The 71,750-nt window shown below is 34.4% G+C and overlaps 5 protein-coding genes, 1 long non-coding RNA gene and 1 pseudogene across 9 annotated transcripts; 4 read left to right on the forward strand and 3 right to left on the reverse strand.

Moving 5' to 3' along the window:
• The first annotated feature begins 1,803 nt into the window (after window positions 1-1,803).
• LOC132064116 (probable mitochondrial import inner membrane translocase subunit TIM21) lies at window positions 1,804-7,120 on the forward strand. The gene is made up of 8 exons (XM_059457004.1): window positions 1,804-2,183; window positions 3,193-3,252; window positions 3,344-3,362; window positions 4,065-4,225; window positions 5,809-5,987; window positions 6,077-6,125; window positions 6,391-6,510; window positions 6,647-7,120. The coding sequence occupies exons 1-8, from the start codon at window positions 1,995-1,997 to the stop codon at window positions 6,803-6,805; spliced, it is 936 nt and encodes a 311-aa protein (XP_059312987.1). The 5' UTR covers window positions 1,804-1,994; the 3' UTR covers window positions 6,806-7,120.
• Window positions 7,121-7,599: 479 nt separating this feature from the next.
• On the reverse strand, window positions 7,600-11,490 carry LOC132064118 (uncharacterized). The gene is made up of 2 exons (XM_059457005.1): window positions 11,228-11,490; window positions 7,600-7,874 (listed from the first exon to the last, which is right to left on the reverse strand). The coding sequence occupies exons 1-2, from the start codon at window positions 11,435-11,437 to the stop codon at window positions 7,809-7,811; spliced, it is 276 nt and encodes a 91-aa protein (XP_059312988.1). The 5' UTR covers window positions 11,438-11,490; the 3' UTR covers window positions 7,600-7,808.
• A 5,307-nt stretch (window positions 11,491-16,797) lies between these two features.
• On the reverse strand, window positions 16,798-23,787 carry LOC132064119 (transcription termination factor MTEF18, mitochondrial). Its single transcript, XM_059457006.1, has 5 exons — window positions 19,598-23,787; window positions 19,419-19,488; window positions 18,661-18,735; window positions 18,235-18,374; window positions 16,798-17,116 (listed from the first exon to the last, which is right to left on the reverse strand). Exon 1 carries the CDS (start codon window positions 23,588-23,590, stop codon window positions 21,878-21,880), a length of 1,713 nt encoding a protein of 570 aa, XP_059312989.1. The 5' UTR covers window positions 23,591-23,787; the 3' UTR covers window positions 16,798-17,116; window positions 18,235-18,374; window positions 18,661-18,735; window positions 19,419-19,488; window positions 19,598-21,877.
• A 1,301-nt stretch (window positions 23,788-25,088) lies between these two features.
• Window positions 25,089-31,452, forward strand: LOC132064120 (uncharacterized). Of its 4 annotated transcripts, none has more exons than XR_009416504.1 (11): window positions 25,089-25,498; window positions 26,427-26,528; window positions 27,535-27,756; window positions 28,864-28,922; window positions 28,999-29,087; window positions 29,205-29,317; window positions 29,449-29,511; window positions 29,770-29,945; window positions 30,042-30,104; window positions 30,322-30,727; window positions 30,873-31,452. XR_009416504.1 is itself a non-coding variant. In XM_059457007.1 (10 exons), exons 1-10 carry the CDS (start codon window positions 25,157-25,159, stop codon window positions 30,425-30,427), a joined length of 1,335 nt encoding a protein of 444 aa, XP_059312990.1. In that variant the 5' UTR covers window positions 25,089-25,156; the 3' UTR covers window positions 30,428-31,452. The 4 variants fall into 4 exon arrangements, 1 of the variants encoding a protein (XP_059312990.1); XR_009416505.1 differs by having other exon boundaries at window positions 30,878-31,452; XR_009416506.1 differs by having other exon boundaries at window positions 31,293-31,452.
• A 2,241-nt stretch (window positions 31,453-33,693) lies between these two features.
• LOC132064121 (uncharacterized) lies at window positions 33,694-42,904 on the reverse strand. The gene is made up of 14 exons (XM_059457009.1): window positions 42,812-42,904; window positions 41,673-41,785; window positions 41,294-41,574; window positions 40,731-40,803; window positions 40,181-40,255; window positions 39,981-40,091; window positions 39,500-39,542; window positions 38,826-38,922; window positions 35,472-35,574; window positions 35,299-35,394; window positions 35,162-35,188; window positions 34,782-34,881; window positions 34,122-34,206; window positions 33,694-34,043 (listed from the first exon to the last, which is right to left on the reverse strand). Exons 2-14 carry the CDS (start codon window positions 41,766-41,768, stop codon window positions 33,902-33,904), a joined length of 1,329 nt encoding a protein of 442 aa, XP_059312992.1. The 5' UTR covers window positions 41,769-41,785; window positions 42,812-42,904; the 3' UTR covers window positions 33,694-33,901.
• A 7,383-nt stretch (window positions 42,905-50,287) lies between these two features.
• LOC132064122 (wall-associated receptor kinase 2-like) lies at window positions 50,288-54,539 on the forward strand (annotated as a pseudogene).
• A 16,040-nt stretch (window positions 54,540-70,579) lies between these two features.
• On the forward strand, window positions 70,580-71,727 carry LOC132062656 (uncharacterized). Its single transcript, XR_009416224.1, has 2 exons — window positions 70,580-70,630; window positions 71,497-71,727. It is a non-coding gene; the product is annotated as an uncharacterized LOC132062656 (long non-coding RNA).
• Window positions 71,728-71,750: the final 23 nt, after the last annotated feature.

Consider the following 71,750-nt stretch of genomic DNA (forward strand, 5'->3'; position numbering starts at 1 on the left):
GAAAAAAAAAACGTGATTGGAAAGGTAACACAAAAAAAAAAAAAAAAAAAAAACAGTTGACCCTATCCACACACAAAATTCGTGCGTGAAAGCCGCAAACTGCATTTTTGCAGTTTGGTCCTTTCACGCACAAAATTCATGCGTGAAAACTACTAATGTATTTTTTTTTTTTTTTTGTGTTAGTTTGGTTCAACTTTTTGTTTTTTGTGTTACTTAAGTCGCGGATTCTACAAACTGTATCACATATATATAAATTAAAGCAAGGGAACATATTTCATGCCTAAAGTGCCTTTTTCGTGTTGCAATTAAGGTAACAAAAAAGTTAAAACTCAAATTTATGATTTTTCAATAAAAAATAAAGTAATCATTCAGTAGAAAATTACAAATATCATGTTGTGATTTTTTTGAATATATTGATTAGACAAAATTTAAAGGATATAGCACAGATATTTTCATTAGACGATATATAATAATACATTACAAATTAAATTCATAAGACGATACTTAATAAGACTTAAAAATGAACTTATAGTTAATACATTGGGTTAATAGCAATTTTGATCTCTCAATTATTGGTAAATTATAATTTTAGTCTTTATGATATCTGATTAAGCACTTTAAATCTTCAATTAATTGAATTGCGCTTTTGATCATTTCAATCGTGAATATTCATAAATTTACAATGATTACTAATTACTCATGTATTATGTTAAGCTTATATTGATACTTCATATTTGACGATACCATAATTCTAGCGAGCGTCACATTACATATAAGATTTAAGATATTATCTATATAAATGGATCAAAATACACAGTGTAATTAACTGAAAGGTACTAAATTAAGTGGAAGTTGTGGCACGTGACCTGCAACTAGGGGGTCAATGATTTTCAAAAAACCAACTTAACCGACCGAATTGTACCGTACCGAACCGATTTTTAGGTTTCTTTTAATAAAATCGAGGGTTTTTATTTAAATTTATAACCGTACCGAATAATTAAGTTGGTTTTTAATTTTATAAAAATAAATCAAAAAAAATTGAACCGAACCGAATAAGTGTATATGTGTAAAATATATTTTATATATTAAATTTACATACAATAAAATATTAAAATTTTTGCCTTGGGTTTGGGATGATGAAAATGGCTACAAGCCGGCAACACAATTAACGCCTAAAGTTCCAACTCTGAAACATATTATATTACTCTTATTGAACTTAATTTAGTTCTAGCATCTCGAGTAAGAATCATAAAGTCGCAAAGGTATTCCAACGATCTTGGATAAAAAGCTACAAAGTATTAGATATTTTTTCTCTCGTATAATTTTAAATTCTCTCAGTGGATACTCAATATTAATAGTCTCAGTTCTTGAGTCTCATCTTCATTGTTCCCCTCGTGCGATCTAAAATATATTTATTTTTGCTTAACATTATTTTACACTACCGTAAAATAATGGTATCAATTTCTATTCTTGTCTTCTTTCATATTTTCTTAATTCATCACGTTTTAATCAGTAAAAATATCTAGAGAGTTTTGTCAAAATCCTATAGAAGTATATATGATATTGTGGCTTAACTTTTACTAGTGACTATAACATGATGTTCCTTTTAAAAAAAAATTAAAACTTAATCGAACCGTACCGATACTAAAGAGAAACCGACATGTTGGGACGGTTTCGAAATATCTAATTTTCATTCTACAAAATAAAATAATTAAAAAATTGATACGGTATAAATTTTATAAAATAATCGCCCGAATTCCGCCCCCCCCCCGACCCCAACCATTCGCACCCCTACAGTGCTGCAACCCAAACCCAACAGACCAAAACCCCAGTTCGGATTTTCTTATGGGGTTTTAGGGTCACTACTAATGTCCATACTGGAATTCTTTTGCTTCAACCTTCGTTGCCTTCAAATTTTCCCTGCATTTTCATCCACCTTTTATCCTATATGTGCGTTTAGTACCTCAATCTAGTGGTAAAATCCAATTTCCAAGATGCAGCATGTAAGGAGAAGTGGGTTTTCATTGAAGACTAGGTTGTTGTCCAATGTTGTAAAATCATCATGCAACAAGTTTGATTCTTTCTTGGAATATATGCCTTCAAGAACCATATCTGATGTGGGTATTAGTCGTTTCTCGTCTATGGCTGCTGAAACTGCTGCTTTCAACCTTTCTGCCAAAAGGGTATGTGTAGTTCTGCTTTCTTTTTTTTTTAAAAAAAAAAATTCCCATTGTTGTAATTATTGTTTTCCTATTTGTTTTGCTCCTATTGGGGCTTTGAATACAGTGTAGTACTTACTAGATATTGTATTTGAACTTTCTCTATTGAACCTATGTAGTGCTTGATGATTGTGATTTAGTGTTAAGTGTTTCTTTGTCTCAACTGTTGCATTTATTGTGACTAGAATAGTTTGTCAAGAAAAAGCTGGTGACTTTTTCTCAGAAGCTGAGTGATAATGTCACACTTTATGTTATACTGGTGGAGGTAATCTTAGTATTGTAGAAGATAACCTGGAGTGTATGCAAAACTAAAATCAAGAAGGTTACCTGCTACTGTGATTGTTTCTTTTTTCTTTTTTCTTTTTTTAATGAGAAAGGTAGAAACTTTGTTAATGAGTACCAGGAGGTACTGAAAGCTACTTCACAATATTTTCAGTTTGACTCGCGCAATGAATGTAAATGTTTGAAACTCTCTCTACGCATTTGCTTTTCTTACATTTAGCTGTTGTCATTATCGGCCTTGCTTGTGCAAAGTGGTTGAGCTGTTTATGGGTATTGAAGTATTTAGCGCTCCTCAAATTATATCGAAGTCGGAAATTCTGATCAAGCATCAATCTTTGAGTAATCCAAGAATTCAGCGAGAAAATCTGTAGAAATACCAACTAGTATTATAGTCCCTATTTTTTTTTTAACAACTAATAAATTCCCTATGGATTAGCTGGCCGACCCCCATTGGCACACAGGTCTGGAACTTGGGGTAGTATGGGGCCCGCCCCTGCTCGCACTTGAATATTAGGATTAGTAGCAGATTTCGAAATCTATGGGCACGGATCTTTGACAATATCAATACCTTTGACATGCTTCAAGTTCATGATCTGAAACTACTGATTGAATCTTTTTCCAATTCTCATGCTTCAAAATGCAGTTGGGTATGCTGTTCTTCTGTTCATTCTCTGATTATGAGTACTTGCAGGAACTGGTAACATCAGGTTGTGCAAGGAGATCGGTAGCTGCTACTTATCCAGCCACGAACGTGAGTTGAAATGCCATGCTACTTTGATGATGCTAAAGCTTTGTTGGCTACCTATTGATAGCTTTTCCCTCCAAATTGTGTTGTTTTGCAGGTTATCGATGAAGCTGCTGGTTAGTAGATGCTACATGCATGATTGAAGATTTGCAAACTGTATAAGAACAATTTGGTTCTCTGCAAGTTTTAGATCTAAGAATCTTTATTTAGGATTAGTTCATTGAGTGGAACCTGAAGCTGCTTAACATTATCCATTCAGTGGTTTTAGTTCTTCACGTGTGTTCACTTCAAAGGTCCTTTCTAGCAATTTGCAATAATTAGAAAATATATGCTTTTGCGAGTTCCATTTCTTGAGAACTTCAAGATGATGATTCCGAACATGTAGGATGTAGCTATAGAGAAAGGTTTTTGTTTTCCTTAAGCCTTGCTTGCCTCTAAATGTTGTGGACTTGCTATCTATTTATGTCGGGGTAAACAGAGAAAGTGTCTAATAGAATGTTCGGCATCTATGTTCCACAATCATTCTGTTATCATGGCTATTGCCTGGAAGTTGTGGCACTCATGTTAGAAATGATCAATACTTTGAATTACGTCTTTATGCTATCAGTGGAATCATTTCCTGTTGAGATCTTTAAAAATACTACATTTACATTCATGCATTTGCTTCTAATTGTAAGATCTTGTGTGTCAACATATTATTGCTGGTAATTGCTGTGTCCAATCTGCTTCACAATCTCGTGTCCATGCGACATCAATTGTAATATTCTTGTTAGAGCATATTCTATGTTAAGGAAAGTACTCAGACGTAGATCTTGCAGGAATTCCTGTTCTCTACAGAAATCGAAGGAGTACGCAATGCTTAATGACCTTTAGATCACCGTTTCAGCTTGTCAACACCGTAGGCATAAATCCTCAATCATCTTGCTTTGCTAGATCATTTGCGTCAAAGGCTTCTGGGTCGACACAAAAACAATCACAGGTTATTTCTGTCTCTAAATCATGCATATATGTCTTTCCTTTTTCTTTTAGATTGAAAAAGAAGAACCTAACTGAAGGGCAAACGAGAGTAAAACGTGCTAAGGACCACACTTAACTAATTCCCTAGCGAACCATGGGTTAAGTTTCGCTTTTACATTGATAATACAATAGGGATTTGAACGACCAAATTTAGGTCCAAATTACTTATTAAAAAGGCAAGCTTGAGTTAGTAGCCTTTCGTTTAACCAATAGCAATATTTGTCATTAAATGCATCTCAACTTAAGAAACATGTGATTGCACTTATCAAGGAATTTTATTATTTTAAGCTTGTCAATTCTCTCTAACTTGAGAAACCAATATTACTGTAGTTAAGTAGATTGACATATGATCTAAAGAAGCCTACCCTTCGTGAAATGTTTATAAGTTAGTGGTGAACTCAAACTCATTCCCGTTCCACAAAGCGAAGCTATCTACAACAAGATGTCTTTAAAAGACAAAAATGGACGAACAAGAGGTAATGCTGTTCTACTTCAGCCTCTTACTTTGTTGCAGTTCTCCCGGTTCTACACTCCCTAAAAAACCATTACTCTCGGTACACAAAAAAGCAAGAAAGAATCTTTCCTTCCAGACCAAGTCAACTGATGTATATTGGTCCTGAAATGTTGTTGTCTTTCTTTACCATAAGCACCATTTTAGAGCCAATGGAGCTGCATGTTGTACCCGTTTACCTTCCCTTATCCTGTACCTGGTTGCTAGAGCCTAGAAGCTCATTCAAACACAGTTTCATATTATACCTGTATATCCCATTCTTTAGTCCAATGAACTTAATATCTGCCAATAAAAGTATATTACTAAATAGTTCCGTCATTATTTAGTCCCCATATTATAATCCCTGCACTATAATCTCGGTATAACTTCTTTGTGGGATAAGGGATAACAATCTCGGGATAAAATAAGAGATTATTTTACCCTGCATTTGGTTGAGCTTTTGATTCCAGAATTAGCAATCCCGGATTATTTATTTCAAAATTGTGGTATTATTCTTCTACCACACTCAATGTGGAATAACAGTTCCGGCATAAAACACCAAAACGACAAAGATGCCCTTCTCCAAAAGTCCTTTAAAAAGTTAAGGTTAAAATTGAAAATGTAAGTCGCAGTTTATCTTGTGTAAAACCAAACACATGTTTTATATTATACCCCCTTTTTTTAAATATTATACCCCGTACATCCCATTTTTAGTCCAGTGAACCAAACACCTGCTAATAATAGTATATTCGCTAAATAGTCCCATCATTATTTAATCCCATAATCCCGCTATAACTTGCACCAACCAAACAACCCCTAATGTATTGACGTGCTGTCCCAATACAACATTGGAAAGGTGTTTTTCCATAACTTGATATAAGGTAGTTCAGAGAGGGGAAGCACGAGATATGTTATCGAGGAAAATTATCCCAGAATTGTGTAGAACTTGGAGATTACCATTCTCACACTTAAATGTATAGCTCCCGATATGACAATGAATGCATTTTTCAAATCAATGACGATGAATGCATTTGTTTCTTGTTTTACTTGTACAGGCTCGAAAGGATGTATCTACTGTTGAGGATCCTTTTGATGCTCCTACCTACAATATCCCAGAGAAGCCTGTGACGTTTACTGAGGGAGCTTCCTATAGTCTTATCATTCTTGCAGGACTTGCAGTTGCTGGTGCTGCTGCATATGGAGTTTTTAAGGAACTAATTTTTCAGCCAAAAGAGTAAGGGTTGCATTTACGCTCGATAAGTAGGTTGACAGAGAACTTGAGTTCTTGTTTTCAATCTAGTTTAAAGTATTCCTATGTTGTAGGTACAAAATATTCAACAAAGGCCTCGAGAGGGTTCAAAATGATGGTCAAGTATGTTCATTGCCCCCATAGTCCTTACCGTGAATTTACTGGCTATAATTTTGAGATTGAGTTGTAGACGGGATACTGCGGGGCTGCACTTAAAGATCTTATTTCCTAAGTACCAACTAGGGCAGTCCATTCTGGCTAGCTGGTTCATACGAGTAGATCGAGTTCATATTTCATAGCACTAAGTGACCAATCAGTTTCTTATGTATTTTGATTCTGGTTGTACTTGAACTGATCAGTTGCATGTGTTTGCTATTCCGTACTCCAGGTTAAGGCAAGAATTGGATCCCCTATAACAGGCTATGGATCAGAAAGTAGAAATCGTGCTGCACGCCAACGCGTCCCCAATAGGATATGGACTGACGAAGACGGAGTTGAGCATGTTGAGGTGACTATTCTTTCTTATTATTCCTGTCTTTTTGATACTCTTTTCCCAGCTCAAGCTCGCAGATGTTGAATATTTACTTCTTGTTTCTCCAAATATAGGTTTAGCTTGCCATTTATATGATTAAAACTGAATGTAGGTCAATTTTTATATTCGCGGTCCACATGGAGCTGGCAAGGTTTATACAGAAATGTTCCACGACAAGGTGGATAAGCAGTGGAAGTTCACATATTTGATCGTTGAGATCAAATCACCTTCCCCAACTCAACTGATGCTCGAGTCATATGTACCTGCCTGAATATCCACATAAATAAATTATCTGTTCTGTTTTGCCATAATCGCATAGATGCAGTCAATTGCTCAAAAAAGTTTCAATTCGCGTGAGAGCTCTCAAGATGACAGTTCTGACTCAAGTTCTTTGGGTTCAGCCATGGAATCTGATAACAGTTAGAAAGTTCACTTTTTTTGTGTCATAAAAAAGTTGCAAGAAAAGCTGTTACATTCTTTCACATGGAAGACTTTCTTGCAGTTCAAATTCGTAGAAGTTTTGGATTGAAGTGATTCTTTTTGTCATATTTACGTCTCCCTTTTAATAGTCAACTGGAAGTTTCTATCCCCCGTGTACTTTATTTTCTGCAATTTTCTCAAGCAAAACATTTTCTTGAGAAGATCACATGACAGGCGCACTTTTTAACAGTCTTGTTTTACTACATTTGGTAAAACAATAAGAAAAAGAGGACAGATTTTGAATTTTTTAAAGATTAAACTGACCAGGTTTAATTAGAGATATGGGGTTGTGCTTGTGTCTAAAGATGGCTATTGCTGAGGCACTCAGCGCATTTTGTGGTTCGAAAAACAATGAATAGTTGAAAGGTGGCTTAATTGGTTTATACCCACTTTGCTTGCTCAATTCTCCACATAAAATCTGCTATAAAAAGGGAAAGAAGAGGTAGGAATCTATGAGTTAGCCAGCTGCTGCTTTCTTATATATGTAAGAGAAACCAAAATGATACAACATGGCAGTACATATAGTTGGAAGAACTTATCTGAACCTAATGCATAATTTGTCACATTTAACTAATAAATTTAGGTAAGAATAAATATTAGTTAACCATGATTAGGTAATTAACCTTGTACATAAAAAGAAAAAAATATGTCACGCACTTATTACTTTGGTACATGCACGGGGTGGGATACCCTTTCGGATATGTGCTCCCCTTGGAATGATTTTAGCAAGAAACTACATAAAGATGGAGATCTTCCTTGGTCAATAATCTTTAGGGTACTGATTCACGAAGTATTTAGTCATCTCGTGTCGACCCAAGTCCGGTTCTTATACTTTCCCCAACAACCTTCATGTCTTCGACCTGCGTATTTTGCAACAGATTGGTGCACATAATTTTAAAAACTGAAAAAGAGGAGATTAATTGACACTGATTGAAACTTCTAGAGACAGTAAAAGGTCGAAGGGTATCACAATAAAAAGTTAGAATTTAACTTTTGGGTCTCACACAACGAAGAAGCAGGGATTCATTCTTCCATTAGCCCAATGGTCGCTTAAGCACATGTCGTATGAAACACGTGCTACGGTGTTCTCACCTTATATTGGCACGTGTGCCTCAATTTTTTTACTCATTCAGCACCGTATAGATCTTGGTCTAGACACATTAGAATGTCTAACCCGAGCTTCTCACTTCAATAGTCCTCAAATCCATCTTCTTAGCTAGCATTTGGCTTACAAAGAAGTTACAACTTGATGGTGGTGTCCGGCGTCCACTTGCGCGCACTTATGAATACACTAGGTAGCCTAGAAGCATTGATTACCAGCTATCCTACCCACCAAGGCAGAAACAAATGAGAATCATACCAAGAGTTGTAACTAGAAAAACTATGTAACTAGAAAAACTAACCTAGGATCTCCAGGTTGTTACTCCTAGGTATAAACCACTAATTTTACACCTAAACTAGACCTATCCCTTCTGATCTTCTTTGTGTATGACACTGCCCATTTATAAGCACTTCTCTCTCCCTCCTCCCTCCTCCCTCCGTCTCTCTGACATCATACCCTTAGTACTGAAACTACAAAATGATATTAATATTTGGGTTATTACATGAATACCTTGCCGCAGCTTGAAAAATTACATTGACCAGCCTTGTACTATATGAAATTAAAAGGTGCTTTTACACCTGAACTAGACCTAATCTTTATCTATATCTTTTTCCTGTAGGACTCCCTCCGTATATAAGCATTTTTCTCTCCCTCAGTTCCTACCTTTAAGATCAAGTAATAAGGTCCGCCAATGAGCTTCATGTAGACAAACACACTACAAGGTTCTAACACATCATATACTAATAAAAGAACACGGAGTTTGATTTAGTTCTAAAACATCATATACTAATATAAGACAACGGAGTTTGATTTAATGATTTTTCCGATCTAATGGAAACAGAAGAGAAGAAAGGATCCTTTCCGATGATAAGATGACCTTAAAGAAATAGAAAAATAAGAACAAAACGAAATATGTGATCCTAATTCCACACAACTTCGGTGTGCACGAAACAGCACACTTAAAAAGTATGAGCAAAACACTGTCTCTTTCCACACAGCTCCCATATCATATGACCCCACAAAAATGAAGTGAGATGAAAGTACAAGATACACAAGGTCAAACTCACTCAAACCAAATAATCTAACATGTAACTTGTAAATAGCTGAGTACTTTCCAGGAACGATGAACACGTCCAATTTGTAACACATGTAAAAGCATCAATTTGTTTCTACTTTTTAAGACCACCACCACCAACATCAACAACAACACCTCAATCCCAAGCAAATCATACTATCCAATAATATTACTCAACCATCCTTCCAATTATTGCTTAGATTCACAGGCAGGCAATAGCCCTCCCACTATTCCTAATCAAAAGGATACCTAAAAACTAGTTATTCATATTACCTAGGAAATATGCCTTGGACTTGAAGGTGTGAGCTGTTCCCTTAAGCTTTCACTACTTCCAATATACAATAGTACTTTAAAATGCCCCAGTTTATCTTAAATACTTCCAGGAATTTGTATCCATTGAAGTGAGAAATTGCAGTTACTGGCCATAGAGGACCTGCAGTCTCATCGAGTATTAGGATTTCAAAACTGCCAGGTGATGGAGAAACCTAGAACTACTGTGTTTGTAATTTAGACTGATTGCCATTTCATAGCATACCAGCTACTGGATGACTTAACCTAAATGGGCACTTACTAATGCTGACATGAATTTGGGGCATGTTTCCAAACAGCAGTAAAACTTCTTAGTTCGCACCGGATGGGCTGAATCTATATTCCATTAGAGCAAGCATAAGATAAGCAGCAAATAGTTCCACAATCAACAACTTGAGACATCACAAAGGCAACTAACGTTTCAACTCTCCTTAAAATACTTTCCTCATTTATCCAACTCTCTCCCGACACCATGCATGATATATTCTACGTGAAACGGGATATTCTGTATCATTTTTTTCTCCAAATACTTGTATAAGCAGAAAGATTTCCAGCATGAAACCGAGTCTCACAATGTCACCAAGCACAAGAGGCTTCTATCAGAATGTATTCCCCGCAACGCAAATAAACTTCATTCCGACCTATAATTGAAGAAGTTCTTAATGCCTCATTGATGAACTGTCGGACCTTATGGCCAAAAAAACTCACTAATTGTTCCAAATAAATTGAGAGTCAGATCCGAATTGCCCAAACAAGCTTGAATTCTTACTATTGGATACTCCAATTGTTAAAGTTTTCAACTTGAATACTAAGCCTCAGAAGTCTGGATTCTTCACCTAGACATATGTAACATGGAAAATCATGTAATATTAAGCAAAAAAGGAACCCAGATAGCTGGTCGTGGCTTAGAAGTTAACTAACATACAAGATAATGCACAATAACACCATCATAAACCACAATTTTCTTCCCCAATCTTCCTTTTTCTGCCAACCAAAAAAGAACTTCGATAACACTCAGCATCGAGATCCCTACTTAAATCAAGCAAGTCTAATATCATATGATCAATTTAAGGTCCCATATGAATGAAGCGGTTATTTCAAATTCAGAAGCTTAAATATGCATCTCTTTGGACACACATGAGAATTTGAATTACACTCATATCAACCTTTATTTCAACGCTTATGCATACTCCCTCCATCTCAATTTATGTGATGCTCTTTCCTTTATAAAACGTCCCAAAATATTTTACACTATTCCATTCCTTTACAACTTTCAAGAATTAAAATTCATTAAAACTATTCAGATTCTACATTCCAAATTTCCAATGTAATGCTTCTCTGTCAAACTAACTTTTCCCATTAATAGTTTTTCCTTTATCAAAAATATACTCCCTCCATTTCAAGTTGTTTTTCTTACCTTCCATTTTAGTACGTTTAAAAAAGAATATCATTTTCATTTTTTTCTAGCAACTCTTTAATTCCCACTACTTTCCACGTGGCAGGTTAAAGACCATAAAGTTAAAGGACATTTGCTACAGTGTACATATCTCTGGTTAACAACCACAAGATTCAATAGTCTTTTTTATTTTCCTAAACTCCGTGCAGACAAACAAATTGAAACTGAGAGAGACAGAGAGTAATACACAGTCTGTTTAGTTTAATCAACTGAACTGAATGCTAAGAAATGACAAATGGTATTAAAGAGGGTAAGAGAGAGAGAATTTTACAGAGTAGATGCCGTAGGCGCGAAGAGAAGCCATAGAGGCGGAGGCAGTTGCGCCGACGAAAAGAGAGGCGACGGCGAAGGCTTTAAGAGGCATCATACCACATTCGCCGGCATAACCTCTCCTTAATGCGTATATTCCCCATACTAACTGACCACCACTCGCCAACGCCCACCACCGCCCACCGGCGTTGTTCACTTCGTTTTCGTTCATTTCCGCTTCCTCCTTGTCCGATCACCGGCGTCCTTAGTTAGTCCATTTCGGCCTTGCTCTTCTATGGGCTTTGAGTTTGGGCTCTTTTGTTGGTCCCCTGTAGAAAACAAGTTTGGGCTTATTGCAAGAGTCATTTGCACTTTTCATTTATATGTGCGGAGTGTCCTTTCTTCAAGTGCACTGGTCTTTAATTTTTATCCCTCAAATTGCTGGTATTTAATTTTTGTCCTTCCCCTAAAACTTTTAGGTTTTGGATTCGAATCCCCGTTTAGTTAAAAATTTAAAAAAGTTTCACCAGGTAGATCTTGAATTCGCAAGGCAGAGTTTTGCCTGTGAAACTCTACCTTAAGGCATAGTTTGCAGGCAAACTCCGTCCCATCAGACATAATTTGGCTGCAAACTCTGCCTTAAGTGAGAGGTTGTCTGCCTAGTGAATTTTTTTTTAATTTTCGCTTGAGCAGGGGCTCGAATACGGAACCCTGAGGCTTTAGACGAAAGGTAAAAGTTAAATACTTTCATTTTGATGGGAAAAAATTAAAGACCACCCCAAAATAAGGGCATTACTACGAATTGCGCTGTACTTTTCACCCTATTTTGTTCTGGTCTTCACAAACAACATTTTCGCGGGACATAAATTTATATTTTATCATCATAATATCCCACAAGTTATGCCCCGTGCTCTTAAAGAACTTATCTGATAGTCATAAATTCAATTTTGAAGGACAAAAGTCATTTTTTTGCACGGATTGCCCTTCTTTTAGGGTGGTCTTTAAATTTTTCCCCTGATATTTGTGGTCTTTAAATTATGTCCCTCATATTGCTGGTCTTTAATTTTTTCCCTTCGCATTGCAACTTTGAGCTTTTACACAGAAATCATGAGGTTCTGAGTTCGAACCCCCGCTCAAGCATAAATTAAAAAAAAAAAAAAAAATTGCGCAAGGCGAGGTTTGCCGTGTATGCGGACGGCATACTCTTGTTAAGGAATTACAAAATTTATGCGGACCGGATACTCATGCCTTATGGGCGGACTTGGCATAAAGATAAGATGCCGGTCCGCATAACTTTGGTAATTCCTTCACAAGTTTACGCGGGGGGCATACTTTTAACGGGCAAACTTTTATATTTAACCCGATACTTTTGCCAAGTCCGCCCATAAGGCATAAGTATGTCGGGTCCGATAACTTTGGTAATTCCTTCACAAGTTTATGCGGGGGGGCATACTTTTAATGGGCAAACTTTTATGCCGTACCCGATAAACTTGTGAATGAATTATCAAAGTTATCCGACTGGCATACTTACGCTAAGTCTGCCCATAAGGCATAAGTATGCCGGGTCCGGCATAACTTTGGTAATTCTTTCACAAGTGTATGCCGGTGGGGCATAGCGAAATTTAAACTCTGCCTTGCGAATTTTTTTTAAAATTTTGACTGTGTGTGGGTTCGAACTTTAAACTAGCCATATTTATTAGATGTTTTTTGAGAATTGAACAATATTAAAGAGCGCTACTTCTTTAATGCTAAGGACATAGTTGGAACACTTGCCAATTTTTGTCTTGAATTCCTAAGGTGACACTTATTTTGGAACGGAGGGACTAATAATGCAATTATTGAGCAGCAAAAATATTTTTTTATAGTAAGGTACCTGAAATCGCTCTGGAATACACAACAGATATATTACTTCTGATTTTTAATTTACATTAACTAGATTTACTTGTTTTCTTAGGGTTTGAAGAAACAGGAAAACAACTGTGAGCACAATTGAAAGGCGATTGCATTTTTTTTTTTTTTTGGTTTAACAATGAAATATGAGTGAAATGTTTAAGAAATATTAAGTTGCATTAGGCCTATTAAAAAATGCAGGTTATTTATGATCTCGTGAAACACGGGTAAATTATCTAGTTATTTCAATAAAATTGAGACAATGATATTATGAAGAAATAACAATAACTTACGTATTTTTTATCACATTGAAATATAAATGAAGTATTTCTACTATAATAATTGAAGCACGAGTAAGGACTTGAGGATCCACATGTCAGTTTTCCGTCTTTAAAATTTAAATTGAGGGTATTTCAGTCATTTGATATTAGTTGCCCGACTCCACGTGTTTTGGCCGCCTGCGGCCACCACATATACGTGGCCTTCTACTGATTATCAATCGTCTCTGTTAATCCGTTTCAATTCTGAAGCATCTCTTTGGGTCTGTTCTTCTCAAATTGTTCTTGTGATTTTCAGGTTAGCTTCTTCAATTTCCAGCAAAATCTTTCTCTTTCGTCCTTTCATTGTATACATTGGAAGGCGATTGCACAATTGAGTGAGATTATTTAATCCATAGCCTAAAATTTCAAAGTTTTGTAAGTTTAGCTACATAAAAATCAACTTGAGACATACGCAACTAAAGTTGCAAGAATATCCGGGTCCTTAATTACAAATTTTGTCTAAAGTTTGGTAATTACTTGTGAAAGCAAACTTCAAACATAAGTAATTGAAAGGCAAACTTCACATTTATGTCTTCAGAACCAAAATTTAGATGAAAGATCCATGTTTTTTTATATATTACTACAAGATAACAATATAAATATTACATGTTGGTGATAGAACATAAGCGAATAAATTTAGACAAGCAAAATGTTTCTTATAGCAGGGTCTGAAGGAGTTAAAAAGAATCAACAGTTCAGTTGGCGTCAATCATGGAAAACATCGATGCTTTAGTTGACAAATTTTTTGCTCCTTCAATCTAGCCAAGCGGAAGAGGAGTTTGTCTCAACTCGATAATACGGACTACAAATTAAATATTTTCAAAAACTGGATATAATTTAAATAGCATGTGAAAAATGGCCATCCCATTAAATTTACCCTTAGAACCTGCAATAGGATGATTTTCATAAATATTCACTTTTGCACAAATAATTGTATTTAGGAATCCTATTTAAAGAATAGCCTATGTTAATAAGAATTTAAAGTATAACCACCAGAGAATCAACTTCAGACTTCGTGTCATATCACCTCAGCTACAAGCTTTTCAGTATTGGTGAATGCCAATTACAGATCATTTGACAAATTCACCCATATGAATATGAAGCGTGAAGGTGAGAATGCTTTAAGAGGATGCGAATACAGTCATACAGACACATGAATCGAAAAGGTGTCAAGGACAAATGAGTATGAAACCAATGTCTGAATTTATAAACATTTAGCCATTAGTATCATTCGATAATGTAAGTAGCTTTTACCCTGTTAATCATTTTCTTTGGCTGTAGCAGATTAGTACTTTATCTTTTAGGCTATCAAATTACGTTTAATGGGAAATTTACGCGGTGTAGAGGACACTTAGAAGATATTTATATTTAGTAACTATACTTTATTTTAACTACATCTCATAGCTAAATGTTGTATTTCAATCACACAAGGTAAGTAATACAGTAAAACTATGTTATATTTAGTATTTCAAACCATTTTCTTTCTCATTCTCTCTTAATTTCCTCCGTTTTTCCTCCATTTTCTCTCTCCGTTCCCTCTCTCTTCTCCGCCATCTCTCACCCCTCTCTCTCTGTTGCACCGCCGCAGCTAAGGCGGCGGTCGTAGCCGTGAACAAGCTGTGGTATTCTTGATTCTCGATTCGCCAGAGGAAGAAAGCGACACCGCCGTTGCCCAGATCTGAGTGTAAAACTATGTTGCTTTTTTCTCAAATCTCGAAAGTCGGGTTCTCCGACCACATTTGATTGTATTAAGATCTGTGTGTATTCGTCATTTTTCAGTGTATTTATATACCAAGTATGAAATACAATGTATCTTTTGAGTTTTCTTAATGTATACATTATTCAACAAGGTCGCATTTGGCATTTGTATGATCTCTGATGGAGTTGTTGTAGATCTGTATGAATATAGTGTATTTTAATTATTATTTTTTTGAGTAAATACAGTGTATTTTTAAAAGGATTTGAATGTATTCTTCATTTATTTGAGCGTAAATACAATCAAATAAAAAGATTTTTGAGTGTAAATACATTCAAATACATGATTATTCTTCATTGCTTAAAAGGATTTATGAGTAAAAAATACAGTGTTTCTTTATGTATTTTTCGCTTGTATTTGGAAGGAGATCTTTTTGTATATAAATGAGTACACTGAATTTAAATACAGTTGAATATCCCTCTATTTTTTTGCATTCATGTTGTTTGAATACAACCGAATTTAAATACAATAAGTTGAATGCAGTGTAAAAGTAGCTATGAATGAATACAGCTGAATTGAATACATCCGAATTGAATACAAGTTACTGTAGCTACGAAATGTAATTAGCAAAAGTGTAGCTATGCCTAAAAAAAAACCAAAGTATAGTCATTTGTGAAAATTCCCCTTATATAATAAACTATTACCTATTTTAAGTCACCTTAACCTACAGTACTAAAAATCACACTGTTAGTGCAAAACAGTTGAACTCAACTGCCATTACAATCAATGTGTCCCATGAGATACAAGACTGCAGGAGCACTTTCAATTCTCGAAAGGCTATAGATGAAACATGTTAGGCAATGTGCTTCATTTCTTTTAGCAAGGCCCCGACATGTTAGGCGTTGCGTTTGGTTTTGGTTTCAGGTGTTCCAGCGCCAATACGATGGTGGTCTATCTATAGATCCGAAAATTAACAAAATTATCAACTACGACAAACAATAAACTTTTATTTACCTACTCCTTTGCTAAGTTAACCAAAAACTTGGCCATCGGAGGTTTTGAGGCATGAAGTTTCAGCAGCATCCAAAAGTGCAAAGTAGAGAGGAAACTCGGAATCTTCTTAGAGGGGAATTCAGAAATATACTTCACGTCAGTTTGAAAGGTGCTCTTTTCGGTAACAGTGGTCCAGGCTTGGAATTTAATCAAAGGTTCAATGTGCCTGAGCTCAATGCACTTGAGATGATTCCCTCACCACGCTGAAAATTAAAATCTCACTGTTAGCTAGATTTGAAAACAAAAAGAGTAATCAAGAAAATGTGGAAGAACATCATTCTTGTTCCCATAGACAAGTGAGTAAAATCATCTGTTCCGACACCAGCCATTCAAGTAGGTTTAAACATAATACATTTGATTCATAAAAGTAAATGACAGAAATTCATAAAAGTAAATGACAGAAAACCAAAGAAAGGAAGTCATGAAGCTTCAACATCGATGAAAAGAAAAAGGGGGGAAATCAAATACCATGGAAAAGACAGTGAAATAGCACCAGGTTGAATCTATCAAGTTGTTGCAAATGATGCAATATCAGAGATGTGACCTGCCGGCCCTTTTTCATTTTCTTCCTCTCCCCACAAGAATATTTAGGGAATTATTAAATATTTAAAAAATAAATGGCTAAACAAGAGCTAAAATAATTAAGGGCTGCAGTTTTTCATATTAGAGCATTCTCTGCATGATGTTACAATGAGTTGTTCCACATTAAATCCTTGTAATCACATCAGAATAGATAAAATGTTTGTTTGAGCATTATTGATCACAAAACTTATAATGCACCAATTATCTCTCTTGCTATTCTTCCTTTTTGAAGAGGAAAAGGAAGTTACTTTTTCACCCAAGTATAGAATGTTGCTAACAGTGGAAGCCTGAGAATGGAAAATGGAATGGCTGTTTATGTAAGCTTGACTTCCCTTCATAGCTTTGAGTTAAATCATATAACTAGAACAACCTGCACAAGACCAGGGAAAGTTAAGATGATAAAATCAGTTGATATTTGCTTTAAATGAAGTTCAATTTTCTTTCACATGAGAGAAATAAAAGGGAAACCGAAGTATTATTTTGTATTGCTGCTCAGACATCATAAGGCTACCTTCAGGTTGTACCACACCAATAGATATATTGAGATCAAAACTAAGCCTATATCAATTTTTTTGAATCATCAGGGAAGTACAGCATAGAAACTCTTGTACTTTTGACTCTGGCTACACTATTGCACCTCATGCTTCTTACGATGATTAATACATTGATTCTCAAATCGGTGCAGTATAAATATCTGTTACCTAAGCACTTTGGTCATTTCGCTAATGGAATCTCCTGTTGTATTTCTATAATTTCTCTTAGTCAATTTCTCATAATTTTGCAGTATAACTTAATACCTATCTCCCTGAATTTTGATGCAACTACTAATAAGCAGAACTTTTTTTCCTCCACAGACCTCCAGTGAGCTCATTTTGAACATATTATCATTGAAGGATGAATCATGAATGCGTGATAAACATCTGTCGTTCGAAGTAATTCTCTGTAAAACAGATTGTGAAAACACACTCATGTTTAATAAACCTACATCTAGCGAGAATGGTAAAGAAGAATCCTGGAAAACGCCCCTATTCACACGAACAAAGCAAAATCACCTAGAATCCACGTAACTTGAATAGAGTTAACTGCATATTATCCCTCTATGACTTTAAACCTTGTAAATTACCTCCTAGTGTTAAATAAAAGGCTCATCATGGAACTACCATCTACGAGAACACGCAAAGTACCAACAAATATTTCACCTGGCACCTCCCAAGTTAACCATTCAGAATCCCAAAAGGCGAAATTTTAACCAAGAGCCCATACACAAACAAAGCACCAAAAATCTTTGAAGTTTGCACACTTTCCAAACATTTTCGTTAACAGATATGCTAACACCAAAGTTTCTTACCAAGAGAGCTCTTTAACGTAAAATTCATCAAGGTGTTTCAAGAATAACATTACTTGAACAGATAAACGATAGAGAAACTAAAGTCAAAGAGATCATGAAGACTCACCAGAAGTAAAGTCAAAGAGATCATGAAGACTCACCAGTAAGACCTTTTCACTTTCCTTTTCCTCTCACATTCTTCTTTTCTCCCCTCTCCTCTTTTGGGACATGAAGACGCCTTTCAAATAGAGCACATGGCTAGACCCAACAGCTATAAAAATTTAGCTCCTCAGCCAAATAGCTGAAACATGGCAGAAGCTAAAGGAAAAACAATTGCAAATCCAAACACTAAAATGGAAACAAAATCAAAACAACTCAGGGAAATGATATTAGAGGGGAAAAAAAAGTCATCAGAAATTAATGAATGCAGAGAGGACAGGGGAAGAACAGTAGAAGGAATAGAGGTATGAAAATCAGAAAATATGGTAGTTGCTAATTAAGAATCCATAGTCATCAAGATTTAAATAGTTATAAAATTTGTAAACTACCATATGCGACAAGAAGTCTGAAGGGATTCAAAGACTTACTCGACTTTATAAAATTCTCTTCACCCTGACAAGACTTTAGATGCAACAGAGAACACCTGTATGCTCTGGATCCGTCTACAGTGATATTGAAGTTTAAAAGTCAATCTCTGAGTATATTTAGAGCATTAAGGATCTGGAATATTTACTCCTATTTTGCTATTGAAATACGGTAATTGTAGTTTGACATATTCATTTTTAAAGATCGTAAATGTATTGTTGACAGAATACAAGAATCACACTATGCTAAAAAGTCACAAGACAATGTATATTACACTTTCATTCTAGACAAAAGACACTATAAAGTAAAATAGAATGGAGCTCTTTCAATTCATTATTAAAAAGGGATATGCTAAATTAAATTGTTGAAGCAAGTGAAAGATGTGGTGTTTGAGCTTTTATATTAGTATCAGTCGCTTATCCCTTTAATTCATGTAAAACCACAAACCTTTGTGTGTGTGTTTTTTTTTTTTTTTTTTTTTTTTTTTTTTTTTAAACCACAAACTTTATCACTTCTTAGGAGAAATGTTGAACCTTGGCTCATTATGAAAAAATGAAAATGGCGTACAAGAGATATTCATACATGCATTTTCGCAAAACAATTGATGTGCACTGCTTCAATTTAATACAACTATATAGCTAACCAGGAAACATTTTATGTGGAGCAATCAAACTAAATAACAAATTGATACCTATAAACACAATAAGACACACATGCAACTATCAGCTAATAATAACAATACAACAAGACAAGAAATTACCCAACCAATCTTCACCGGAATTATCCTGGAGAATCGGTGAGAGCACTTTTAATTTCTTGTTTCCCTTGTTCTGCAATTGAAAAACCAAAAAAAGAAGTCTTTAGGGAATTTTCAAGAAAGCAACTAAAGCTGTTTTGCTAAATAGGATATGAACAGAAAATGGTGTATTACTAAGTTACCTCAATTGAATCCAGGAAAAGGTTACAGCGATTCCCTTGCTGCATGATTTGGCAGTCAGTTGAAGCTCTGAGACTTGCAAGTTACAAGAGGAGAATGGAGAAAAGAGAAAAGCAAGGAAGACATGTCTGCAAATTCTAGCAAGGAAAACACATGTTCGCCATTCAAAGTTAAACGGCAGTTAATAATTAAGCCATAAAACAACGAATAATTACGACTATACCCTTCATCGTGCCAAGCAACCTTCACTTATTAATAGTGTAAATGAGTGTTTGTCCATCAATGTGCATGAGCACTTATACAGAAGCAGTGAACACACTTGAATAGTACATAAAATCAACGTTTTTATTGAAAACAACATAAATTCCAGTTGTAAACATCGCATAAATAATCTACTATTACTTCAATGTCTCCAGCAGAAACAGAAGATGCAAACACTCAGTGCACACGATTGTTTGCAAATAATTCTCCAAAGTCTACACTGTACGAGATGTTACAAACTTAAAATAATAACAGTATTTCAATTTGGATGTAGTTGTCATCAGAACCAAACAAATCAAAAAGAAAGGAATACAGTAAGCGAGATAAAACCTCAAAGTTATTCTTTTCCAGTTTCAACTTCAACCAGTGAATGACACTTCTAGCAGCAATAGAGTGATTAGTGATGTGGAAAACATAGATGTACTCATGTACTAAGGTTCAACCTACAACAGAACCAAACTACAAAAACGGAAAAAAAAAAAATTGAGAATATATCTCCAATATGTGGAAGTAAAGGAAGTAAACGACCGGTGCATGCCATGTCCATTGAGCCTCTTTTTTGTTATCGACATCTTTAAATATTCAAGAGGGTGTTAAGTGTGACTCCCGATTCTTGGACACTAGGTAGTAACTTTCACTTATTTTATCAGATTTCCCCCAAGGGACTGTAACTCTCACTATATTCACAATTATGCTAGAGAAATAATATTCACAATACAGGATGCTAAAATTTGACAAGTCACTAAAAATGAAAATGAATTGATTGGGCAAAGTGAATTTGCTACCTTTCTTACTCCCTGTCCACAACTCGTAATCATGAATTTAATCCTTCAGACAGAGTTTGGTGCTAAACAGCGTTAAACGTGTGATCTAATAGTTAGTTATAGTTTAAAATTTAAATAGATCAAATGTAGTGAGCCAAGCTGTCAAGATACTATGACTGTTATCACCACACTAACGTACAGAATATTATTAACGCACGGGCATAAGAGTAAGAGTTAGAAACCAAAAAATCACCCGTTTCTTCAAAGAAGAGTTAGAAACCAAAAAATCACCCGTTTCTTCAAAGCTTTCTGTTAGGAATTAAACTTAATTGCCCCTGCCGGCTTGAGCTGGTGTGAAACGAAAATCACCTGGATAACACAGGAAAAAGTTGGACCCCACTTGTGGGATTATACTGGGTATGTTGTTGTTGTTGTTGTAGTCTAGGAGTCATTTAATATTACATAACATTGAGACTATTTTGGTTTCTTTAGATTCGATTTCTTGGCCTTGAAGAAAGAGCAGGGGCAGATCAACTTAACTGCAGGCAGTTTTCAATGTATCCATCGAAGTCCCACTTAATTGTTCTCATGATACAACTGGATATCAGTTACCAGTTTCAAAAAAAGAAGAAGATACAACTGGATACATAACAAGTAACATTTCTTCCCAGTTAGACAAAATCTGATTTGGTACACATTTCATCACAATTACACAAAAAGACATCAATATCAGTCCTTTCGCACTGAAACCGTCTTTCCTTCATGGTCAAAATACTATTAGGAGTATCATTTTCGACAAATGAAAAACCAAGAAAACAACTTTTTAGCCATTGAACAATGCCTGCTTCTGATTGTTCAAAACTTACGAGCACCAATTTACTCTTTGAAGACAACATTGACCAAACTTGTGGAATTTTCGGAAACAGCCTCCCTACCTTTCAAGGTGGGGGTAAGGTCTGCGTACAGTCTACCCTACCCGACCCCACATTGTGGGATTCCATTGGATATGTCGTTGTTGTTGTTGTTAAGACAACATTGACCAAACTTCTGACAGATATGGAATATTTGCCTTTTTATTATTAATTAATGCCAACAATGGAAGTTACATCTCGTGTTTAATTCACAAGCAAACACAATTTTAAAATCTATCTCACAATGAGCTACCCAGAACATAAAACAACAAGGATGTACAAGTCAAAATCTTTTCATTTGATAACCATCTAAAAGATTGACCAACAATGAGAGCTCTGGTGTACCTTAGCAACTTGTTGAGTGATTTTCCTTCAAGAAACTGTTAAACCACTTTTTAGGGGCATCTGGATGAATGTCAGTGATACGAGCCATAAACATTTTATCACTAGTGGCAACAATGCTTGCAAGTGAATATTCATACGGACACCAATCCTGTTCTCTAAGCCACCTATGGAATTGGCAACGGGGAATTATCCTCTTCTCCAAGTCATAACATAAACAGGCTGGAAAAGCACAAAGCTCCTCCTGAGATAACCCCATATCCTGGAAAAGAAATTTTATTTTTTGCTCAAGAATTTCAGCTTTCTGGTTCAGAATTTTTGGGGCCACTGTAAGCATTTTACAGAGTGTCGAGAAGTTAACTCCACCATTAAGTAGGCAATCAAACCGTTCCTGTAACTCAACACCTGGCCCATGCAACTTGGACAATACTTTCATGGTCAGCTTGTTTTCTCCAAAGCCAATCCCATGCAAGAAATCTAATTTACGAAGGGTATAAACGGGTGTTCTGGATGCCTGAATTTTCTGCAAATGCTCTGCATAATCTTCGTCAAATTCTTCAACACTGCCAATAACATAGCTACCTAAGAGACCATGACCACCGTTTTTTAGTCTGTCAAAGAACCATTCACTTAGATCCAATGATCTCAAAATATGAGGTACATTAGCTATTCTATTTCTACCCATAATGTATTGGTACGTTTGGGCAGTCAATTTTAGTTTATTTACACCCAACCCAAAATGTTTCAAAAATCCTACTGTCGAAATCACACGAACTTCCAAATCAAAACTCAAAATCTCAGGCTTCGACAGTACTAAAAGTGCAACTTCTTCTTTTCTGACATCTAGTCTACAAAAAAATCCAATCTTTTGAGCCAAAAGCTCTTCAGAGTAATCAACAAAAATGCTTTTATTTCTTCCCATCAATTCACCAATCTTCCCTTTCTCACAACCCAATTCATAAAAAATTGCAATTTTCCTACAAATCTCGAACCAAGAATCCACATTTCCTTCAACACAACTTGCAAGATTAAAATCCAAAAACACCCTTTTCAAATCATCAAACAGCATATCAATTTCGTCCAAAAAATCACTCCTTTCCCCGAGCACATGCGGGAAAGCTAGGCAAATACCAATAACAGCAATACTACAAAACCCGTATCGTTCAAAATGTGAAAGCCTCTCTTTCAATTCACAAGGCTCTTTACTAAAAATAGAAACTTCCCTTTTGAACAAAATACCCAATTTGTTCCAGGGGAAACCAAAACAAGCAAGAGCACAAGCAGCATTAAACACTTTAGAATCTTCACACAAGAAGCATTTGTTCAAATGCAACATAGGACTAATCTCTACATGATTTACACCAATGCTTTCAAAGAAAAACTCAAATTCATTAATAGGATGGTACCTTAAAAACCTCTGAATTGAATTAGGAAAGAGATTACGAGAAAATGGGACTTTAGAAACAAGACCCAAAAGAGAAAATCTTGAATTTTTACCAATGTATTCAGCAAAAGTAAAAGGTAAAGATCTAGTATTATGGAAGTAATCAGTGAGTACTTCTTGAGCTTGTAAAATGGCTTGAGGTCTATATTTTGCTGGAATCTTGGAAAGTGTTGGTAAATTAGGAACCTTTTGTTGTGTATTAGTGGAGAAAAAAGCGTGCTTGAGAGTGACATAGAGGAATTGAAGTGTTGGGGTTTTAGAACGGGCGATCATTTCTTGTGCTTATGGGGAATGTGTAGAAAAAATGTTTACATCCGGTGAGTCTTGAATGAGGACATTGGATCACTTTCCGGTGAGTTTGACGGCTTTTCTTGCACTGAACTGCACGAGGGATCGCTCTGTTGGTTTTGAGTTTTTTGGAACAATTGAAAAAGTAGCAGTATCATCCCAGTATTTTGGTATTTGTATATGTTGCTGTCGAGGAGTTTTCCCTTTTCCAGAATAGTATAATTTATTAGAATATTTTCTTGGTTCTTTTTAATTATGGAATATCATGAATAAGGTGTTTTTATGTAAAGTTCAAATGAAGACGAATTTAGCTTGAAAAGTAAGTACTTTTTACTCTAGGTATTTCAAATATTATTGTTTTCTTGATTGAAAATATGAAGTACTTGTGGATTGCGAGATACTACTGCAAGAACAATTCAGTATAATTTCACAAGTTGAATTTGAAGAGGGTAAGAGTGTACGTAAATTCTATAGATTCTCTGCTCAAAGAAAAGCAAATCAAAGTAGTCCGGGAAAAAATAACAAAAATGAAGAAGCTATGGCAAAATACTATATAAAGCATGACAAAGCAGTGTGGAAAAAAAAAGGAATAATAATGTAACTACAAAACTCATACACAATTGAAGTATGAAAAAAAATCAACAGGACAAGAAACTACAAAAGTAATACTAAATGTGACAATGCTTAACTACCTACTAGTCCTACCTCATACCAACCTCTCACGTGTAGTGTGAAATGCTGGACACTAATTATTATAGTTTAAATAATAATAATATCCGTCAAGTAGGAAAATGTTAACATTGATGGATGTAAAGCTTAAGATCCGAAATTAAAAAAATTCTCTCTGAAACTCACGAAAAAGTGATAGTTCAGGTTCGTTTTTTGTCATTATACAAAGTGATTTGATTTATGATAGCATCCAATTTCTTCAATTGGACGATTTGATTTATAATGAGATACTGGTCAAAACACACCTGAATTTTTATTTTTTCGCGAGTTTCATATCTCAACTATAAGTTGTTCCTTTTTTCAACCTGAACTATCACAGTCTATGCATTACAACACGCCTAGGTGATAATTCAAATAGGAAATGGGAACAATTAATAGTCGGCCTACTCAGTTTCGACGTGTGTTTTAATATATAGATAGTGATAGTTTAGGTTGGAAAAGGAACAACTGATGGTTTATGAAACTCGCAAATAAGTGATAGTTCGGGTGGATTTTTTACCATTGCCTCATTTATAATTTATCATTCATGAACTTTGATTAGATCCATTTTCCCCCATATATTTCTTTTCATTCATATCCAAACCCCAACAAGTGAAAACAAATATGCATTAATTGGAAATAACTTTCTTTTGACATAATATTTCTTATTTTTGTAAAAAAAAAAAAAATCTATTTAAATTGCTTGTTCCCAGTTGAGTTATTTTTATGCAAAAGAGCAAACGGAGAAAACAGCAACAAAAGGCAATATTCACAAAACAAAAAAACCCTTTTGACAAAAACGTAGAGGTTGTTAACAAACTTCATCTTTCTTCCCTTCATTTCATGTCGTATTATCTCCCAACAACAATGTCGTCTCTTTCTCACCAAATCGAACCCTCCATAAACCCTAACCCTAATCTTCCTCCGGTAGCTCCACCGCTGCCGTCGGATGAAGTTCCGAATCGGTCTAAACGTCCACGTGAGGAGGATGAGGAATACGCCGCCGCGACGACGGATGAGGCAGAGCCGCCAGTGAAGAAGAGGGTTAAGGTTGGGCAAGACGTAGTGTACCGTATAGTTGTACCGTCGAGACAGATCGGCAAAGTTATTGGTAAAGGAGGACATCGTATTCAGAAGATTCGTGAAGATACTAAAGCTACCATCAAAGTTGCTGATGCTATCGCTGTCAGTTATCTTGTTTCATTGCTTTGTTAAATTCTAAGAAGGATACAATTGTTGCAATTTTGCTTTTGTCCAAATTTGGGGATTTTTACAAGCTATTTGAGAAAATTCAAGACAAATTAGTTAGTTAATAACCTTATCATTAAATAAAATGCCACATATACATTTCAACCTCGAATTTTCAATTACGAAAACATTAGAGAGTCCATTAGTTCATGAATCATGACAAAAAAAATTTATCTCTCTAAATAGAAAAAATTGCTGATGCTATCACTGTCAGTTGTGCATTTTTTTTTTTTAATTCGGTCTTGATTTTTGTTTCGTTGATTTTGAAATTATCAGAAGGTCGAAATTGATTCGTTGGGTAAACTATGATTTTTTTAGAACCTAATTGAGAAAATTCAAGACATACTTTGTTGAATTAAGTACAACAATATACCCAGTGTAATCCTACAAGTGGGGTCTTGGGAGGGTAAGATGTATGCAGACGCACTCGAAGTGATAGGTAGTAGTAGAAATGATGAATAAGATACTATGCGAATACTAGGTAAGACTGCTAAATAAAGATAAGACGAGAAGAGGAGACTAGCTCCTGCCTCTCCCTCATAAAAGTGCTACAACACACGACCTCCAAACCTTCTTATCTAGGGTCATGTCCTTAGTAAAAATGAAGAATGAATTGAGAATTTTTTTTTTTTTTTTTTTTTTTTGGTTAATTGCTGGCTGAATTGCATAGTGGTCAATGAAGTGCGTTGGCCTGAGATTAGTTTAAGTGAAGCAGCATGGTCAATGAGGATTCGTATTATTGACTGCAACTTGAGTTTAGGATTGAGACTTAGTTGTTGTTGTGTTGGTGTTGGTTCTCTTGTTACTCAATGTCAGACTAAGCATAGGGAATTAACTTCTGCTGTTCTGCATTTGATATTTGCAGCGTCATGAAGAGCGAGTAATCATCATTAGCTCCAAAGACAATGACGATACGTTTTGTGATGCGGAGAATGCCCTTCATCAAATTGTGTCACTTATTTTGAAGGTAACATGTTTTATAAGTGATAACTTAGTAAGTCATTTACTTTAAACACCCGGCCCCTCAGTGTGTTACACTTCTTCAAACCCTGCCCAAGCAGCTTTCTTTCTTCAGGTAGTGACTACCTCCGGTTTGTCTATGACTTGCCTTTCTAAGAAGTCACTCCGGTTTGTCTATGACTTGCCTCTCTAAGACTGTATCTTGCCCCTAGTTACTTAATCGTATTCGACTTCTCTCGCAGATCTAAGGGATGTCTTATACAATACGTTCTTAGTCGTCTTTCCTACATTTCATGATATGACTTTTTGGTCTGTCAATTACACAAATAAAATTGTTTTATATCATCTAATCCGTGTTATAGCTGTTGTGTCTTTGCAATGAATCTATGAGCTTTTTCCCTGCGTCTGGTGCAAAAAAAACTAAGGTCTTTTTGTATGTTTTTGAAGGCTTAAGGGTAGATTTTGTTGTTCTCATTCCCCAATTATTTCCAGTTCTGCCGTAAGTGCTGCAATAATATCTGGGTTTACAAGTTAAGAAAAAATAGGAGTCCCTTCAGCAGCACTTACTATTTCTGGACTATCATATTTGGCAATTCCTCCTGTCCCGATGTATGTATATATATATATATATATATATATATATATATATATATATATATATATATATATATATATATATATATATATATATGCGTGTGAACTTGTGCGACCAACTTTGAGAGGTTATGATTAAGTCCTATGTGATTCTCTCTTGGATTTTACTTGTATATACTCCTGAGGAGATTGAATTGGTTAGGCCATTGGGCTTTTTTATCTTTTTGATTTGCCTTGAGAGTGGCTTATGTATATTAAGTTTTCTAGGTTTTTCCTTTCCCTTTTAAATAAGTTGAACCATCTTCTTCCTGAACAACGTGGTCGGAGCTGCTATGCGTGATTGTGCTTGTTGTTTTAAGGTTAACCCAAGAGAGCTCTCCCAAGGAGAACTGATCCTTGCCCTATTTGCACCATGATAGGATGATGATGCCAACCATGATGCACAGAAAGTTGGTGCTGGACATGTGGCAGCAAACACAATAAGGTTCTTGATTGCTGGTTCTCAAGCAGGTGGTTTGATAGGAGTGTCTGGTCAAAATATTGAAACTTTGAGGAATTCTTCTGGAGCTGCTATCACAGTTCTTGCTCAACATCAGTTGCCTTTGTGTGCATCTGCTCATGAGTCCGATCGTGTAGTACAGGTGAGAAGTTGGTACAATTGGCCAGCATTGAGGCACATGAAGATCTTTGTTTCTTAAAATGCTGGCTTGTCAATGTTTCGCACATTCGGTATACCCGATGTTTTTCTCAATAAACTACTCTCTGATAGATTTCATAGTAAACTGCATGTTTTGAGGTGGATATTGTAGTGTATATAGCAGTCAAACGTTAAACAATATGTATGAAATATTGGGTGTCTGCCGTAGAAAACCTTATAATATCCCAGCAGCCACACTTAACACTTCCCTTATCAGAAAAAAAAAAAATCTGATATAGCGCTTGTACAGCAGTATTTTCCCACTTTAAGATAAGACCCTTGGGCCTAACTCAACACCAAAAGCTAGTTCATGAGGGGAGGATTGCGCAAATTCATATAAGGAGACCACTCCTCAACCAATGTGGGACTCTAACAAAAACCCCAAGCCCAGCCTAGACCGCCAACTAGAGCATGGACAATATAACACGGGGGCCCAAACAGGGATGAACCTGGCTCTGATAGGCTGATACCATGTAAGATATGACCCTTGGGCTAATTCAACCCCATAAGCTAGCTCATGAGGGGAGGATTCCTCAAATCCATATAAGTAGACCACTAGTCCGTTCCGTAACCAATGCGGACTCTAACCCACTCTAACACCCATCATTAATAAAGTTATTTTACCTTCAAAGCAACAGTCAAATTTTTTTTAAAAAAAAAAAAAAGAGCTGCTGTTCAAGCAACTTTGATTAAGTGTCTTTGTGTAGCATTATATGCACATGTAGCTATTCAAGTTATCACATGCTTTCAAGGTTTCTTTGTGCTTCCGTCTTGTTGTGACCAGACCTAGTCTACAGCTTTAATCACTGTTCATTTGTCTGTTGTTAGGCAGTTCTGGGGTATCTCCCGTTCTGTATAACCTATATACACTAGCTTTAGTCACTGTTCATTTGTCTGTTGTTAGCTTGAATTTGTTTAGGCAGTTGTGGGATTTCATCTGCCCTGTATAGGGAGATTTGTGTTTTATCTAGGACTTATCTCTTTTTAACTTATCTCTGCCTTTAAGAGCTTTAGCTTTTTAAGTTTACTTCCCTTTTCCTTCCTAATTCAGGTAGCAGGAGACATTCCTGCGGTCTTGAGGGCCGTGGTAGAAATTGGCTGTCAATTGAGGTTTAGTATTTTTTTGATCAAGGAGGATTATTGATTATTCTAAAACTATTTAATCCAAATATGTATATTTTGACAGGGATAATCCCCCTAAACAAGTGATTTCGATCAGCCCGACATACAATCATGGTTATTCTCGCCCTCAACCATATGTGGATCCATCTTCAGGTTAATCAATCTTATCTTATTGCATTTTTGAGCTTCTAGGCTGATACACTTGGTGCTATATGGAATTTTTATAGCATATTCATAATAATAACATCATCCTTGGGACTACTCTTGCAGCTGAATATGTAAATCTGACAATGTTAGTACCCGAATCATTAGCTGGTGGATTGATTGGAAGGTGCGGCTCCAATATTTCAAGGATCCGTGCAGAGTCCGGAGCGACAATTAAGGTGCATAAATAGCGTTGTGTATCTTTTAGATTCGTCTGTGATGGTTTTATGGTCCATCGTAATATTTCAGGTAAATAGAGAGTATGAACTTCTTGCTTTTATGTTTTAATGTTTGTGGTCTTGCTTTGTAGGTACATGGTGGGAAGGGTGAACAGAAACAAAGACAAATCCATCTGGGTGGTAGTGCACAACAGGTGAAACTTAATTTCTCTTTTTCTTTTGTTTTTGATTTGTTTATGTTGACTTCTTGTAATTTTAGCTTATTAATAGTTATTTTTTGTGATATGCAGTTGTATGTAATTCCTAGTTTCATTTGATAATATCACTTCTAAAATCTTCAACTAGACTCGTGTGATTTTAACTAGTTTACCCTTTGGAAAAGGTGAATCCATGAGAGATATCAAGGATTTTTAATGATGTTGCGTCCTTGAATTAGTTTTTCTGTTCAACAGGTCGCTCTTGCAAAGCAAAGAGTTGATGAATATGTCTATTCCCAGTTGATGTTACAAGCTGGTGGTGAGCAGCTACAGGATACAATGCAGCTACAGCAGTCAATGCAGCTGCAGCAGTCAATGCAACTGCAGCAGTCAATGCAGCTACAACAGTCAATGCACCTGCAGCAACAAATGTAAATATATGTACCGTGTTAACTTGTAATTGGTTTTGTCTGAATGAATAATTTGGACTCCTTTGTGGCGTCTAACTTTAATGTTGCTTGATGCAGACCAGAAACATCTGCCACTCTGTTGCCAGGATATAATCATGGTCATGGACATTATATGAACAGGTAGTTGCATGTGAATTGTCCTTATAAAAGCTGGTTGTTATCCCATTATCTCTGCACTTATAACTGTCCTGCAGAAAACTAATTGCATTATTTCCTTGCTCTTTCTGGGTTTGCTTTCGGGTCAATAACGTGGATGCTTTGCTAGGATGTCTATCCATGGTTGTATGCTATTTACTTTGGCAGTGGTGGAATGACGAATCTAATCTTATATTTGCAGTAACCAAGAAGCTCAAATGATGACATCATACCCACAAGTGTACCCATCGACCACTCCTCAAGCTCCCGCTTACTATGGTCAGTCTTATCCAGCTCCACAAATGTAGAGGGCAAAAGGGGTCTATTTGGTACAGTTTTTCAGTCAGATGATTGATATACTAAGTGTTGAGAATTTCTTGTTGTGTCATTGTTTTGATTTCTGATATAATGTCGCATTGGAGATGGTCGGTTTTCGGCCAGGATGTCTCTTGTTGATCAGTTGCAACATAGTTTGCATGAGATCACTTAATTCACGGGATATTGATGCAAAAGTTAATGCTTAAAGTTTTATGATCAATGAATCTAGTATGCGCCTCTGGGAGCGGCAGATCTACTGAAAGGAGCTTATAATAGCAGTTCCAGTGAAGGTATAGCACAACCCTCTGAATCTTCTGCCCCTTTGTTCTCCTCTGCTTCCATCCTGCCCGACCCTGCCCCATGAAAAAGCTCCCAAGCCCCGCCCTGGTTTACCTTTGCTGCTTGATTTTCATTTACCTCTGTTGTTTCCATCAGAACAGAAACAGGGATGTGGGTATGCATTGCACGTCAGACGCAGTCACCTCCCATTGAACTGATATCTGAAGAACTTTAAAAACATTTCTTGCGAATGATTTAGAAATGAGATGATCTGGAATGGTGGATCAGGGAGCGCCGATGGAGAAGCAGAGCTCGGGTGAACTGGCTGTAGCAGCAAAAGATTGGACCCTAGCTCATCGGTTCAATTTATTTCTTTTTGCCGCCCAAACCATTTCAAATCCCATCACCATACTTGCTCCCTACCCAATGCCCTAGAGTTTTCCCTACCCGCCAATCCTGTGCAGCTCCGTCATGATTATAATTCCCCACCAGCCCTGCCCCGCATTGCCCCCGCGTGTGTCTCCCTTAGGATTCACTGCCATATCTTTGACTTATTTATCTTTTGATTTTTATTAGGTAGAAGCTGCTTGACACATTGTGGCTCGATCTCTTACAAAGCATGAGTGTGGCCGGATGTGTTTGTAGTAAGCATGATAATACAAGTCTTATTAATCCTGGTCGAACTGAATCCCATAATGGCAAGGTGATGATTTTCTGGTGATGTTGCCCAAAATTATGGAATAATTGTAAAGACGCCTTTTTTAGATTTCTCATGCAAATGAGGAGGTTGGCAAAAATGACAACAGACATAAATTGATTTGATTGGAAATGCTTTTTCAAAATCTTTTTATGAATCAAAAGCGTAAAGTACCTCTCCTTTGAATGATGGAAGGATTAGAAAATAGTCTCAACATAAAATTTGGCATGAACTAGTACCATATTTAGATGGACTGATTAGAAAAATAAGTTCTATATTAGTACAAAGTTAGGTTGTAAATCTGCATAATTTTATGCTGTTCAGTTAGTGACGTTATAGAATTCTAGTTCGTAAAGTATGTAACGAAAATATTAACACTGTATTGCCAATTCATTTTGTTCAATTTTTCTTGAAACATTATTGATATCTCAAGTAAAACGTTATTAATTTTTAAAAAACTTATTCCAGTTAAGACAAATAACATTAGAAAATAACTAAAACATCTCATCTATGTATTGAAAACAACCACTCTACCTCACACAAGTCTAACTAGTTGACTGTGTACGACTTAATAATATTACTGCAGTAGAAGATTTGCAGTTCTATAGCAAATACTCAACAAGCGAGAACCACGGTATGCTTAAAATCGTGCATAAAGCCCATATTGTCAATGCAAGGCAGACGGCAGCTCCAAATAAGGCAATAATAGCGAAAATCACGATATGCGTAAAACCATGTTGTTGGTGATGATCATCACTGCTCCCATATTGTTCATAACTAGGACTAGGAGCAATTTGAAGCAGCTGTTTTGGTTCTTCATTAAGATGGGAATTAGTTAATGATGTGGCAACAATTGTAATAATATTGGGTTTTGGAGGAGTAGCTGATAAGAGTAGTTTTCTGCTGGTACTAGTACTGTAAGAAGAGAAGACGGAAATAGTTGAGCCATTAATTGTTTTCATAACCTAAGCTAGGAATTAAGACAGAGCCGGCTCAACCTATAGGCCACATAGGCAATTGCCTAGGGCCTCACAATTATGGGGGCCCCACATTATTTTATACTATGTAGTATTTTCTTTTATCTAGTAGTTTAGTAAAAAAAATTACCACAGACTATCTTTTTAGCATAAAAATGGGAATCAACCAAAAACAAAAAACAAAAAACGTAAAAAAGGACAAAGAGGTCACTGTTTGGGATTGAGAGAGAATAATAAAAGTTAGTGATAGAAAGATGTAAAGTACCATTCATAAACGCAATATTTTAGGAACGCATGATTTCATACAAAAAATATAACTCATATATCTTTTCTCTAATAAATTATTGTACTTTATATTTAACTTTTTAATTTTTTTCTCACCACTGTTTAACTTTTCCTCAATACTCATCACTTATCAAACACAAATTCTCTTTGATTTTTTATTCTTCAATCTCCAACTAAACTCTTCAATCTTCATTCTCGATATATGCTCAAAATCAATTGATCGACACTATTTTAAGAGGGAAAAAAGAGCAAGATATACTTTGGATTTCTCGCTTCAAGTTTTCAAGGATTGTGAATTTTGGAAGAGCGAAAATTATTTTAAAATCAAGTTATCCATCTCTTAAATCAGGTTCTATCTTTCTATCTTTTATTAGTTTTCATACTTTTTTATTGATATTAATATTTCATCCATATAAAGCATCTTTCAAATTTTTTATTAGAATTTAATTGGTATCTATGTTTCATCCGAAAGAAATTTCTCAAAATTGAAATTGTCTGTCGTTAAGATCAACAATGCCTCAAGAAAAATTGAACAGAGTAGCTATATTGTCAATTGAAACAGAATTATTAGAAGATATTGAAAATAAAAAAATTATTAGTGATTTTACATCTCAAAAAGTTAGAAAAATAAATTTCAGATAAATAAATATATATAATTTTTTTAAAAGTTAAGCCCCTCATTAGAGTTTGGCCTTAGGACTCCGATATGGTCGAGCCGCTCCTGAATTAAGAAGATTGAAAAAAACTTGATCCTATTTTTATCTTTCATGCATGTTGTATTTATAGGAAACAACAGAAGCCTTCCTAATTATATATTCCTTTCCCTAGGGTTTATTTTTACATTGTTTGTGTTGGAATAGGATTTTCCTTTTCTTTTCTTTTAAGGATTATTCCTATTCCTATTCGTTGAAGACTACGGACTGCATTAATCACTCATTATGCACGATTTCATCTCATTTTAATTAGCTTAGAGCTGGTCTACTGAGACCTTGAATAAAACAAACTTACAAAGCCGAAGTAAAAGGAATTGATTCAGTTTTCAATCAAAAACAAGAAAGAATGAAGTTACTGCAGATGCAATTATCTACCTCTTTAGTCTATAACTAACTCGGCCCAAATAACAAACTAACGTTAAGATCTACTTATGATATTATAAGTACAAAGTAATAAATATTACAATTACATATCGTATACTCCGTATCTAATAGGAATAACTCTAGGAGACTTCAATTTTGGGAACCTAAAGCAAGTGGCCTCGGGGTAGAGCCGCCTGAGAACAAATTCTCAAACAATTTGGAGGCCATTGGTGGAAGATTTACAGGCTGATGAGGAGCCATGAAATTGACAATCTTTTCATGAATATTATACCTGCAAGAACCAAAACCAAACTTAATAATCCAGGAAATCTAAATGCAGCCTTGCACGATATAATCGTTAATCAATTACCGGATTTTACGACTCTTTGAAGCACGGCGATCAACAATTTTTCGTTTCTTCGTTTGCAGTCTCTTCAGAGCATAGAATGCCGTCTCTGTAGTTTATAAATAATTGGTTAGTTTTAGATGTTCGTTTTCAACAACACCACATCCAGTTAGACTTAGATGTTCTTTTTCCAGGAAGTAAAAAAGCCTAGGTATGCTTTCTCAGCCAAAAGCAAGAACTATAGTCATATGAATACATCTTTTGAACACATTATCTGAGAAAAGCTCATCTATAGCAGTAATCTTTAGAAACTTATTCATACTGCATACATGCACCAACAGCGATAGATTTGGTATTCATGTAAAAGCAGGGATCTTTCTGAAAATGATTGATAAAGAATTCATGTCGATGAAAGCAGGCAACATTCTTGAAGCAACATAATAACCTAAAGAAACCATATCTCATTGAACGATACGATTAGCTAATATATGACAGTCAAAACCATAGGAGAAAGGCGAAAACACATTGAACATGATGTTGCAGGTATACACATCAAAAGTAGAGGATAACCACATTTTCCTAATACCATAAATCACCATAGAAAGGTTCGCAAAGTGGTATTTTTGAAACATAACCAGCTTATTTTGAGGGCGGGAGGGGGAGGGGTTGGTTGAAGCATCTTACCGGATGATGCAGGATCTATTGCCTCAAAAAACTCCTTCAGCAAGTGCTGATAGAATTCAGAGTCATCCAGAAGTTCCGGATCACCATCCATGTTTGTACCCTGATCCAAGGATAATGAGTTGTGCTTTTTTCTCTGAGGAAACATAATTCATGCAAGAGCATTCTCAAACCAAAACTAATGCATTTTGTACATAAGGAGAATGACATTTCCACTGTTGTACTAATTGCATAAACCTGACAAAGCTACTGGCATGACTAGATTCTTCTAGGCAGCACACTCAACAAGGAGATTTACTGATCTACTCTTATATCAATTCGACTTGAACAGCAAAACTATTCGGGCCAAAAATTGACAAAATGCATAAATAAAATACTAATACCTCTCCATTGCCAGAAGCATCTAGAACCTGCACAGAAGCATACACATAAATCAATACTAACGAAAACTAAAAAAAAAGTTATCATGAACATTAAGAAACATAGCCAGTCTCAAATCAACTCATGAAGTAAGACTTACAGTTCCAAATAGTGCAACTGCCGATCTACTTTGCTGCATGCCTTTTATCATTTTGCTAGGATCCCTCATATAACCAGCTACTTGTTGACTAATATCCTGTACAATATCAGATAATTAATTGTAGCCATTGACCGTTGCAGTATGTAGCATCTTTCAAAGTCCCAGAAATAAACCTGATTAAATGCTTGCAATTTGCCTTTGATGGCGGCAGCACCAGAGGTCACCTGGGTCTTTCTCTGCCATTTATCTATTGATTTGTCCCTAAAAGCAGCCATCCTATGACACAAAAGAATTACCAACATCAATCTCCAATGACAGACCAATATATTTAGCAAAGGGAAAAAGGGCAAAACAAACTGGCTGCATGAGAATGCGATGCCAGGGAAAGGATAGAGTAATAGCTGTTTTGGAAACTAACTTTTGGATTTACGCAATTACTCATAGCTATGCAAAAAAAATTCCTAACTACTATAGATGTATATAAAATCTGCCTCCAGAACAACACTAATAATATGGTGCAGAACCTAATTCTTCACAGGAGAAGCAGAGGATTTAACCTAACAGATTAGAAGAATGTAATATATTATGAGAAACAATCACTAGAAAAAAAGCAATCAAAAAGGTCATGTACAACTTTCCAGGGCATAAGAACCCAAGTTTACACGCCCTCCAGATTAGACAATTAAAATTAACAATACTAACATGGATTAACAATCTTGATGATGTTAGGATCAAGGTTTTTCCCCTCCTTTTTCATTTGATTTCCAGTTGCGTTTAGCTCAACAATCAAATGGTAAAAGCAAATTAATTATCTCAATTAGCTGTGATTAATCCAAAAGAAAACTTATACTTGCTCTATCCTGATTTGTATGACACTCGTCACAAAATATTTGACACCAATTACATTTCTATACGACTTTCAGAACTTTCAAGAATTCCAAGTTCCAAGTCTTAAAGTGTGGTATGATGTTTTTTCTCTGCCAGCTAACCATTTTTTTTTTTTTTTTGAGAAGAAAAAAACTCATCATTTAGAATTGATGAGGTGGGAATTTACAACCCGCAATGGGCGGATGATATCTTCAAAAAAACTAGAAACCTTTACAATTGCCCTATGAAATCAACTAAAGCTTCTACTTCCCCCAACATATCTTGCTTACACCAAAAATAAAGTAGGCTAAGACATTTATTTCATCTTACAGCCTGTTTGGATGGGCTTATTTTAAGCAGCTTATAAGCTAAAAAAAAATAAGTTGGGGTAGCCCAACTTATTTTTTTGGCTTATAAGTTGTTTTCAGCTTATAAGCTGCTTTAGATAAGCTAAGTCAAACAGGCCCAATTATTTTTTTGAGCTTATTTTAAGCACAAAATGACTTTAAACTGGTCAGCCAAACAATCAAAAAAGCTGAAAACAGCTTATAAGCCAATCCAAACAGGCTCTTAGTCTTCTGCATGCTACTGTTCTTCCCGACAAAACATCTTGCATTTCTTTCTTCCCATAATGTCCACCGATGCATGCTGGGACAATCTTCCACCAATCCTCATCGGCCGCTCTTCTGCCAGCTAGCTTCTCAACCATTGCTTTAATATGCTTTGCACTATGACTAATATTGTATTAATAAGTCAAAGTAATACCCTAAACTTTTCATAGACTGTCATATAAAATAGGACTGAGGGAATATAAGGTTAAACGAGAACTTACATACACATTGTTCGTGTCAGACAGACAGTCCCATATATGGAATATTATGATACATATTTGGGAACAGTGGAAAAAGCCAAGAATAAGATAACTTATGTTTCTGTTAGAAATTTAAGATAACTGTAACACAAAATTCTTATCTTGCTCTAGGGAACTACACATTGAGACATGTCATACAGATAGACAAAGGCATGCATGGAGTAGACACATCAGACCTGGGAAGAGATAAATAAGACAACAACAACAACAACAACAACAACCCAGTGGAATCCCACAACGTGGGGTCTGGGGAGGGTAGAGTGTACACAGACCTTACTCCTACCAAGGTAGGACGGTTGTTTCCGAAAGACCCTCGGCTCAATAGAAAGCATAAAAAGAGGTCAGATAAGGCCAAGAAATTCAAAGCGATATGGAAATGAAAATAACGAAAACGATTAAGCCATGATGAAGCAGTTTGCAAAGGGGTAGTAGCTATCACAGATAAAATAAGATAATCAAAGCACAGAAAATAACAGATAGTAGCAGAAATCAAAGCACAAGAACTTATATCGCGATAGTGCGACTACTAATATGAAAGGATAAACGATACTATCTACTAGCCTTCTACCCTAATCTGAGTCCTCCATACCCTCCTATCTAAGGTCATGTCCTCGGTAAGCTGTAACTGCGTCATGTCCTATCTAATCACCTCTCCCCAATACTTCTTCGGCCTACCCCTACCTCTTCTGAAACCATCCATGGCCAACCTCTCACACCTCCGCACTGGGACATCTGTGTCTCTCCTCTTCACATGTCCAAACCATCTCAATCTCGCTTCCTGCATCTTGTCTTCCACCGAGGCCACTCCCACCTTGTCCCGAATAGCCTCATTCCTAATCCTGTCACTCCTAGTGTGCCCACACATCCATCTCAAAGATTCTCATCTCGGCAATAAATCGACAAAAAAACTGGTTTTCCATAATTCATAGGCAGTGGAAACTTGAAAGCGTGCAAGGAAGACAAGTTAGAACAGAGTGAACATTGCATCCACCAAAATTCTTTTACCTCGCCCCGCTTGGGCCTTAGCTTCTTCCAGCACCACTCTCTTGATCATTTTGATTTTTGATTAGTGTAAAACACGGAGAGAAATGCACCTTGCATGCGAAAATTTCGCTTGCATGAACTATTGTATCAAAATTTGGGTTCATGCATTTAAAATTGTACCCACGTTTCAAATTCAACAGAAGACAAAAAGTGACTAGGGTTCAGGTATTGTCAATTCACATTCTCCCAATGATGTGGTCCAGCTTAGGCTGTACCAATGTTGGTGTTCTATGTATGCAAATGAAATTAGCAAGGAAATGCTTACAAATTAATTTGGCCACCTTTTGCTATTTTCTTTAAGAGTTCGTAACCCACCCCCACCCCTTAAATCACTTCAGTTAGTTGGTATTATTTGAAGCCCAGACCAGAATAACTTATGTTCTGCTGAAAAAATGATCTGACTTTTTAGCTTTCTGGAATAATACATGTCAATCCCCTAAATGCTAGGCGCCACAGTTGGCGAACCTGCAAATATTTTTTTTTCTTTTTTTTTTTTTTTTTTTAATAACGGGAGCACTGATAAACATCTACCGGCTAAGTTGGCTGAATTTTCTCCTAAATCACACTCTTCTTCCTGGTGTTAACAGTTACAAGGTTGGAATTTTCTCCTGATTTGTCATATAAAACATGTATATCTTGTAGGCTTGTAGCAAACAAATTGAGATCGTGATCCAGAGTAATAAAAAAATTTCAACAGCTATAAAAGAAGGAAGTGCGGCAGTAAGCCTCAACTAAACATTCTTACCTTGAATGCATTTGAGAAATCTTCTGCCAATCTTCATCAACTTCACCATTTGACTTAACAGAATCTTCCAAAAGCTTCGACCTTTTAGCAGAATTAACTTCAGGAAAGAAAATTAAAGAAACATCAAACAGTGAATACGTTAATCCCAAAAGATGTGTTGTCTTTGAGCTAGGGGGAAAATTGATGGTCAGTAGGCTCTTAAACGTGAAAAATGTGCAAACGTCAGGGACTTGGTTTTTCAATTTGGCAACATTACTAAACATGGTGGCTTGTCAAAGAATTTCCAGGAATTCTTATTCAGTTAATCGCAGAGGACAGGGGCTTATACTACTTTTGTTCTTGAAAATATAGCAAACTTCTGACCCCTTAAAACATAATCTATTTTGTGCTTTTAAGCAAGTCCCTAAGTCCTTTCAAGTAGTCAATTAGTCAATACCTTGAGTTTGAGGATCAGTTTTGATAAATATCATCTTGCTGCATCCTACTTTTTAAGTTTTAGCAATATTTTACTACTACCTTTTTTGAGACTAACAATATTTTACTACTCCTATTGGATTATTTCAATAAGTAAATTCAGATTTTCAAAAACTCAGAATAAAGAACATTAACCACCCCAAATTTGTGTATAGATGCAGCTCTTCGAGTGTCTGCAAAATCAAAGCTACATGTCATACCGTCCACTGATTGAGTAATTGATGGATTCTTCTGCAGTAGTACCTGCCAAATGGCAAAATGTTTTTTGAATAAGAGGTTAAATAAGCTAAGAGGAACTGTATTTACCTCAACACAAGACAACATTCCCTTCATCCTACTTCACGAGGCATACATTAACTATACACAACGATCAAGAAATCAGTTGACTTTGTTTGACCTATAAGTATTAAAATTATATTACAAGAAAACAATTTTAAAATTTGTAGATATTTGGCAGGAGAATATTGCTAACGGGTCATAGTTTAACTATTTATCGAGGTGCTTATAATATGCCTAATCATTGAAGTGTTTCGGATATATTGGCACATCAAAGTGGCAACTCCATCACGTAATGGGACCACAGATGGAGTAGCAACAATTAGGTTTCCAGCAAAAACAAAAGGATACTAATATTTTGTTCCCAAAGGAAAATTGACCATGAAGAAACTGTTCTCACGTTACCTCTTGCAATTCCAGTATAGAATCCAAGGTTTTTGTGGAAGATGCAAGTAGATCTGTATATGCATCTTTAACTGTGTCCTCTGAATCACAAAAGGAAGACCTAATTGGTTCCTGCAGGGAGTCAACATGCATTCAAGTTCAACTTGTCAATATCATGACTCTAATGCTAGTGATGAAACAAAATGGTAAACCCAGTTAACCTGCGGAAGTCTATTGGAGTTCGAGAAAGCCTTTTGCAGCAAGAATCTTAGCTCAAGTGTCTTGTCCCAGAGAGCCTTTGTGAAATTAAAAGAGGGAAAAAGGGAAGAAATTAACAAAATCATTTTGATAATTAAGTAAAGACGAGCTTGGACAATGCACGTAGTAGATAGTAAGTCATTAATCATATATTATACTAGGTTGAATTACTAGTCAATCACTAATCTTATTACTTGAACAGAATAATCATGTAAATGATATTAGCACTAAAGCTAAATACTCAGCCATAGGCAAGCCAAGAAGCAAAAGAAGTGTAGTTTATATGCAACTCAATTACATAGTATCTATTAAAGATACAACATAGATATCATGCAAAACATAGAGGGAAACAAATCACTTCCAATCACAGGGTAGGCATTTATGTTCCCTGTAACCAGGACTTCTTTTAATTGAAGCAATAGGAAGTGTGTATACCAAAAAAAAAAAAAAAAAAACGCAATCATAAGAAGACAAAACTAAAGAGTATTGTCTGTACCATCTGGTACACTATACCTTCTGGTTTTTAACTGCTTGACCTTTGAGAATATCCTCATCCTTATGTCGCGTCAGATTCTTCAAAAGATCTCTGTGCACATAATGACCGCCAAAATCAAATACCACATCTTAGATAGCAGGTACTTCCTACTTGTTTTACTGCTGACATTATTTATCTTTTAGTCTTACTATATGATCATCAAGACTTGAACCAAACTGAATAAGGGAAACTGGGCTGAAGCTTGATAGCAATATGATGCAAGTTACTTAATAGTAGAAAGACACATTAAATTGTGGAGAAGCTTTGATATAATTATGATGAAAGTTCTTTTGGCGCTAGCTAGATGAATCTTGATGTATTAAATACATTATTATACAAGTTATCTTAGAAATCGTGACACAAATCATTCTTTAGCTCAGAAACCTTTGTGTCTCAAATGAGATTAAAGAGAAAATATGTACTTATTAGGTGATAAGTTCAAAATAAAAACATTAATTCTAAAAAATGCAAACATGAAATGAAATGCTTCTTTTACTAACATATCATATAACTAAGCTATGTTGTAGAGAGAGTGACTTACTGTTCCTTGTGCCTAAGTTCCATAATTTCTTTCTCAAGTTCTTCCATTTCAGCAATTTTATGGGCCTCCATCAGTTTCTCTCGCTCTTCTTCTCCTTCTTCTTCTTCTTCTCCTTGATCTCCTTCCTCATCTTCGTCTTCTTCTTCTTGATCTCCTTCCTCATCTTCCTCTTCCTCTTGTTCTCCACTTTCATCTTCATTGTCGAAATGGTCAACATCATCGTCATCATCATTGTCACTAGAGTCATTGTTGTCGTTGCTGTCGTCATCAAAGTTCTCAGCCTAATCATATCAAAAAAACATATTTCATATGTAAACTGTATAAGCAAAAAGCTAAAGTAGACAAGTACATAAAAGTGATTTGAAGTGAGAAAACTAACATCATCTGACATCGCATTCAATATTTCATCATTCTCAAATTCAGAGTTGCTTTCACTCTCCACTACTTCCCTCGATCTTTTCGTAGACTTGCCCATTTTCCTGCCTCCTAAATCTGAAGAAACAAAAAAGAATGCATCAGTTAGCAATAGGGTTATTAAAGGTGCAACAGGACAGAAAGACAAAGCCCATTTCTTTTGAAAAGCAATATCTAAAAGGTGGAGCTGGAAATAGCCTTGACGAGAGACGCACTCTATGGCTATATGTGCTTAACTTTCATAGGGATAGCACTTCCATAAGTGGGATGCTCGCCTTATGCAGAGCATCTCATAAGATAGCTGAATGCACACTTTATCCCTTGCACTGTCCACCCTTTATGCCCCAAACCTTTTATTCCTTGGGGTGTTCGCCTTATGCTGTATGTCATAATATTTTGCTTTCCTCGTATTAATATGCATCTCCATATACAGTCCACTCTCTATTAATTCAATCTTGATAGACCAAAGATTACTACTTTAGACACATTATCAAACACATCGTCTACGATACAATGGCTGAACTCCACAAGAACAAAATAACTTGGACATTAAGGATATCTGAAGTTAATTAGTAGTTCTAAAATTCTGAGCCATGATCACAGGAACAGGAAAACAAATACTCAGAATCAGCTTTAACTAAACTAGAAAAAAAAAAAAAAAAAAGTATGCATGTGTTGCAGTTCAAGCTTTTTTTAAGCATTAAAGCAACAAGTTACTAATTTAGAATTCAAATTCAATGGAGAAGTCACATTAGGGTTTTATTTCGCACATACAAACAAATGAAGGGAACATACTGTAACCACCGGTTCACAATCCCGCATAACTAATACATGTACAAGTTATGAGGGAATCAATATATTATTTTACGCAGGATAGAAGATGGAATAATTAATAAATAGATAACTAAACCATGCATAACTAATCCCTGTATAACTCTAACCAACAACCAAGCAAACCTCTTAGAATAGTGCTGTTTAGGATTTTATAAACAATCACACGGTGCAATTAAGGTGTATTGTCCTTACTGTGTTCAGACACGTAGAATAGTGCTACTGTGCGATTTTATAAATTAAATAGAGACTGAAAGAAGCAGAGAGACTTACAAAGCTACAATTGTCCGCCGGAATATGACGGCGGCGGGAAAAGGCTGTAACAGGGTTTTGTTCTGATTGGAAGGAAGAGTTTTAGAAGAAGCAGCGCTTATGTTATTTTATGTTTCGGGAAGGGTCGTATTTGCCCCTTTGCTTTCAAAAATTATTTATATCTGCTCTTTGTTTGAGTATTCGAACGTATATATATATATATACTCCTGCTATTTGGGGTCGTTTGATTGATGGTTAGGAATTAAATTATTCATGTATTCTATCTTACATATGTAATATCGTGTTTGGTAAAATTATTTTGCTATGTATATTTAATACGGTGTTTGGTTTGTAATTTAAAAAGTTGTATAACTAATATTGTATGTATAAGTTATGAGGAAATCTATGTATTATTTTATGTGGGATAAAAAAAAGAAATAACTACTAATCCATGCATAAAATTATAGTCCATATATTCTCTCATAACCAATCCGTGCATAACTCTAACCAGTAGCCAAACGACCCCTTATATTTTTAACCAAAAATACCCTTCTTTCGTTAAGAAATTCGGGTCCATAAATAAAATAGACCCGTCCCATCTTAAAGTGATGTCTTTTTTCCCTAACCTAATTTTCTTCAGGAATTTTTAGGTATTTAATGATTTTGCCATTGGAGAACATGTTTGGACATCATAAAAAGTTTTCAAATCATGCAACTACAAAAAGTGTTTTGATAAAGCATGATGACCCGATCAGAATTGTTGATTTAATAGTTATACTAGATGGCCTATGCCTGTGCTGCGCACAAGCCCAACACTTTAGATTATAGTGTATCTATGTGTATGTAGTTGTGTTTGGATAATGATAATATATATATATATATATATATATATATATATATATACTATGTTCAAAACACGATTAATATAACATTGTTTTTGTCTTTCTGCGTATCTAAAACTTTATTATATTCGTGTTTGCTATGAATATAAAGTCGACAAAAATTTATTAATACTTTTTAAAAGAGAAGACTTGTTTAAAAGGAAACTATTTTCCTCTCTTTGAGATAAAATAATAGCAATATTTAAGCATCGGTTGATACTTTCAATTTTAATTCGATTAATTTAAAAGTGTAAAATACTTATTATTTTTTATCAAATTTTGATTTGGATAATTATAATTCTAATTATTAAATTAATTTTACATGTTTAAAACGAAACAAAGTAGAAATTGATTTTCTATTTAAACGAAGAAATACTATTTTTTAATTTTTGGTAAATATTCTCGGTTTAGCTCATTTTACTTGTCATGTTGTCTTTTGCATGATTTTTTAAGAAAACGTCAATTAGAATTATAATTTGACTAATTTACCTTATTCATTATTTGATCTCTACTTGATATTAATTTATTTTCGCATTTATTAGAGTAAGAATAAAAATGAAAAAGTAATTAAATTTTATCTTATTTTAAAATATAAGTATTTTAAGTATATTTATTTTAGCAAACATAACTAATAAATGACATGGCGGAATATCAAATGCAACAGTTCAATATCTAGATTACATCTTAAGCTAATATAAAAAAAGAAATAAAATTGTATGGTTGGGCTACTTAACCTTTTAAAGAAAAGCAATAATATGAGATCCATATTTTTTGTTGTACAATAATTTCATTTGCTCGCACTAATGGGTTGATACCCATGTGGCAAGTCCCACCCACTTTTTTATTCAAGGGCAAAAAATAATAAGTATTTTACACCGTTAAATTAATCGAATTAAAATTGAAAGTATCAACTGATGCTTAAATATTGCTATTGTTTTATCTCAAAGAGAGGAAAATAGTTTTCTTTTAAACAAGTCTTCTCTTTTAAAAAGTATTAATAAATTTTTGCCGACTTTGTATTCGTAGCAAACACGAATATAATAAAGTTTTAGATACGGAGCACAAACTACAATGTTATATTAATCGTGTTTTGAACATAGTATATATATATATATATGTATGTTTATTATCAATATAAAATATATATATATTATCAATATCCAAACACAACTACATACCCATAGATACACTATAATCCAAAGTGTTGGGCCCGTGCGCAACACGGGCATAGGCCATCTAGTAAATTTTTATACTATATATAAGCATGGGGGATGGATGGTTGTCCGTCCCCAACTCATGTTTTAAAAAAAAAAAAAACTATATATAAGCATGGGTTGGGGGATGGATGGTCGTCCGTCCCCAACTCATGTTTAAAAAAAAAAAAAAAAAGTGGACCCCATATTAAAAAAATTAAAAAATATATAAAAAAAAAATCCTCCAAACTCATGTAAAAAAAAAAAAAAAAAAAAGGTGGATCTCATATTAAAAAAATTAAATATATATAAGCATGGGTTGGGGGATGGATGGTCGTCCGTCCCCAACTCATGTTTAAAAAAAAAAGAGAGTGGACCCCATGTTAAAAAAATTAAAAAATATTTTTTTTTAAAAAAAGGTGGATCTCATATTAAAAAAATTAAGCAATATCAAAAAAAAAAAATATGGAACCCATATTAAAAAAAAAAAAAAAAAAAAAAAAAAACGTGCACCCCATATTAAAAAATTAAAGAATATTCATGTAATTCCTAAAGTATTCCCATTAAGTCAATAGTGGTGGATTCATTGCCACATGCGCATCAACCCATTAGCGGGAGCAAATCAAATTATTGTACAACAAAAAACGTGTACCCCATATTATTGTTTTTCTTCAAAAGATTAAGTAGTCAAACCATACAATTTCCTTTCTTTTTTTTATATTAGCCTGAGATCTAATCTAGATATTTAACTGTTGTATTTGCTATTCCGCCATGTCATTTATTTGTTATGTTTACTAAAATAAATATACTTAAAATATTTATATTTTAATTTTTATTCTTACTCTAATAAAATGTGAAAAGTGATTAAAGTCGTAAAAGAAAAAATAATATTAAATGGAGATCAAATAATAAATAAGGTAAATTAGTCAAATTATAATTCTAATTGACGTTTCCTTAAAAAAAAGTGCAAAAGACAACATGACAAGTAAAATGAGCTAAACCAAGAAATAACTAATATTATATGTATAAGTTCTTCGTTTAAATAGAAAATCAAATTTCTACTTTGTATTATTTTAAACATGTAAAATAAAAAAATTTGAATTAGAATTATCCAAATCCAAATTTGATAAAAATAATAAGTATAGTATATTCTCTCATAAAATATTTTAATCCTTTAAATTAATTGAATTAACTCTAAAGTATCAATCGAGGCTTAAATACCCTTATATTTTTAACCAAAAAATACCCCTCTTCCGTTTTAGAAATTCTTCCATAAATAAAATAGACCCGTAAATTTTTGCAAACTGATGTCTTTTTTCCACTAATATAATATTTCTTCAGGAATTTTTAGGTATTTAATGATTTTGCCATATATATATATATGTGTGTGTGTGTGTGTGTTTATCATATAAAAGTATATATTATCAAATCAAACAAAACTACAAAAAGTGTTTTGATAAAGCATGATGAACCGATCAGAATTGTTGATTTTATATTTATAAAAAATAGACCCTATATTAAAAAATCAAGCAATATCAACACTATACACATAAATACTCTATAATCTAAAATATTGTAGTTGTGTTTGGATAGACATAATATATATATATATATATATATATATATAAACATACATAAGTTTGTGTATGTAATTTTTTATAGGATATATATATATATATATATATATACTATGTTCAAAACACGATTAATATAACATTATAGTTTGTGTTCCGTATCTAAAATTTTATTATATTAATGTTTGCTATGAATATAAAATCGACAAAAATTTATTAATATTTTTTAAAAGAGAAGACTTGTTTAAAAGGAAACTATTTTCCTCTCTTTTGAGATAAAATAATAGCAATATTTAAGCATCGGTTGATACTTTCAATTTTAATTCAATTAATTTAAAAGTGTAAAATACTTATTATTTTTTATCAAATTTTGATTTGGATAATTCTAATTCAAATTATTAAATTAATTTTACATGTTTAAAACGAAACAAAGTAGAAATTGATTTTCTATTTAAATGAAGAAATACTATTTTTTAATTTTTGATAAATATTCTCGGTTTAGCTCATTTTACTTGTCATGTTGTCTTTTGCATGATTTTTTAAGAAAACGTCGAATTAGAATTATAATTTGACTAATTTACCTTATTCATTATTTGATCTCCATTTGATATTAATTTATTTTCGACATTAGATCTCTTTAAAAATGAAAAAGTAATTAAATATCTTATTTTAAAATATAAGTATTTTAAGTATATTTATTTTAGCAAACATAACAAATAAATGATATGGAGGAATAGCAAATACAACGAGTTTAATATTTAGATTAGATCTCGGCAATATAAAAAAAAGCGTATGGTTTGAGCTTAACTTTTTGAAGAAAAGCGATTCATTTGCTCCCACTAATGGATTGATACGCGCGTGGCAATGAATCCATCATTATTGACTTAATGAGATACTTTGGAAATTAGTGTTTACTACGAAAACAAAGTCCTTTTTTTTGGACATTATTTTTTTTTTTATGGGGTTCACTTTTTTTTTTTTTTTTTTATTGCTTGATTTTGTTAATATGGGGTCCATTTTTTATATTGCTTGGTGTTGTTTAGTATAGGGCCCACCCTTTTGGACATTATTAGTTTGCACTATTTTTATGCATATAATATATATATATATACACACACACACACTATATTCAAAACACGATTAATATAACATTGTAATTTGTGCTCCGTATCTAAAACTTTATTATATTAGTATTTGCTACGAATACAAAGTCTGCACGTTTTTTTGACATTGTTTGTTTTTTTAATATGGGATTCACTTATTTTTTTTTTTTATATTGCTTGATTTTATTAATATGGGATCTACTTTTTTTTCCGTGAGTTTGGAGATAGTGGGTTCCACCTTTTTTACTTTATTTTTTTTAATGTTCAAAACACGATTAATATAACATTGTAGTTTGTGATCGTATATAAAACTTTATTATATTAGTGTTTGTTACGAATACAAAATTTGCACCTTTTTTTGACATTGTTTGTTTTTTAATATGGGATTCACTTTTTTTTTATGTTGCTTGATTTTGTTAATATGGGGTCCACTTTTTTTTTGCCCGTGAGTTTGGAGACGGTGGGTTGCACTTTTTTTACCTTTTTTTTTTTTTAATATTGGTTGGTTTGTGTTTAATATGTGGGCCCACAACTAAATTGTAGTTTATGTTCCGTATCTAAAACTTTATTATATTAGTGTTTGCTACGAATACAAAATCTGCACGTTTTTTTGACATTGTTTATTTTTTTAATATTGGTTGGTTTGTGTTTAATATGGGGACACAATTTTTTTTTTTTAAATATTAGTTGATTTGTGTTTAATAATATGTGGGCCACAAATTTTTTTTTGGGGCCCACAGACGGACGACCAAAAAGTGCACCAAAGTGGTGCTTCTATATAGTAGTATAGTAAAATGGGAGTTGATGGGACAAACATAGCTGTTCCAACTTGTACCTCATGCATTACATTTATTTTAGTTCTTGATTTATCCCTCTTAGTTGTGGGCCAATGTCTCCCTGGCTAAAGGTGACACGTGCTCCGTCGTAAATTGCGGATTGTCATCAACTACTTTACTTGGCGTCTTTTTCTTGCTTTTAGTAATTTTTTCATCTTCCATTTTCTCCTCATATACTTAGACCTTCTCTTCTTTTGTATTTTAAAATCTTTTATTATTTTTGAAAGAACCTAATTATGTGATATAATTTTTACGGGAAAGTGTGAATATTATTTTATCACTGAATTTTACATGTAATTGTATATGTCAGATTACTTTTTAAATTACAAGCATTTAGATCAAATGATAAATATTTCTCAAAATAAAATCAGGTTTCAAATGTAAAATAAAATAAGGAGAAACAGAATAAATATTTAGTTAGGTGGAAAGGTTTTTGCGGATTAAGATTTGATCTCAATAATTCTTTACTATTTCATTCTCACACATTCAAAGACTCAACAACACCAATCAGAACTCAACATTTCTGACTTTATGTTCAAATTCCACATCTAATCATTTGTTATGGTGTTAATATGTAGAAATATTTTGTACCATAACTTGGTAAATAATAAAGAAATGGGGTTGATTCTTTAAACCATAATTTGTGATGTGTAAGGTCGTATGTCTAGGGATGAAATTACTTCTTAATTAAAAGGTGTTAATATTTCCTTCCTAATTTTGATTGTTTGCATAGACTCTCTTGACAGTATATATTTGAGTTATTTATGACCGTAACATGTGCTCCTACACGTTATCATAAATTAATATTAAATAATATTGTAGTTGAGTGGAAATTATTTCGCTTCAATATTTTTTCAAGACTTATTTTAAACAGAAATATTCAGTGAATAAAAAAATACAACAATGTCAACATAAAGGTATTAACAAAGATTTTTGATCAATACCGCTCTACGTTGTAAGCTTTTTCACTAAATAATGCATGAATTACTTCTATAAAGATATTTGCTTCCGCTATCATGGACAAAAACTCAATTTGCTATAGAGGCAGTATCATATAATGATTTTGTTTCTTGACAACTCAAAATTCCTACTGAAACACATATAATGAAGTTCAAATAGTGAAAACAATAGTCTCTAAGCTATTGTTAAATGCAAAGGGTAATCAATTAGTAGGATCTTCTACAAGCTTTAGAAAAGTCTGAGATAATATTAACACAGAAATGTTCCTTTTATTATCTTTAAGAAACCAAAAACCAACCAACTAGGAGGGATAAGGGAGGGAGGGAGGGGGGGGGGTGGTGGTTCTGAATTATATATAGACTTCGTTGTGATTATTCCTTTCCAAAAGTTATAAAAAGAAAGAACAATGAAAAGCCAACCAAAAACAAAACATACACCATGCCAAACCAGGTAAGAATTAAAATATCAAATTAGTTCCAATACAACAGTAGAAGTTATTATAAAATATTTAGATGGATAACCAAAAGAAAATAACAGAATCAGAGAAGATGAATATCAAAATGATAATTAAAGTACTGATTCCGTATAAATAAAGAGATCGACAAGCAAAGAAAATGTAAATTGTTGTTATAGTGACTTGCGATCTACAGTCAAGACTAGAGATGATTTGAGATGATCAATGGTGGCCTGCATCAATCTTTAAAAGATCTACTTAATTTTTGTAACTCTCAATTTTATGTAAAGAAATTAGAATAATTGTATATGATACTTTTATTTATGTGGTTATAGTTTAGTGACACTCAGTTATGATGCTTAGGTATATTATGTTACTTTAAGAGTTACCAACTTACTGAAAATTTTAAATTAGGCTAGAAACAAATTGTCTGATTAAATTCCTTTTCGTGTTGGGCCGTGCGAAGCACGGCATACCATACTAGTAATACTACTATATATTAGTAAGTTGCTGGTCGAACTAGTTTGCATCATCTTGGAAATTCATAAAAAACCATGGAAATAAAACAAGTGATTTGGAGTCCTATTGCTTTATTTTACGCTTGTGTGCTAATACTGACATTAGCCACGGCCCAAAACACCACTAATAGCACCAACACCACCATTACTAAAGCTGCCAATGTCACAAAACCAGGATGCCGTAAGCAGTGTGGGAACGTTACGGTTCCATACCCATTCGGTATTGGCTCAGGTTGCTTCTATGATTTGGGGTTCGAGCTCAGCTGCAACATATCTAATGATGGTTCTATGAAACCCTTCATAGACGAGATTGAGGTCTATGATATCTCCGATGCTGAATTGCGCATCTCCAATGTCATCAGTTGGAGATGTTACAATTCCACTGGAGCTGTGCTCCACGAATTCGCTTGGATCAAACTTGCAGAAAGAACTCCATATAGTTTCTCGGCGCTGAACAGGTTTACTGTAGTTGGTTGCGATGACTCTGTCTCCATCACGGGGACTAATAACTTTAACTATGGCTGCAACACCAGCTGTACTAGCCCAGGCGATGTGATGGAAGGAGTATGTATGGGGAAGGGCTGCTGCCGTAAACGTATACCCAAGGGCTTGAAATACTATAACACAACCATGTCTAGCTCAGGAAACCACACCCATGTTTTGTCGTTTAGTGAATGCGGGTTTGCATTTCTAGGCGAGGCAGACCGCTTCCATTTTCGAGGCCTACCGGATGTAAGTGATTATAACCTTGATAAGAGGATTAAGGCTAGTGTGCCCATTGTGCTGGACTGGGCCATCGGCACTCTTACTTGCACGCAAGCTCAAGGAAGCGCGGATTATGCTTGCAGCGAAAATAGCCAGTGTGTTGATTCCGATGCTGATTTTCAAGGCTACCGCTGCAGCTGTAAATCAGGTTTTCTGGGCAATCCATATCTCCCTTCAGGCTGCCAAGGTAGGACGATGTCCCCACGCACATACAAAACCAAAAAAAAAAAAAAAAAAGTTTTCTTAGGAAATACAGATATATTTCCACAGAAAATATATTTTTAAAATTCGGTGTTTGATTTCTGAGTAGAAAATAGTTTCTGATAATTATATACTAAGAATTAATACTACTTCCTTCGTTTCAATTTAAGTGGTCAATTTGAATAATCTTGCAACCTAAATTGGATTATATCAAGTTAATACTTTAAAATTAAAATTTAGATATTCAAAAAGTACTATAAGTTACAATTCTTTTCATATCAATATGATGAAACAATACATTTTAAAATGTTGATCAAAGTTCACATAATTTGAATCTAGAAAAGCCAAAAATGTACATAAATTGTGACAAAGGGAGGAATAAGTAAGGGATGTGCTAGGATGGACGGGAACTTCGCTAGGGATTAATGGCAAAAACAAGACTCTCTTCTAACAGCGGGGATAATATTAGATAAAACAATCAGTAAATAAAAAGGTTACTCAATTTCGCATTGTATAAAAGCAAATTTAACCCCTTGTTCCCATAGAGTATGATTTTCAGTTGTTTCATTTTCATAAAATGAAAAAACATTTTACAAGAAGTGAAAGTTGCTTTATGCTTCTTTCGATCATCAACTCTCATTCTTTGATACAACGGTGATACATTTATTTGATTTTCTCAGATATTGATGAATGTGCTGATCCAAGCACCTATTCTTGTGAAAAGAACTGCACAAACACCCCCGGGAGTCATATTTGTTCTTGTCCTAATGGATATACTGGTGATGGCAAAAAGGATGGCCGTGGTTGTATTGCTCCCTCCTCTGAGTTTCCTTGGATCAAGTTCTCTATAGGTAACTATCTTGGAAAATCTTCATAACTACAAATACTAACATTTTCTCAGTTAAATTTTATGTGATGTTGGTTAATTGGGCATAGAGTTGAAGTTTTTTTGGGATTTTTTTTTTTTTTTTTTTTGGAAATTTGTGATCCAAATTATCAATAGATATTTGTGTGGTTATAAATAATCTCATATAAGAGTAAAATGATAAGTTTAAAGTAAGATTATTTCTAAATACATAAAGATGAAATTCTTTATCAGGTATTTAAATAGACTAAAAAGAAAAGAGTTATCACATAATTTGGGCCAGAGGAAATGTTATTTTCTATGCTACAAAATGACTAGGAAGCTTGGAGGTCTATTTCAAACTATTTTTGCACACTTATTTGTTGTTGTCTTCGTCCCACTCTTGTTCATTTATATAATATAGAGAATTAACCAAAATTGAATATTACATTTTTCTCTTATATGATAGTACATTATACCCACACCACATATGTGGCAAAGCAGTAATTTTGATTTCCAATATTCTTATGTTTTTTTTTAAGGCTTAATACATAAACAGGCCTTCAAACTTGGCCTCAGCTGGCAAGTGTGCCCTCCAACTTTGGGTTTGCATAAGTAGGCATCTCAACTTGTATAAAGTTGAACGCGTAAACACAAATACCGACGTGGCACATAACTTTTCGAGGTGTACTTTACACAAGTTGAGGTGTCTAGATGATTATTTTGTAAGTTAAGAGTGTTCAACTGACAAAGTGGAGACAAGTTCTTACTTGTACACCCAAAGCTTTTTTAAAGGCATTAAGTTTAAGGATAATGATTTTTATGTATTGTGCGTTTTTTTAATAACGAAATAAAATAACTCCAAATTTTGGTATATATGATTGTTATAATATAAGACCATGAACTGTTCAATTTTTTTCCTCCAAAAATCCGGACTATGTTTGAATAATACAACACTTCTTTCATGTGTTTGAAACAGCCACTAGGAACAGCAATTCGTTAGCATGTACAATCAAAAGTAAAATGAGTGTGTAAAATCCTGTATTTTTGATCTAGCTAATCTATATTGACAAATAAAGTTCAATTTTTACATAGGTACCGGAGTTGGCTTTATCTCCCTAGTGGTTGTGATAACTTGGCTCTATTTCAGCATCAAGAAAAGAAAATTGATTAAACTCAGGGATAAATTCTTCCAACAAAATGGTGGTTTGTTATTGAAACATAGAATCTCCACTAACGAGGGTGGTGTGAAAGCAACAAAAATTTTTACTGCTGAGGAGCTCAAGAAAGCTACGAACAATTATGCCAATGACAAAATTCTTGGTCGTGGTGGCAACGGGATTGTATATAGAGGTGTGCTACGTGATACTCGTATAGTTGCCATTAAAAAATCTAGAATTGTGGACGAGAATCAAATTGAGCAGTTTATCAATGAGGTGCTTATTCTCACTCAAATCAACCATCGAAACGTGGTGAGGCTCTTTGGGTGTTGTTTGGAAGATGAAGTTCCTTTATTGGTTTATGAGTACGTCTCTGAAGGAACTCTTTACGAGCACATTCACAACCAACGTGGAGGGGGTTGGTTAACTTGGCAAAACCGTTTGAGAATTGCAGCAGAGATAGCCACTACACTTGCTTACCTTCACTCATTTGCGTCCATGCCTATAATTCATAGGGACGTTAAGTCTGCCAACATATTGTTGGATGATGTATACACAGCTAAAGTGGCAGATTTTGGAGCTTCAAGGTTAATTCCTCTAGATCAAACACATGTGGCTACGTTAGTTCTAGGGACATCAGGGTACTTGGATCCTGAATATTTTCGCACAAGTCAATTGACGGAGAAAAGTGATGTCTACAGCTTTGGAGTTGTTCTGGCAGAACTTTTGACAGGGTTGAAACCTATTATTAGAGCTAGAAACGAAGAGGACAAGAATTTGAGCGATTATTTTGTGTTGTCCATGAATAAGAATAGCTTGTTTCATATTATTGATCATCGTGTTTTGCGGAAGGGAGTCTTGAGCAACTCCAAAAGATGGCTGAGCTGGTGAAGAACTGCCTTCGGCCGCATGGAGAAGATAGGCCTACAATGAAGGAAGTGGCTATTGAAATTGAAGGTTTGAGGAAGTTAACTGGAATCTCTTGGTCTAATCAACATGGACAGGAAGAGAATGATCAGGATGAATTATCAGATCTTTACACAGTTCCACTTAACTCCTATGGAAATACCCCTATTTCAGATAGTTCTCGTATAATGCGTCCTACATACGGTCCAAGTTGAACCAAAATCTAGGCCACTAATAATGTCATAAGATTGTGTGTATGTTAATGTCCCATCCCTATGTCTCTTCCATGTTGAATGTTCTAATGCAGGTTCTTTTACTTTTTCTTCTCAATTCAAACTTTTTTTTTTTTTTTTTTTGCTTTCAGGGGTTTCCTTTTTCTTCTTTTAGTGCTGGAAGCATGAAATAAACAGCTACAACTATAAGTAATTAACTCAGATATATTTAAGATACAGTGCCGGAGATCTTCCTACATTATAGATACAGGACCTTTCGATGATGTGTGTTTCTTTTACTTTTGTTGCATATTGCAAATAGACAAAAGATTTCCAAGTGTCAAATCATTTAAAACAAATTGCATGCATATTATTCAAAACCAACCTTACCTCAAAAAGTGACTAACAGAGTGGACGGACAGATAACAGAATACATTAAGGAAGTCACAGAGTAGCATGCCAAACACTTCCCCTCATTGATAAAAACTCCAATATAAACAGATAAATCATTGCTCAATTTCATTCTCTAGTTCGTACTAATAATACCAAACCCAACAAAGATGACTTAAAATGCAACTCATAGCATCTAAAGAATTTGATAAGTAGAAACCTATAATTACAAATCAGGATTTGTATCTCTAGCAGAATGCTTGTTCTCTTGTAGTGCTATGGCAGATTTGTGACATATTGCAGACACTTCCTATAAGTACTAACAATATTCTAGGCGCAATTACAGGACTTGAAGAATTAAAAAAATTCTAGGTGCTCCTTGGGGGTAAACACTCTATCATCCACTCATCCCTGACAAAGAAAGTATACATATTGATTTCAGAAACGCAAGCAACATACCGTTATTGACTTCAGCTACTTTCTTATTGGCCTCAACGCAAACTTCCGATAAGTGCCTAGACGCATCAAAAATACGCTCCATAAGAAGAATGAAAATCCCGTTGTCACAAAACACACGAAAGAAGTTTTCAACACTCCTATTACAAGGGTAATTGATAGAGTGTAGGATTAAATAAACAGCACAAACAAGACGAACAACTTTGGTCTTCAATGTGTCATCTCTTGTTTGCTACGTAGATAAAATGGATTCAACGTATATCTTATAACAAGAGGGATTGAATTGATTGTTGACCTTGAAATATACTTTTGTATCTGGCTCTACCAGAACAATCTAGAGTTTGCCACAGATTCACAAGAAGTTAGCACTTGAAAATTTAATCAGATGAATTTGCTTTCATGTTACTACAAACCAAAAAAAAAAAATGGTTTTGTAGTCCTTTACAAAGTTATTTTTAGTTTTATATCTTCATTTTTTACGCATAAGTGATCTGAAAAGGCCATTTTTTTCTATTCAATTTGTAAATGATCATGAGAGATCATTTCCTCCAACAGAAACATATCACTCAGACTCGACGGTTAAAGTTCACTTTAAGCCAGTTTAATGCTAGTTTGACAGTCACATATTCACAACAATCAAAGAAAGTACAAAGGTCAGTGCAGTGCCAATCGGCATTCAAATCTAAATCTTAAAATCTTTTACACACGTAACCACAGACTCACTTATTTCACAATGCACTGGGTGAACAGGCAGAAAATTCAAGTAAACAACTATTCATAGTGCACAATTTTCTAAAAGGAGACGCAAATTCAAACAGTTTGGGCGAAAGTAACATCACAAATCAGTATTAGCAACATATTTTTTGGCACTGATTAAGAAGTAGTGTTTATGTTCCGTAGAAACTAAACACTGCATATAATCTCTACAGGTGGAGGGATCATCTGCTGAGGGCGATGGGAAATTGGGGAATTAGTGTTTATGTTCTGTAGAAATTTCAAATTTTACAAGAACAAATAATTTTATATTGGTAAAATATTTACCAACTAGCCGTTTAGGAACGGATTCATCTGTTGGTTATCGATTGGTAAGTCTTTTTTTTTCTTTTACGGATGAGGATTACAACTTGAGAATTGAAACCTCATCAACAAGACGATGAAAGTTAGCCAACTAGCTGAACTACTGACATCCTACATTTGTAAGTCAATTATATTTACCAACCTACTACTTGAACAACAATATACATGATGCTGCTCATAATTTTCATGTTTAATTTGGTGATCAAATTTAGCAACGATCTATGATAATATATGAGAAAATTACATTGTATGTTAATTGAAGCAATAATGCTATCAAAACTGACCATTTTTTTTAATTCTTACAAAAAATGACTCAAACTTTTCTCTATGTGCCTTCTTATATGTCTGTATATGTTGGTATAAGTGTCTGTATATGTTTGCATATTTTGGGCTATTTTTTATAATATAAGTTTTGGACTATTTTTTTGCAATGTAACTCACCAACTTGTATCAATCTGAAATTTTCCCATAATATATTGAGTTTCATCATGCAACGATTAATTTTATTTATTTTTAATGGTAAAAGAGAATAAGGAAACAAAAAATTGGAGGGAAAATAATAAAAATATAATTAAGAGTATACAATACTTTATCAACAACTTACTTTTATTTTCAGCTATTAATGTTGGACTTTGTTACACACACCCAACAAAGGCATGCTAATTTAGAAATTTAAAGAATGAGTTGTAACACTATTAGCTAATACTCCCTTTGTCTCAATTTAAATGTCTTAGTTTGACTAATCACAAAGTTTAAAAAATAAAAGGAGATTTTTGAACTTGTAATCCTAAAATAAAAATGTGTGTAATGTACTAAAATGTCCTTTGAATTTTGTGATTTTATATTTGTCATGCAGGTATTTTGAATTGTCAACTTAGTAAATATAAAAAGATACACTCTTTTTAGAACTGACAAAAAAGAAAAAAGTAAGACATTTAAATTAGACGGTGAAAGTATTTGATAATACTCAACTTGTCTAGCTTAATTTGTTTCCTTTTCAGGCTACTAAATTGAAAAATTAACTTTTTATCTTAACAGAGTAATGTATACCTCCAAAAAACATTTGAATGGTCCCTTCAAGAGCATTCAAATTGGGGCAAATTTGTATGAAAGGGGGGCGCAAATCATATTCGATCAAAACCCTTTTTCTTGTGGTCAAACTGAGAAGTGTATATAAATGCAGGTACATAAATAAAGGATCAAGAACAAGAAATCGAGTAGAGAGTTTCATGTATTCAATAATAATGTTTTAGGGTTACAAGAGAATGAGAGAGGAGCGTTATGTGTTCGGCCTCCTTCCTTCTGCTCTAAGAAGGCCTATTTATCCATACAAGGCCAAGACTTTTTCCCCAATGTAAAAGTACAAATACTCAGTGAGAAGTGACTACTCAATAATGTGAAGTCCCATTGCGCAATGTTGCGGAGTGGACGAGGTTGACTAGCATTTTGGCCAGAGAGTCCGTGAGAGTGCGAACAACTGGAAGAGAGTTACGATCGGGAATGGAGACTTCGTGGAAGGCACCGGTTGCTTCGGCCCAGGAAAGCCCGGCATCACACCAAGGTAATATCGGTCCTGCACAAACACCAGGAATGTAGATTCAATATCGTCAATGGGCCGTGGTCGGTAATTTCATCGCAGGTCTGGATGCTCCCAAGCTAAGATTTCCACATATAGGATTCTAATTAAACCACTTATCGAGCCTGAATCTTATCCAAAACAATTTTGTTGATGATCCTAACATCTGGTTAAAGTAGATGGCTTTAAACTTCTAAATCAATGGATCCAAAAGCAACTGTACTTAATATTAATTTTCCCAAATACGTACAAACAATATATGATACAAACAATATATGATACTCTATACGTCTTATTTTACATGATCTTTGATTAAGCATGTTTTAAAAAAAGCTTTTGACAAAATAGTTTGTTACTATAGATTGTCTCATTAGAGCTAAAATGAGAAAGCTAAAGTTAAATTGTGCCTAAAAATTAAAAGTTATTTTTTAAATAAATTTAAAAAAAAAATGTATCACATAAATTGAAATAGACAAGGTATTCTTTAAAAATTATGTTAATAAATCTGAAATAAAAAAGCAGAGTGTGGTGGAAACCATTCGATGACTTATTTTTACATAAAATTAAATTGAATCAATCATGTCAATTGCGCTACATTCGATTAGAAATAATTAGCTATACTCGTTAGTATATCAAACACTACTTTTTTGGAATAGTATCGTTTAAAAGTTATTTTTTGAATAAATTAAAAAAAAAGTGTATCACATAAATCGAAATAGACAAAGTATTCTTTAAAAATTATGTTAATAAATCTGAAATAAAAAAGCGGAGTGTGGTGGAAACCATTCGATTTGACTTATTTTTACTTAAAATTAAATTGAATCAATCATGTCAATTGCGCTACATTCGATTAGAAATAATTAGCTATACTCGTTAGTATATCAAACACATTTGGAATAGTATTGTTTAAAACATACAACCCAAGAAAGCATCATGAATGTCTGGACAATTTATAAAGGAACCAAAACAAAATTTCAAAGTAAAACCAGTCAAAATATTGTGCAATTTTATGTAATTTAACTCGATTTTAGTTAAAAAAAAAGAGCATATATATATAATAAATAAATGTCATATGGCTACAAAACAAACCACGAAGAGGGTCCAAATTAAAGAAAAAGGTGATACAACAGAAAGCAAAATGTGATTGATTTTTGGTAAAAGGTTTATTTAACGATCCAAAGAGAAATTTGAAAAAGGGCCTCCTTTTTTTTTTTTTCCCTTCAATTTGAATAAAGAAAGAAGATCACTTGTGAACTTTAATACTTTTTTGCGCGGATTTCCCTTCAAACGGTCTGGTCTTTAATTTTTGCCCCTCATATTTGTGATCTTTGATTTTTTCCCTTATTACTTATTTAATGAAAATATCTATATTTGGTTCGCAAGGCATAATTTTTGCAATGTTTTTATCTTCAGAAATTAAATTTTTGTCTCGCTTAGCATAAATTCTGTAAAAATTAAGTTATGCGGCATAAGTTTTGTAATATTTTTTAAATTATATTGAGTGTTGAAAAGTTTTTTTTGTCCGCCATAACTGATATGAATGTTATGATACATATGCTGAAGTTAAATGTAAACTATACAGAGCAAAATCTAACATTATGACCTTTTTTAGATTATGTTGAGTGATAAAATTTTGCCTTTTCCGACATAATTTGTGTGTATTTTATGATACATATGCCGAAATTAAATATAAACTATGCCTGACAAAATTTAAATTATACCATGCCAAAAATGTTTTCGAGCAAAAATTAAAAATTTTAAATTTGAGGGCACTCCGAAAAAATTTTAATGTCAAGAGAATGAATCAAGCCATTTTTTATAATAAGCATTGCACTACCAATGTCGGAATTCTTCAATAAGAATAAATAATTCCAATAGTTGATATGTTTGGTAAACAAGTGCTCATAAGCACTTTTTATGATAAATTGACCGAAATATCCTTATATTCAATATAAACAAGTTGAAAATGTATAAACAAGTTGATTCTACAAGCTTTTTTAATTCTAAATAATTTATATTTCAATTCACTTTTCTATTATATATAAGTGGCTAAGGAGGACCAACACAGCAATACCTACTTGTACCCAAAGCTTTGCAAATTGTACACGCAATGAATGCTTGTACCAAAAGGTATATGACTTGTACACTTTAATCAACTGTTTTTTATCCCACGTGAACATATGTCATAATGCTTAATATTTATTCCCTTCTCATGTATAGACGTGTGCACTTCAATTTTAATTCTCTGACACATTTATTTCCTCCGTGCACTTTTACTTGTTCACTTTGACTTTTTACGCTCTTGCTCAATATTTATTCTCTTCTCATGTATAGACGTATGCAGTTCAATTTTAATTCTCTTACACAAATTTATTTTCTCCATGCACTTTCACTTATTCGCTTTTGACTTTTCACGTTCTTTATGAATTAACAAATCCCACGTGGATATATGTCATAATACTGAATATTTATTCTCTTTTGACTTTTCACGTTCTTTATGAATTAACAAATTCCACGTGGATATATGTCATAATACTGAATATTTATTCTCTTTTCATGTATACACGTATGCACTTCAATTTTAATTCGCTAACACATATTTATTTCCTCTGTGCACTTTTACTTGTTCACTTTTGACTTTTCACGTTCTTGCTGAATATTTATTCTCTTCCCATGTATACATATATGCACTTCAATTTTAATTCTTTGACATATATTAATTTCCCCTAGTGCCGTTACTTGTTCGCTTTTGACTTTTCACGTTATTTAAGAATTAATAAATGAAGTATTCCCTCCGTCCCATATTACTTGGCCACATTACTTGACTTTTCACGTTCTTTAAGAATTAATAAATGAAGTACTCCCTTCGTCTCATATTACTTGGCCAAATTATCCGACACATTTACTTTCTCCTTGCACTTTTACTTGTTTACTTTTAACTTTTCATGTTTTTGCTGAATATTTATTCTCTTCTCATGTATAGACGTATGCAGTTCAATTTTAATTCTCCTACATAAATTTATTTCCTCCATGCACTTTCACTTGCTCACTTTTGAATTTTCACATTCTTTAAGAATTAATAAATTCCACGTGGATATATGTAATAGTCGAATATTTATTCTCTTCTCATGTATACATGTATGCACTTGATTTTAATTCTACGACACATATTTATTTCCTCCGTGCATTTTTACTTGTTCACTTTTGACTTTTTACGTTCTTGCTGAATATTTATTCTCTTCTCATGTATACATGTATGCACTTCAATTTTAATTCTCCGACACATTTATTTCCTCCGTGCACTTTTACTTGTTCGCTTTTGACTTTTCACGTTATTTAAGAGTTAATAAATGAAGTACTCTCTCCGTCCCATATTATTTGGCCACATTACTTGACTTTTCACGTTGTTTAAATTAATAAATAATACTCCTTCGTCCCATATTACTTGCCACATTACTAAAAATATATCTCTATTTTTACTATTTTATATTTTTCTTCTTCTTATATCTTATATATAAACGCCTAAGGTGGACGAATACAACAACAATAAACAGACAAAAAGCAACCGAAATTATCTTTCTGGCATGGGCTAACGTAGACATTTCGAAGTTGAACATTAATTCTACCTGCGTTGTTACTTTTTAAGTCCCCGCGGAGTCCACATGATGTCTTAATTGTCCTTTTATTTCCTTCATTTGACATATACTCCCTCCGTCTCAATTTAAGTGTCTCACGTTTGATTAGACATGGAGTTTAAGAAATAAAGATAGACTTTCAAATCTTGTGGTTCTAAATTAAAAAATGTGTATAATATAATAAAATATCCTTTGAATCTTGTGATTATAAACTTGACACGTAGGATATTTGAATTGTCAACTTACTAAATATAAAAAGAGGCGGACATAACCAAAATAAGATAATTTTTTTAAATTTTTTAATAACAAACCCCCAAGTGGACGAACACAAAACAATATGTTGTACAAAAAGCAACTGAAATTGTACTTTAAGCCAGAACTAACATGTGTATACTACAAGAAATCGGCTAAATTGTGGCGGCTTATTTGTGGGGGTCATAAGAACCCCCACTATAAGATTATTTTGTGGCGTGTTTTTAAACCGCTGCTATATAATTTTTTGGTGGCGGTTTTATTATGGGAGTTTGTGATAACCGCCGCAAATTACATCAAAATATGGAGGTTTGTACATTACCGCTGTTTGATATTGATTGTGGCGGTTAATAACCCACCCAATTCATAAAACCATTCTTTCAAAAAAATTGTATCAAATTGAATAGGTTAGTCAAATTGGCCCAACTGAAGTTACAACTTTAAAATTTATTTTTTATTATTTTTAGATAGTCTTATACTTTATTTAGTTTTTATTAAGATTAGGACATTTGAATCTAAATGCACATCTGATATAAAGATATGTGTTAATCTTATAAGATATCTGAATCTAAATACACATATGAATATTAAGATGTTATATTAGGATTCGACTACCAAATAATTACTAAGACTAGTTGTTTTCTGAACATCTGAATATATAAAATTTATCTTTATTTAAAAACTAATAAATATCAAAATTTAAATAAAATACTAAATTAATTTCATACTATATTAATAAAATAATTTTAAGAAATAATATGACAGTCGTAGGTGATGGTGGTTGTGGATGCTGATTGGGATTGTGTTGGGTGATGGTGCTGCTGAGAGTTATTAACAATAGTTGTTGATTGTGGTAGTTGTGTAGGGTCGACCCCCAATTTTCTTTGTTATACGTGATGTAAGCTGGCTTACCTCATCATAATATAGATGAAATGTACCTCATCAAGGTGAAATTCATTATAAATAGCGAGCATAAGGCTCATTTGAAAGACCACCTGAACACGAAATCATTTGCTATACACCAAAGTAGAGAGCAAAGTGAGGTATTCCATGGGATCGAAAGAAAAAGTACGTAAGAAAAATAGAGTGTGAGTGAGCATCATAGTAAGTTGGGAAAATCAAAGAGTGTTTTCTTTTGTGGGTGTGATGGTCTTAGGAGTATTTATACTCGTTACTACACGATGTAAAATTCCTTACTATAGTGATATCAAGCCCTCTTGGCAGCTTTTTCCGCTTGTCGTAAGGGTTTCCACGTAAAATCTTGGTGTCATTATTGTCAAGATTTTATTCTTGATTATTTAACCATAACTTAGTGTTCGCGTTTATCACTAATACCGTGAATATTATTTTGCGGGTCTATTTTATTCCCAACAAGTGTGGACGAGCCAAGGTTGTTATTCCAGTATCTTTCGTGGTTGTAAAGATACCGAACTTCCACATCGAAAAGAATTACTTTTGGTCTTGAATAAATAGTATTTGTATTTGTGATAAACGATGGAAGCCAACACTAGTAGAATGGTTACTTTGAGTAAATGAAAATTATGCCATTTGGAAGGGCAAAATGGAAGATTTGCTCTATGTCAAGAATTTTTTTCATGAACCTGTCTTTGCTAATAAAAAGCGATAATAAATCGGATGAAGAGTGGAATTTGTTGCATCGGCGGGTTTGCGGCTTTATTAGACGATGGGTTGACGATAATGTGTTGAACCATATTTCGGGAGACACGTGCTCGGACCATGGGAGCGTCTTGAAAATTTGTATGCTCGGAAAACTGGTAACAACAAGATGTTTTTGATAAAGCAAATGCTGGGTTTAAAATACCACGATGGTTCCGCAATGACAGATCATCTGAATATTTTTCAGGGGATCATGAACCAGTTATCCGCTATGGGTATTAATTTTGATGAAAGATGGGAAGGCTTATTTCTACTTGGTTCCCTACCGTTCTTGGGAAATTATTAGAACTTCATTATCAAATTACGCTCCGAACGGTGTGATCTCTATGGATCTTGCCAAGAGCGATTTTTTAAATGAAGATGAAGAAAATCTCAAGGTTCCTCACTCATCGACGATGTCTTGGTGAACACTAGGGGGAGGGCAAGAATCGTGGTTCTCAAAATGAAACATCATAGAAGCAAATCCGAACGGTACTTAAAGATATCGAGTGCTATCACCGGGAAAAAAGGGCACCAAAGTTACCTTCGCATTTTGAAAAAAGGAGAATAGAGATAAGGAGGAAAACAAAGATGGCAATCGTGTTGCGGTACCGTCTGGAAGATCTTGTTACTTATCCTTGGATGCGGATGCGATAAATATTGCTTGTGATCGTCAAAAATTCGGGTTGTGGGCAGTGGTGCGCATCTCATGTGACATCACGGAAGGAATTTTTTTCATCCTATATAGGTGACTTTGGAACTTTGAGTATGAAATGAGGCCCATATCTAGGGTGGTAATGGTGTTGGAACGATTTGTTTGAAAACTAGTATTGGAACTAAACTAGTTTTAAACAATGTAAAGCATGCACCGTGTTGGGTTGCACTTGATCTCTCGGTAGTGTTTTGGATGATGAAGGATATGTCGGTACAGTAGTCTTTGGAAAGTGGAAGCTTACTAAAGGTTCGTGATTGTGGCTCGTGGCGAAAATACGTCGTGGTCTATCTTGGACTACGGCCTCTGCACAGTGATATGGTAAATGCGTTGATGCTAGCTCTTCAACGTTATGGCATAAGAGACTTAGCCCGTTAGCGAGAAAGGACTAAATGTTACGGCCAAAAAGAAATTATTATCAAATTTCGAAAGTGCTAAATTAGAAAAGTGTGAGCAACATGTGTTTGGAAAACAAAATAGAGTTTCTTTCAAAGTCTCGTCCTCATCCAAGAAGAGACGGGAGTTGCTTGAGTTGGTGCATTCGGATTTATGTGGTCCAATGAAGACAAGGACTTTGGGTGGTGCACTTTACTTCGCTACCTTTATTGATGATTGCTCGAAACTTTTGGAGTCTGCGTCTTAGAGACTGCTAAAGACCAAGTGTTGGGTGTCTTTAAAGCGGAGTTTCGAACCTCGGTTGAAGAAGCGGAAAGAAGGCGAAGTGTATTAAATGCGATAACGGTGGTGAAGATATTGTGGACCGTTTGACGAATACGCAAACAACGGGGTATCAGACGCCGAAGACTGCTCCTAAGACTCCCTCGGCAATGGGTTAGCGGAGAGGATGAGACGGGACCTTGATGGAAAGAGTTAGATGTTTGCTTTACGAGCAAAGTTGCCGAATTCCTTTTTTGGGGTGAGGCATTGTTGACCGCCGCACATGTTATTAATCTATCCCCCTACCAACGGTTGCTTTGCAAAAGTGATGTTCCAAACGGGTTTGGTATGGGAAGGATGTTTCCTATGACCACTTGAAAGTGTTTGGTTGCAAAGCTTTGTACATGTGCCTAAAGATGAGAGGTCAAAATTAAACGCAAGACAAGGCGATTATCTTTATTGGTTATGGCCTTGATGAGTTTGGTTACGAGGCTATATGATCCCGATTGAGAAGAAGGTCGTGAGAAGCCGTGATGTTATCTTCGTGGAGGATCAAACCGTTGAAGATATTAACAAAGCGGAGAGAAGAAAAAAATCTTGAGTTACGAAACCGTTAATCTTGATCAAGTTCCTCAAACAAATGTTGATGAAGTTGGTGGGCTCGATGACGATGGTGATGCCCGAATGATGTTCCGGATCAATGTTGATGATGATAACGATCTTGCTATTGATGAAGTAGATGCTTCTACTTATGAAGTCGTGGATGAGCCGGATATTCCACTTAGAAGGTCTCTTAGGCAGGCATGTTCCTTCTTCTAGTTATTCGCCTAATGAGTATGTATTACTCGGCGGTAAGGGGAGAACTTTGAATGTTATGAGGAGGCCATGGAAGATGAGCACAAGGATCAATGGATCGAAGCCATGCAAGATGAGATGAAATCTCTGCATTAGAACCATGCTTATGAGTTGGTGAAATTGCCTAAGGCACGTGAGAGCTTTGAAGAACAAATGGGTGTTCAAAGTTAAAGCCGAAGAACACAACACCAAGCCCCGGATACAAAGCTAGATTGGTTGTTAAGGGATTTGGTCAAAGGAAAGGTATTGACTTTGACGAAATATTTTCTCTGTCGTGAAAATGTCCTCCATTCGGACAGTTCTTGGTTTATTGCTAGTCTTGATTTGGAATTGAGCAGATGGATGTGAAGACTGCCTTTCTTCACGGTGACTTAGAAGAGGAGATTTATATGGAACAACCTGAGGGCTTCAGGGCAAAAGGTAAAGAAAATTTTGTATGCAAACTTAAGAAGAGTCTATATGGATTGAAGCAAGCTCCCAGACAGGTGGTACAAGAAGTTTGAGTGTCGTGATGGGGGAGCAAGGCTACGAAGACTTCTTCGAATCTTGTGTGTTTGTACAAAGATTTTCGATGATGACTTTATCATCCTTGCTATATATGTGGATGATGTTGATTGTAGGCAAGAATGCTTCCGAGTCGACGAGTTGAAGAAACGATTGAATAAGTCTTTTGCCATGAAAGACTTGGGTCATGCCAAGCGATTTTGGGCATGAATATTACTCGTTCAAGAGATGAAAAGAAGCTTTATTTGTCACGAGAAAAAGTACATAGAACGTGTCTTTGGAGCGCTTCAACATGAAGAATGCTAAGAGGGTTAGCACCTCTTCTGGTCATTTGAAATTGAGCAAAAAGATGTGTCCTACAACAACGAGAGAAAAAGAGAGAATGGCCAAAGATTCCTTATTCCTCGCCGTCGGAAGTTTAATGTATGCAATGGTATGCACTCGACCGATATTGCTCATGCAGTCGGTGTTGTTAGCGATATTTCGAAAATCCGGGAAAGAGCATTGGGAAGGCATGTGAGTGGATACTCAGGTATCTAGGAAGCTCAGATGAATGCTTGTGTTTTGGAGGATCAAATCCAATTTTGAAGGGCTATACAGATTCTGATATGGCAGGTGACCTTGATAACAGAAAATCCACTACTGGATATTTGTTTACTTTTTCAGGGGGAGCTATATCATGGCAGTCGAAGTTGCAGAAGTGTGTTGCACTGTCTACAACTGAAGCGGAGTATATTGGCCATCGAAGTCGGCAAAGAAATGATATGGCTCAAGAGATTCCTTGAAGAACTTGGATTGCGGCAAATGGAGTATGTTGTCTATTGTGACGATCGAGTGCAATAGACTTGAGCAAGAACTCCATGTACCATGCGAGAACAAAACACATCGACGTCGATATATCATTGGATTCGTGATCGTGTAGAGAACGAATTGACTCGAAGTCGAAGATTCACACGAGTGAAAATCCTGCAGATATGTTGACCAAGGTGGTATCGAGAGACAAGTTCGAACTGTGCAAAGAACTTGTCGGCATGCACTCAAATTAGAAGCCAGTATACCCTCCTTCAGGTGAATGGGACTGGAGGGGGAGATTTGTGGGGTCCAGTCCCCAATTTTCTTTTGTTCACATACGTGATGTAAGCGCTTACCTCATCCTAATTGTGATGTAAGCGCTTACCTCATCATAGGAAATTCATTCCTATAAATAGGCAGCTTATGGTTCATTTGAAAGACACACCAAACACCAAAATCATTTGCTATACACCAAAGTGAGAGCAAAGTGAGGTATTCCATAGACCCCGAAAGAAAAAGTCTCGAAGAAAAATAGAGTGTGAGTGATACGCGGTAAGGTGGGAAAATCAAAGAGTGTTTTTCTTTTGTTCTTTTAGTGGTCTTAGGAGTATTTATACTCGTTACTACACAAAGTGTAAAATTCCTTACTATAGTGATATCGAAGTTCCTCCCTTGGCGTGGTTTTCCCTTATTCGAGAAGGGTTTCCACGTAAAATCTTGGTGTCATTATTCTTTGCATTTTATTCTTGTTATTTAACCATAACTTAGTGTTACGCGTTTATCACTAATACCGTGAATATTATTTTGCGGGTCTATTTTATTCCCAACAAGTTGGTGGTCAATGATGGCGGTTGACGATATATGGTGGTGGCTTGTTGTGGTGGTGTCATTAGTGAATGGTGGTCGGTGGTTATGATTGTACTGGTGGTTGATGGTGGTGAGAATCAACTGTGGTTTTGACGGTAGTGGTAGTTGGGGCTGAAATGGTGATTGTAAGTGGTGGATGCTAGTTGATAATGGTGGGCGTCTACGACAACAATTAGCAGTGAAAGTGAATGGGCGTGCCATCCTTCTAAGCATTTGAATAGATGTTTTAATGATATTGAGGCTTTGTTATATCTTAGTTCAGATCTATTCTAACCCATTAACTGGTTGTAATTTTTTTTTTTTAAATGTACTCAATTATTAAGATTAAAACCTTCTGTAAGTGCAAAGAACAAATAAGGCCGCTTTCGAAAGTTAAACCCTTTGATAGTCACTAGCTGGACGTGCCTTGTTAACACCAGACTAGAGAGATCCGAAACGATCTTTCCGAAAAGCGATAGAGGAGAGCTCAGATAAATCCCATGGATTTCATTTAATTTCATTAACTCCCACGATCTTAACCATGTAACGGCTAAGGATCGGAGACCACGAGAAGTTTATCGTTGTATACCAATAAAGTCTCACATTTCCTACGATTGTACTATCTAATTTTTCACTTCATAATTTTATTATTGTTCTCTGAAACCACAATTGTTCATCTATGCTCTTTAATAATATTCATCATCTGATCCAGAAGAATCAATAAGAATCTCTTTATGTTAGTTTGTCAATTATTTACTTTTAACTATTCACATCGTTATTCTGATTACCACCGTTATCGTTTCATTCACATTATCAAAGGATTAACTCAATTTGGATTAGCTATATTGTTTCTGACCTCATTCAAACAAATTCAACTGATTGATCTAATAATCAAATTTTAGGCTAAACAATTAGTAATTTTGAAATATTGTAATTTTATCTAATCAAGGATATTTTGCAAATTTGATATTATTTTAGTGATTTTTTGTTAGTTTGTTCTATATTTTACTTTAGTATTTGTTAGTATATTTTATTTTCAATTGCTTTCTACATCTTTTTAGAATATATATATATATATATATATATATATATATATATATATATATATATATATATATATATATATACGCACACACAGAGACACACACACATCCATAAATACATACATACATACTGTTTTCAAATTTTCTCTTATTTAAAAAGTAAAAATGAAATAAAAGAGAGAAAATAGAGAAAAGAAAGAAGTTGTAAAAGACAATAGTGTACACCATCTTCTCAGGTTTTCATATGCACATTGGGAGGGTAATTAGGAAATTTGACTTAAAATTATCACAGGCGCACAAAATTCCCTCTCTTTTTTCTAAAGGGCCCGAGTTCCTCTCCCTGTTTTTCAATCACGATTTTATCTCCCTCACCTACACATCTTTTTGCGCAACTGCTCCTCTACATCAGAGCAAGTTGGCGCAATCCGAATAACAAAGGTTCGTACTTCATCACTCTTTCACATTTTTATGTGCTCTATTTGTTCTTTGCTTACTTTCTGGGTAGAATTCGTATTCGAATCCGATATGCTTCTTCGATATATGTATTATTACACGCATATTTTGGTTTGATTCTTGTGTGATTCCCTTGTTTCGAGGTTTGATATAAGTGATTGCAAAGTTCCTTTGGGAGATCTTTCGTCTTTTACGGTAAATTGGGGTTTTCTGTATTTTTACTATTGTGTGAATTATGTTCTTAGGATCGTGAAGTAGGAGGTCTGATACAAGTGAGTTCAATTTGTCTGTCTATCTATGTTTGTCTGCAATTAGAACTGTAAATGGATTTTTTTAAAAAGAAAATTGACTTTAATTTGGCCCCACTAAAAAGAAATTAACTCATGAGGTGAGGATTTTTAATGAATAGTTAATTTTTTCAACGAATGTGCTATACTTTAACATCTATGACCGGTTCTTTTATATGTCAAAAAACCTCCAATAGAAACCTCGTGATATTTCTTACACTTTGATTACCATCTTCCAGTGTTAAGAAATTATATGTCCTTGGTGCCACAACTTTTGTAATTTCTGGCTAGTCACGATCTTAAATAATTACTCCAGTGGATCAAAGGGTAATATAAAGAAATGGATTGATCATCAAAGATTTCAGCTAATCCGCCAAGGTAAAGCACTCCGTATGATTTGTTTACTTTTATAAATTTATTTTAATTTTGTTTATCCAAGATTTTTTTTACAGTACTTTTGAGCAAAGGAATAAAGTGCCTAAGTAATTCCATTATGCTTGTTTTACATTGCATATCAATGAATATCTTGAGATTAGACTTTAGCTTCCGGCTACAAATTTTAGAAGTCTTATTTGAAGCATCTGGACATTCTTGTTATTACAAAAGCTTTTCAATGACTAGCCAGAGTAAGTGCTGTAGTTCATATTTAAAAATCTTCTCATTTCTCTTTTCATGATTCGTGATCCATTTGGGTGCAATGAAGCATGGCAAAGAAAATTTATTTTACTGGTGAATATGTGTACAAAGGTTTAAGATTGATGTATTGGTACGATAGCACATGAGGGGTATGTTGTGCTTCTTAACTCATTTCTTGACCTGATGTTCTTTTCGGAGAAAGCTTTTAATATAACAAATTTCTTGATTTATAAGAAGATACAACAATTGGAGGAATATTTGCTGCATTGAACACCAGTTGAAGTGAAATAAAGAATGCTAGCCTGGGGAACAAGTAACATTATTAGCTCAATAATATTCTGTTATATATGTAGGTGGAAACTTGATATACGAGTCTTAACTCACAACTTACATTTATGGATGGTGTGTTTTCTTAATGAATTGCTTGCATCTGAATTTTTGTTATCTGTAAGACTATTGTTTACTGGAATATAAAATAATATCCAGAAACTACAAATGTCTTTGACACTTTTATGGTGATAATTGGTTCTGCTGTCTATTTCCAACTTCAATTATATGAAGGGCATGTAATAATTATTTAATTAGCTTAATAATATTCTTGAAGTTTTGAAGGATATTGAGATGGTTAACTGATGAAGAAGAACAATTGAAGGAAACTAATCAACCAAAATTTTTAGAATTAGATGTCACTTTAAGTTATCTCCTAAATTTTCAATCCTTTCACTTCTTTTCCCAGGTTACATTTAAGTAACTGAGAGTAATTTATTTCATATTTTCTTGTAGTTGGTATTGATACAGATAGTAGTAGAATTCATGCTTGGCTTGGTTTGTTTAACTGAACCACTTCTATCTTATCAGTTCATTTCTTCTATTTCAATTTTTTAGAGCCGTTAGCATTCCACTTTTGAGAAAGTTTAATCATTAGGTTGGGTTACAGCTTATACTTTATTTGGTTGATTCTAATGTTAAGAAGCCTATAGAGGTTGACTTATATTTTAGTTACATAGGTGATTTTCATGAATACATGGTTATAATGCAAGTTTTGTGTTGATTTATCTAGAAATAGCTTTGTACTTTAGCTCTTATTTATGTGAGAATATTCAGCAACTTCAGTTCAATTACATTGTTAAACCAAATGACAGATTTATTTATAAAAAGATTGGGAGCTTTCATTTATTTATGTAACTAGATTTGTCCTTTTAGTTTGTCAGAAAATGCTAGTCGTTAATAATTTTTTCAATCAAATATTTATGTTTCAGTGTTTCAGGCTAGTGATGTGGAGAGCAAGTCTTGCTTCACATGTGGATGTAAGCGTATTATCAAGTGAGAGCAACACAAATCACCAAGCAAGTACTTAGCACTTCTATGGTGGAGCTACGTACTTTAGATTGTGTAATGTTTAAGTTATCATATGCTAGTGTTTATAAATTTAGTTTGATATGAATTTGAATTGGTAATGTTTGTTAGTGCATATACTTTTATTGGAATTTGTTTTGAGTTGTATGAGATTTAGTAAAATTATTTAT

This window comes from Lycium ferocissimum, chromosome 7, assembly GCF_029784015.1.
Source record: "Lycium ferocissimum isolate CSIRO_LF1 chromosome 7, AGI_CSIRO_Lferr_CH_V1, whole genome shotgun sequence".
NCBI classification, from domain to species: Eukaryota; Viridiplantae; Streptophyta; class Magnoliopsida; order Solanales; family Solanaceae; genus Lycium; species Lycium ferocissimum.

What these genes read in the sequence shown, in the direction of transcription:
- LOC132064119 (XM_059457006.1), bottom strand. Translation starts at nt 23,590, where the DNA reads ATGATCGCCCGTTCTAAAACCCCAACACTTCAATTCCTCTATGTCACT.
- LOC132064120 (XM_059457007.1), top strand. Translation starts at nt 25,157, where the DNA reads ATGTCGTATTATCTCCCAACAACAATGTCGTCTCTTTCTCACCAAATC. An exon ending in TTGTGTCACTTATTTTGAAG is followed by an intron (nt 26,529 to 27,534) that starts GTAACATGTTTT and finishes GCACCATGATAG; the next exon opens with GATGATGATGCCAACCATGA. An exon ending in GAAATTGGCTGTCAATTGAG is followed by an intron (nt 28,923 to 28,998) that starts GTTTAGTATTTT and finishes ATATTTTGACAG; the next exon opens with GGATAATCCCCCTAAACAAG.
- LOC132064118 (XM_059457005.1), bottom strand. Translation starts at nt 11,437, where the DNA reads ATGAACGAAAACGAAGTGAACAACGCCGGTGGGCGGTGGTGGGCGTTG. An exon ending in GCGCCTACGGCATCTACTCT is followed by an intron (nt 7,875 to 11,227) that starts GTAAAATTCTCT and finishes CAAAATACGCAG; the next exon opens with GTCGAAGACATGAAGGTTGT.
- LOC132064121 (XM_059457009.1), bottom strand. Translation starts at nt 41,768, where the DNA reads ATGGGCAAGTCTACGAAAAGATCGAGGGAAGTAGTGGAGAGTGAAAGC. An exon ending in TGAATGCGATGTCAGATGAT is followed by an intron (nt 41,575 to 41,672) that starts GTTAGTTTTCTC and finishes TGATATGATTAG; the next exon opens with GCTGAGAACTTTGATGACGA. An exon ending in AAGCAGTTAAAAACCAGAAG is followed by an intron (nt 40,256 to 40,730) that starts GTATAGTGTACC and finishes AATTTCACAAAG; the next exon opens with GCTCTCTGGGACAAGACACT.
- LOC132064116 (XM_059457004.1), top strand. Translation starts at nt 1,995, where the DNA reads ATGCAGCATGTAAGGAGAAGTGGGTTTTCATTGAAGACTAGGTTGTTG. An exon ending in CTAATTTTTCAGCCAAAAGA is followed by an intron (nt 5,988 to 6,076) that starts GTAAGGGTTGCA and finishes CCTATGTTGTAG; the next exon opens with GTACAAAATATTCAACAAAG. An exon ending in GGGTTCAAAATGATGGTCAA is followed by an intron (nt 6,126 to 6,390) that starts GTATGTTCATTG and finishes TCCGTACTCCAG; the next exon opens with GTTAAGGCAAGAATTGGATC.